Source organism: Cygnus atratus, chromosome 8 (genome assembly GCF_013377495.2).
Source record: "Cygnus atratus isolate AKBS03 ecotype Queensland, Australia chromosome 8, CAtr_DNAZoo_HiC_assembly, whole genome shotgun sequence".
In the NCBI taxonomy this organism is placed as follows: domain Eukaryota; kingdom Metazoa; phylum Chordata; class Aves; order Anseriformes; family Anatidae; genus Cygnus; species Cygnus atratus.
Genome location: NC_066369.1, coordinates 444,359 through 510,000, shown reverse-complemented (window position 1 = coordinate 510,000; position 65,642 = coordinate 444,359). Strand labels below are relative to the sequence as shown.

The following is a 65,642-nucleotide window of genomic DNA, read 5'->3' as shown; positions in this document are numbered from 1 at the left end:
GAACACCCCCAGGGACGGTGACTCCACCACCTTCCTGGGCAACCCGTCCCAATGCCTGACTGCTCTTTCTGAGAAGAAGTGTCTCCTCATTACCAACCTGAACCTCCCCTGGCACAACTTCAGGCCATTCCCTCATGGAAATATCTGTCGTCAGGCTCTTTTCAAGAATAAAAAGCTGAAGAAATAACTTACTATCTGTATAAAAACTTCGGAGCTGAGTGAAAAAAATCAGCGTGTGATTCACCACAGCTAACACATGCTGATGTAGTCTGTTGTTTTCCATTTGTCTACCATACTTCCAGTTCTGAAGAGCTACCCACGCAATAACAAAGAATTGCAGCTCATAAGAAAATTCTTTCATACCCCTATACAGAAGAACAAAGAAATACATACAAAGAAAACTGTGCCATACCCTCGACTGCAGCGGGCCTGACTGAGGTGTGCCGAAGTCCCAGCAGGCTGAGAGAAGCGGTTATAGAGCCCCCCGCAGACAACAGCACTGGGGCCCTGAGACCAAAGAAGTCCATCAAAGATAGAAATTTTATACTGAAAGGAAAATAATACATATATCACTTAAGGCATCCAGCTTAAAATTATTAAAAAGGAGGACAGAACTATGGAAAGGGGGGTTCTTTTAGAAAACTGCCTCTGGACTGTATTTTAACATTCTGAAGCTGCTCCCTCAAGCTATTTTATACAATACCCAGTTTTCTTGAGTTTCAGAAGTACTAATGATTCAATGGATGCAGAATCACAGAAAGCTCCTGAACTCAGCTTATGCTCCCGTCCGCTGCCTTGAAGTCCTATTTCCAGCCAGTGTTTTAGAACTATAGAGCATTGCAATGGGGTAAAATCCCTCAGCAATATGAACTGTTACATTCTTTGAAAGGAATTCAATTCAAACCAGAGAAATTTGATGTATATGACTAAAATATTTTGTCTTTTTCCTAAGAACTGGTAGATTATTAACCTGAAAGCTTACTTTAATGCAACAATCATAGTAATGAAATGCAGTATCTCCTTTTGTGTTTAGTATCAGTTTTTTCCTCTCTTTTCCAGTATTTCTGTAGATATTTCATGTCGGTTTTGATGTTTAAAATAGTGGTTATTTGAAATGTCATGAATACCCAATAGAAATTTGATAAGTAGCGAGCCCTACTCCCCAGTTTAATATGGGGATAGTGCTTTTTTAATCCTTTCCAAGCACATGACCAACAATTCTTGCTATAATGTCAAAATGTGACATAAAAATACCATTTCATGCAAATTTCAACTGTTTATGACTTCAGATAGATGCTGAATGCTCTATAGCTATATAATTCATCATGGTGAAGATGGCCTGTTTTTACGATGTCAGCAAATAACATTGCCAGGATTTCCACAATAAACATAAAACTAGGAAAAATGTACAAAAATATAAGTGAAATCAAAAAAGGAATTCTCAACCTTCAAAATCTCATTTGAATGCCTTCCTTTTTTTTTTTTTTCCACAAGGCTGTTGTGAATGAATTAGAAATTATTGAAATGTTGTTAAAGCAAAGCCATGCTCTGCTGAAATTTCACCAGAATCAGAATATCCCACTTGGAGATACCACCTTTGCCCAAGATTTTTATGAAAAGTCTTGAAACAACTGAAATCTTTTAAAAGGGAATCAGTGTGAGGTATCTGGATTTTACCAGGATGAAAACTCATTTTTTTGACCAGCTCCAGGTGGAAATACACCTCTTATTCCTCCTTGCCACTGTTTTAATTTCTGAGTCACATTGGTGGTGATCCTGGTATTTCACCAGCTTTTACTTATCTGTCCTCTGTCAGCAGTGAAAGCTGCCCTTTTAGTCTGGAGAGTTGACATGACGTCCCCCTACTGCACCACATCCTCTGAAATGGTTTCAACAGAAAGATGTCAGTTTTGACAAATTAAAGCAAAATGTTATTAAGGATAAAATTTTCAAGCATCTTGTTGTCTGTACCAAATTTTCCAAATATAATGACAAAACCAAGGAACAGCTTAGCATTTTTATCATGTATCTTAAAATCATATACTTCTTTTATTATAGATGTATAATGCCTGTGGCCTTCGTAAAAGTCAAGAATGGAATCAGTAGTTACAACGATGAAAAAAAAAAAGGTATGCTGTACTACTAGAGTAGTGAGATGACAGTTACTAAGAAATTAATTGGAGCTCTTGAATGTCCTTGTATTTCAGGAATACATTGTACAACTGGAAAAGGGGTAATGGTTAAAATACTTATTTCAGGCTGGACATGCAGCAGTGGTGGTCTCAAAGGAGGAGTTTTGCTGCTTTCTTGTTCCCTGAGATGGAGCTTTTAGAAAGAAAAAAAAAAGGCAAAAAAAAAAAATACCCAATAGAAATTTGATAAGTAGTGAGACCTACTCACCAGTTTAATAACAAAAATTGCTTTTGCTCTTAGAACTGTACATAGTAATACATGTGTGCAGTTATACTTGTAGGTTTCCAATGTATTTTGGTCTGTATTTCATGCTGGATGCTTGCTTTATACTCTCAGTGTCAGATAGGAAGGATCAGGTGACACACCTTTCAAACCTTGAAATACACATAGCACACACACCCTGAACTGATGACAAAGTAGCAAGGCTCTGTTGAAGAACATTGCAAACTGCCATTGGTCTTTGTGTAGGTGCCATCAAAACTTGGGAAGATGGAACCCAAATGTCCCCTCCAGGAGTCTCTCAGCCACGCTTAGCTGAGGAAGACCCTATGGTCTTCCTGTTATCTCTTTCTTTTGTTGTGTAAACCTCCTCTACTGATCCAATGTCCACTGTTCTATTGCAGCTATTATTGTGGTATTATTATTAATAGATCTCATCTTCATCACAATAATTGCCTTGTGTCTCTTTGCTCTCCTATGGCATCCCCGAAAACAATAGCTAGACACCAGCAGTAGAGCTGTCAGATGCAGTTTGCTGATAGGCAGCACCATAAATAAGTGCTTTAAAATCGTATCAACACTGGGCTTGTGTCTTAACACCTTAGCGCATTTCTTTTGCTTGCGTTTCATTTTTCAAAATTAGTATTATTTCTAATGAATACCATAAGTTTACCTAAGTTAATTCTAAGTTCTGAAGATCTATATTCTATTCCTTATGCACTGGTGATAAAGATTCTTCCCCATATGCATGTAGTAGCTGGGAGGAATAGCTTGGCATTGTGATTTTTTTTTTAGGAGATTTATCCTAACACTTTGTTCTCCCTGGCACTCCTGCTGTTGCCACTTCTACTGCCCAAGGAAATGTTTCTGTCTCAAATCCCTCCACTTCCAAAGTCTATGCACAGACCATGAATACAGTCCAAAGGTCACACTTTGGAGAAAACAACAACAAAAAAGGCAGAGGGAAAAGGAAAAGTTTAAAAAAAGGTGGTGATGGTGAAATTTAATGTTTTTTTTACATGCAGGAGTTTGTGTCGGAGATTTCATGTGGCCTCCTTGGTCTTACAGCTGTGGCTCTGCAGAGACAAAAGCCAAGAGAATAAACGAGCAAAAATAAGGTGACAGGAGATAGATTTCTTTTTGTATATATGTTTGCCATGTTGCAATAACAGTTTAGGTTGACCTGATCTTACTAATTTTTGTAAGTTAGTATGATTTGCAAAAGCATTTTGTTAAGGTAGAAGTTTTTAATCTTCTGTTTCTTTCATAATAAACACTTTTTAAAGTTACATAAAATCCACTCCTGCAATTTGGAGTTATTAGAATGTGACAGCATTTTTGACTTTTAAATATTGATTTGACCCTTTGGTTCTCCTTGCAAATGTGATCCAAATGTCACTTATGTCACTAGGCATACTTTGTTTACTTATAGTTGGTATCTGGTTGGGCTCCTTTGCATGAATTAAATATTTGGACAAGTGAGCACAAGACTGTATTTGCTTGTAGCCTAGGGGAATGCAGTGGTTTGGTTGGAGGAGTCTCCAAACTCTCAGGTGATTTTCCTGAGCTGTACAGTCATGTTTCCACATATGCACTCTCTTTACATATGGTTTAATTATCCTGTACCATTTCAAATGGTTTTAGCATGAAAGAGGTAAGACAGGCCTGGACCACAAAACCCAATAACTGAGTACCTGGAGTTTTCAATCAAAGTGGGAGATGTGGATTTAAATTACTTCATACAAAAGGAAGTGCTCTGGATGAATGCTGTAATAACAATGCTGTTTGGAAAAATGGGAATTGAGAACGCTACTGTGCTTTGTAGCAACTTGCTAGATTCTTTAAGTTTCCAAGTCTTCTCCAGAACTGAAAACTAAGGCTTTCAACTTTTGACAGGGCATTCCAGTAGAAAGCATGTAAAACACATTACAGCAGAAGAGACACAAACCTGTCAGCATAGAGCATTATGACATCCTCAGTTCTTCTGTAGTTACAGCCTTCGATCCACTGATCAATTCATCTTTACTTAAATACATGTCCTCTTCTGAATATCTTGCAAAAATTAAACAGTAAATCTATATGGTCTAAATTAGGAAGTGATGGGGCTGATTAGTGAATAGCTGGACTAGATATGTAAATTGCAAAGTTTTCTTCATGGCTTTATACGAGATGTTTTAAAAACTTAATCAACATCAATGTGTCAGCCTGTATTTCTCTGTGAAATCTTGAAACTGCTCTTTCATCTATGTTGTAAACACATCAACAAGTATGTAGAATGTCTTGACTTTGAAATGCTGTCACCTACTTTCTGTATCATTGTCAGTAGTCAGCTTGTTATAAAAGTGTTTCATTTCTAACTCTTTCTTTTGGTAGCATGTCGACATACTGCATTTTTCAACTGTGTTCTTTCCTGCCTCTTCCATTTTTATCAAAAATGTAGTGTGACAGAAGTTCTCTTTCTTTGCAACATGGTGGTATCTCAGGCTCTCCACTGTCACCAAAGCTGTTGTGCTACTTTGAGGATAAGTTGAGTGTGTGTAAACCATCTTCAGCATTTTGTGTCAAAGTGCAATAGCAATTTGAACTCAAAGTTTTCTGAGATGGTGAGAAGTCCCCAAGCTTCAGTCCTTGCCTTTACTTTTTAGTTGGAACTTTCCCAGAACATGTTCGATCTGATACAATGCCTACTCCTGATGTGCTCTGCAATACACAGTTCACAGTTTGCTTGGAACAAACGCATCTGATGATGGACAATTTCTTAAACGTAAGTGTACTCCAGCTTTTAATTCTGCTGCTTCTCTTATAATTTCCTTTTTCTTTTTTTGAGAATATAACATGTCAGAATTGGTACAGTGGTCTCAAGTGCCTCAACTGAAAGATGAACATCTGTACAGGTTACTGCATTGCAGAATGTAAGACACTCACTGTTGTCAAGTTTTGAATTACACTTCTTTCACAAGGATTTTCAGTCTAAAAATATAACCCTGATGAAGTTTACATAGGTATAAATTTGGTTAAATTGGAAAAAAATGTTCTGTTCAAATACTTTCAAGATTTGTGCAATAGAATTGCATAGATCTGTAGTAGGCCAGTGAACCCAATAACTATGATGAAGTATTCAAAGTAGTAGATAGTTTAATATTAGATACTTACACCATTCCTTTGTGTACTATAATATCAACATCTTACTGCATTTACAACAGTACAGTTTCCTCACACCTTTCAAAGGCCCATGTCATGACAGTTCCTAAATCAAATATGGTCCAATTGCTGTAAAACTCACATGTTTTTCTGGTATCTGGTGCTGAGTCAGGAGGGTTGGGTTGATGTTGCTTCCCTTACCTGCAAGGATACGTAATACTTCTTCTCTTGCACTTCCTATTGTTTATTACTTGCATTAGAATAATGTCCTGGAGCTCTGCTCAGGAGTAGACTACAGATTGATAGCTGTATACTGGACAGTTTTGCATTCAACCATTTAATGATGTTATTGGCAAATACTATTACATTAGCAAGCATCCAGTTATTAAATTTAGAGTCATAAGGCTCAAGACAATGTTATTTATGTTCATAAAAGTTAATAAATGTGGGAGAAAATGCAGACTTGGAGGAATGCATGCTTTCCACTATGGTCCAAGAAGAGTAAACTTTATTTCTGAAGAAAGATTACTGCATGAACTCTTTTCCACTATATCAGTACAGATTACATTCTTGATAGCTAACAAATCATAAAGAAATTTCTTCTAGGTACGGTATGTTTCAAAACCAGGCTGACGTGAACCAGAGATCAAACAAAATCTGTATACACGGGCCTATTTTGAAAAAGCTAAGGATCTGTAGCGTGTTCTGATGACATAGTCTGCAGAAATTTAATTTGCATATTGTTGTTGTTTAACATAAAATGCACAGCATAGCTACAGTACTGATGATTATTAGAAATAACTGAGTAAGCAGACTATCATCTTAGGAAAGATGGTTAAAAACAACCAGAATTATCTCTAGAATAGTGTGTCTTAGACCTGACTATATCCAGCTGTTAACCGTACTGTCTGGACCCAATTCTTACACATTGATCATGCTGCTGCTTTAAACACATTTTGTGTTTCAGGACCTTTATTCCACATTAATCAAAATAAGATTAGTAATGGAATGGAATCAGGGAAGTAAGAAAGTGAATAGGAATAGCTTTTCTAGAAATCTTTGCATTGGTGTTTATTTTCTGAAGACAATGGCATGTGGATGAGCATCTCAAAGAGGACAGTAGCTATTTGCCTTTTTTTTTTTTCCTAAAGAAAATCAAATAGACACAGAATCAAGAACATAAATTTTCATAAGGAAGAATCAGACATATAGATGCTAAGTGGCCACAGTGTCACAGAAAGCATTGACCTCTCCTTACCTCTAGTCTACTCCTCAAGCCATTGTATGCCAAAAATAAAAATAAAAAATCTCAGTAGACATAAACTCTTCTGGTGAATAAGTGCTATGTATAAAATGAAATATATTCTAAAAATTCATCCTATATCAGACCCATATTTTCAAAACTCACTAATTTGGTCGTCCCTTGAATGTCAACAAATATCTCTGTGATGTTAAGATTTCTGTATAAGAAGCTTTTCCAAGATGAGAAAGATCTAATTTCCTGAGAATTACATTTCCTGACTTGTTTTGTGGACCTCTTCTTTCCATAATACATATATTTTTGACAGTTTAATGAGCAGCAGTAAGTTAGCAGGCTTTCAGCTACAATACAAACTCAGAATCAGCTGTTCTGTAAGTATTATTAAGAAATATTTGTAGAAGTGAGGATTTGGAAGATGAGCACTTTGGACGTAATCTGAAAAATTCCTCTTTATCCAGTGATTCAGGGTGACCTATGAAAACTACTCTGAGTGTGGCCTTTTTTTTTTATTTATTATTACTGAAACTGTACATGAAATGAAATTCATAAACAGTTCCTATTACTTCAATACATGGGCAAAAAAAGACTGAATTTTCTCCAAGGAACTAGCTTGATAAAATTATAAATAGAGTTCACACTGCAACAAGAAAACATTATTTAAATTCTCTGTTCCTGAACAAAACTTGCTGCAGAACTGGGAGTATTCATTACATTAATTTTTATTACAACTGTTCATATTCTTTTACAAATGAGAAAATTATTCTAGGAAAAATCTGTAGATTTGATAATACAGTTAAGAAAAATTCTATAAATATATAAAAGTTAAGAATTCTTATTCTTATAAGAATTATATATATCTTATTTATATATCTTATATATCTTATATATATCTTATATATATTCTATAAATATATAAAAGTTAAGAATTCTATAAATGTATTAGTTTTCAGGGTCTTCTGAATCATCCAATGATAGATAGTATTGGAATTTTTTCTCAGTGATAATATTGCAGTTTTGAATCCAAACCAAATAATTATACTGGCAGGAAATCTTGTCAAAGTGAACAAACTGTCACAGAACCTGGAATCCAGATGTTAGCCATTGCATAATAGTATATTTCGTTGATCCATAGTAATTTAGAGCAAAAAGCTAATAAATTAAGAGTTTCATTATACCTTTTGCTTCTATTAAGATCTGACTACAACAAAATCAATCTAGTTTTAGAAATGACAATTCCCTTCCTCCCTTTAAAATAAACACATTGTTGGAACTGACAAGATGAAAATAGTAGTCACTTTCCAAAACAGGGGTTGCACATACAATTTTCAGGTTTATTTTTTCATTTATACAAAAGCTGACTCCACCTACAGTGTATAAGTGGGACATTCTGTGTGTTTTACTTTAAAGGGAAACAGAAATGACTTGCCTCCTAGCAAGTATACTACGAAGGAGCAAATATCACCACAGCATTAATCATTTCATTTCCTTCTGGGTAAATCTCATTTTATCAACCAAGCCTATGAATTAAATATATAAAAATTAAAAAGTATCAGCTATGTGAACTGTAAAATCTATACTCAATATCATCTCTTCTGTCTATGTGCAAAATTGCTAATCTCTCTAAATACTAAGTGACATAAAATAACGTGTTTGTACATGATGAGATTTGTTCAGGGTGGAGCTGTAAATGTAGAATGTGCTTCTTTTGTTAATTTGAAGTAAGATGCAAATACTATACATAATGGGACTGGTCCTTGGTGGCTAGTCTGACATGTTCAGTAGGAGGAGTTCATGTCTGAAAGACAAAATGTATGGATAAGAAACTGAAAAAGGGAAACAAAAGTAAAGAAGTACAGAAAACAACATTTTCATCATGAAAAACAGGGCATTAAATATATTTTATTTAGCCACATAAAAATGAGAGTTCAAGAACTACACTTCCTGGGGAAGCATATGTTAGGGGCACAGCACTAGCAGCAGCCTGCTTGCTGGGACCCAGGGGAGCAGTGCCTTGTATCAGTCTGGGAGATCCCCTCTGGCTGATCTGCAGAGCAGTATTGCCAGCTTCCAGGGAAAGCTGCATTTAGCTCTCTTAAGACCCAATCTTGCAAACACTTAAGCACATGAGTAACTTCAGCTTCCATGAGTCAAGTTATTCACATTTAGGTTTTTGCAAGGGTGCACCGTCAGGGCCAAGTTTGTAAGTGCAAGTCAACGAGACAAAATGGAAGAAATTCACCTCTGCTTTTTCCTCATCTAGGCAATCTAGTTTGTGCTTTTTATTTCCTGGTTGTGGCTAAAAAAAAGGTTGTAACTGCAAATATTTTTTTAAAATTTGTGAATCTTACTATACTTTCTTTAATAAATGAATCATTGCCACAATCTCAAGCATACACTAAAAATAATACAGTTTAAGGCTTGCCTGTGATTTTAAGACCTCCTAATACTTCACAGTGATTTCAGTTACGGGGTAGGGCATATTTTAGAGACCAGTGCTTTGTTGTCAGATCTCTGAAATTGTGTATAAAGCTGAACAAAGGGAACTAAGAGATGACAATGACAATTGTCATCCTACTTATATCTTGATGCTTTTCTGCATTTAATTTGTTCATAGCTGATTTGCTCAATTTGTAAGTTCTGGAGAAAACTGAAGCTTCTAACAGATTTGTATCTAGTAAGTATGAGAATTATTCTGTTATCATAGGGATCACTGACCAATGTCTGGTGTTCTTTATTTTCTAGTTGTGTTGCTCCAGAACACAGAGTTTTATGGCTTAGTATGTGATCTCTATGAGCTGGAAAGACTCAAAACATATGGCAGATCAGATGTTAGGCTTGGGGGAAATCAAAAATTAAATTGTCTCAGAGCTGTTGAGAGACTGCTTTGCTATATATTTTATGTGATTTGTGTGTGTGTGTTGAGGGAGACGTCACCTAGGGAAGGGAATTGAAGAAAAAATAGCTTTAAAAAATGAACTGTTTGTATTATCACTTTAAACTTTAAAGTCTGGTCAGCTAAAAGCAGATGTGAACTAAGATGGAAACTTGCCTCAGGCCAGAATTGAAGAAGGCATTCTCTAATTGTAAGAAGTAAAAATGCTTTCTGGTTTCAGAATTTATTATAGGCGTAAAATGAGTTGTCCTCAAAATTTTCTCCATTTTTATTTAAATTAGTGAATAATATTGGTGGCTTTAGAATTTAATCTCAGACAATGGGTTCATTAGCAATCCTGATTGTATTCTAAGCTGTTTATCTTTTTTTTTTTTTTTTTATTCTGTGCTCGCCAAGATCCTGTCGTGTTGGAAGTAGGAATGAAGTGCTTCTTACCCTTGGCTCTCTGCCCAGTAATTAGATGGGGAAGTGGATTAAAGCATCTAAACATGTGGTGTAAATTTTGGCATATTGTAATATGACACAGTTTTGATATGAATCAAATAATAGGTAATAACTAATAATAAAGGAAAAACTCATATACACAGAATTGTAAAAATGAATATAACCTTTCCTGCATACTTTTAGTTGACCTGGGCTTGCATAGTATTAGAGAATATACTTGTGCTATGTAAACATACAATGTCTAAGAATTTGAAATGGCAAGTTAAAAATTAATCAATACTTTCAAGAAAGAAAAACAAAAAGTTGATTAAGTAAAAATTATTTATGGTAAAATCAATATTTGAGAAAATCTTATGTCTCCTTTTCATCTATTTATGTATGAGGAAATACATATTTACAGTAGCTGCCTCTATAGTATTTGTTGAATGTCATGAAGCTTTGAACCAGATTAAAATTTAGTCTTTTTGAGACAGTTCTGCAATTTATTTTAAATTTACTATTTTAAATTTACTAGTTCAAAAGCTATGTCCTAGTGGCAAGTCCAGAACTGGAAATTGCAGTATTTCTGTGGAAAAATAATAGCAACCTACTTCTGCATTTTACAAATATTTTACATGATACTGTTTCAATTCTTGTAAGTTGTTGAGGCACTTTTGTTGCTCTAGTTCAGCAGCAGCAGCAAGAATGTATAGCAAGAATGTATATGAATGGGTTTTGGAAATCTACTAGAAAATATTTCAAGGACCAATGTTTTTTCATTTATTCTTATTATTTATTTTCAATTTATTCATTTCTGTATCCTGTAGGAATCCTTTTGATAAGGTCATATGGTGCAGAAATCAGCCGCCTATTATAATTTATACCAGGGTAAGAGTGAGTACGGACTTCTCGATGAGAGAGTAATTCCAGATAAATCTGTCTTTGGACAAGCCCTAAATCTGGCACCAGCAGCGTTCCCACATTCCTTTTTTTTTGCCGTTTTAAGGAGAATTTAGCCTCTTCCTGTGCCACTGGTTACAAGGTTGTGACTGTGGGTATTGCATGGTGTACCGGTCGGGCCGCGCCTCAGAACGCGGGCAGTCCTCGCTGGGCGGGCCCAGGGCCCGCCATTTCGTGCCAGCGGGAAACCGCAGCCCCTGCCGCGGCTAAGAGGAGCCGTCCGCTGCCGGCCCGTGCGGAGCTGCAGCAGGACCTAGACTTCCCCGGGGTGGTGCTGGGACACGGCCGGGCGGGTACTGCCGCTGCCCGCCCCACTGGAGGCCCGGGGGGACACGGGGGACGAGGTCTCTGCGAGCGGGAGCGAGCTCCCGCCGCGGCCAGGCTTTGGCCGCTCAGCTGCCGCCATTTTGTGCGCGGTGGCGGGCTGCGCTCTGACAGGTTCTCCCTTCCTGGGGAGAGGGAGCGTGACTGGGGCCTTGGGAGCGCTGTGAGGGGGGATGACCTCTGCCCCTCCTGGGCGCTTGGTCCACGGCTGGGAGAGAGCGATTGCGGTTCGTTTGGGTCGGTGTCCCTGGAGGTGGAGACCTTCGCTTGGCGCCTCCTAGAGAGTAGGCTGAGGTGAAGGGAGTGGTCTGAGGAGAGGGCTGGGTTTTAGGAGGGAAGTCTCAAAATAAGGAAACCCCACGTGCCCATGGTAAGCTGTTTCTTAAAGGAGATACATGAGACGTCTTTCCTTACAGGGGCTGACAAACATCTATTTGTTAATTAATATTTGGTGCTGTTCGTGCAAACACCTACACATCTCATTCTGCTATCATGAATATGCGTTTTCCCTGTGCTATCAAACAGTGTATATGAAAAAATGTTCTTGGAGACCTTTTTTTTTTTTTTTTTTCATGTAGAAGAGCCAGAGACTTTTCACAGTTTCTTGGTTCTGGATTCTGAGGGGAGTGTCCTATTTGACAGCCTATGGACAAATACAAAACTGCGTAAAGGAGTTTAACACTTTAACCTTTAACACTCGCCAGGATTTTTCAGTCTCTTGGGATGACCATGGCATGTTGTATCATTTTCATTTAAGCCATAAAACAATTGGAATTAAGGAAGTCAGTCAAAGAATAAAGTATTTGTACAGAGTGGGGGCTTGAAGGGCCCGGGAGTTGAAATATCATGAATAACAAAGACTGCTCGAGGGTGGAAAGCATAAAGACAAAATATGTAAATGGTGTTGTGTAACCGTAGTTCGCAGATCCTCTACTTGAGGTATGAAAACCATCATGCTGGTGTGCAGTGTTTACTGCTCCTTAGAGCTGGTGGAGCGGTTGTTAATTCTTCAGTGGCCCTTCACACAGATAATTACTGCCTGAGTAGCTGCAACTTGATGGGACTGATGGATGCTTTCTGCTGCACTACTGATACCCCAACCAGACGACTCCTGCTTTAGATTACAGGCATTTAAAGTGTGCAATAGAATGGTGGCAGAATTAACCAGCTTTGTTAGATTAGTGTGTTTTCTAATACTGGTGCTGCTGGAGTCAACTTTGCTGGTAGAGTTGGGAAAAATGGCAAAGTCTGGTGTTGGGGAATGGCAGAGATTTGCGAAGTGTTACAGACTTGCTCTGACAGGGACCGTAAAGGGGCCATTGACGTTTTTTTTTGTTTGAAGTTCTAGAATCCATCTTCCTCACTGTAGTCACATTTCTGATTATATGCTGTGTATTCTGCTCATATTGTGAAATGTTTTCTGTTTTAAATTTGAAACATTTCTATGGAATGTTTGAAGTTTTACAGCTCTGTGGAAGAAAAATATTTTTAAAATTTTGATTCACAAGTGACAGTATACAGTAATTAAGCAAACCTGAATTCTATTTGCAACGGACTCTAAAAGATTTTTTTTTCATGTTACCGATGAAATGCTGGAGCAAAAAAAATGTGTTGTCTTTATCTCTGTAGGTAAGGAATATGGGTTTGCTATAGGTTTATTTATCACTGGATTCTTCATTTATTGGGATTTCTGAAATGTTGAACTTGATTTAGTATTTTACTATTTATGTCAGTGAACCTAAGATCTTGACTCTAAGATCCTTTCTGTGGCATTCTTTTGTAAGAACTTTGATTTTTGAATCCATCCTTAAGCAAAATTAAGAGCTATGGAACTCCTCAATGCAACTACATAAAGCAAACACACCTAATGCCTAGAGTTGGTGCTAAATTAAAAATACTTTTATTATAGAATCATAGAATCATAGAATATCCCATGTTGGAAGGGACCCATAAGGATCATCAAGTCCAACTCCTGGCACCCCTGCCAGGTCTACCCAAAAGTTTAGACCATGTGACTAAGTACACAGTCCAATCTCTTCTTAAATTCAGACAGGCTTGGTGCAGTGACTCCTTCACTGGGGAGCCTGTTCCAGTGTGTGACCACCCTCTCGGTGAAGAACCTCTTCCTGATGTCCAGCCTAAACTTCCCCTGCCTCAGCTTAACACCGTTCCCGTGGGTCCTATCACTGGTGATTACGGAGAATAGGTCACCTGCCTCTCCACTCCCCCTCACGAGGAAGTTGTAGACTACGATGAGGTCCCCCCTCAGCCTCCTCTTCTCCAGGCATAACAGGCCAAGTGACCTCAGCCGCTCCTCATATGTCTTCCCCTCTAGGCCCTTCACCATCTTCGTGGCCCTCCTCTGGACACTCTCAAACAGTTTAATGTCCTTTTTGTACTGTGGTGCCCAGAACTGCACACAGTACTCGAGGTGAGGCCGCACCAGCGCAGAGTAGAGCAGGACAATCACTTCCCTCGACCGACTAGCAATGCCGTGCTTGCTGCATCCCAGGATACGGTTGGCCCTCCTGGCTGCCAGGGCACACTGCTGGCTCATATTCAACTTGCTGTCAACCACAACCCCCAGATCCCTCTCTGTGGGGCTGCTCTCCAGCGTCTTGTTGCCCAGTCTGTACGTATAGCCAGGGTTGCCCCGTCCCAGGTGCAGGACCTGGCACTTGCTTTTGTTAAACTTCACGTGGTTGGCGATCGCCCAGCTCTCCAATCTGTCCAGATCTCTCTGCAAGGACTTTCCACCCTCATCCGAGTCCACAACTCCTCCAAGTTTGGTGTTGTCGGCAAATTTGCTCAGAACACCTTCTAGTCCTACATCCAAATCATTTATAAAAACATTGAAGAGGACTGGCCCTAAAATGGAGCCTTGAGGGACCCCACTAGTGACCATCCGCCAGCCAGATGTGGCCCCATTTACCACAACCCTTTGAGCCCTGCCCATCAGCCAATTGCTCACCCATCGTATGATGTTTTTGTTTAGCTGTATGCTGGACATTTTGTCCAGTAGGATCCTATGGGAAACCGTGTCAAAAGCTTTGCTGAAGTCCAAAAAGATCACATCAGCTGGTTTCCCTTGATCGACTAGAAGGGTGATCTTATCATAAAAAGAAATCAAATTTGTTAGGCAGGACCTACCCCTCGTGAACCATGTTGGCTGGGACCAATGACTGCCTTGTCCCCTAGGTGCGCTTCAATAACTTCAAGGATCATCCTCTCCATAATTTTACCAGGCACTGACGTGAGACTGACAGGCCTGTAATTGCTAGGGTCTTCTTTCTTACCCTTCTTGAAAATTGGCACAACATTTGCCAGCTTCCAGTCCAATGGGACCTCTTCAGATTCCGAAGATCGTTGAAAAATAATTGAGAGAGGTCCTGCGATGACGTCAGCCAGCTCTTTAAGCCCCCTGGGATGAATCCCGTCCGGACCCATGGACTTGTATGGATCCAGGTGGAGCAGCAAATCCCGCACACGTTCAGGGTCGGTTGGGAGTTTGTCCTTCCCACCGTCATGGTCCTCCAGCTCAGGGCACCCTGGGTCCCAAAGCCCATCATCAGTGTTGAAGACAGAGGCGAAGAAGGCGTTAAACGTCTCTGCTTTGCCTATGTCATTGTCTGTGAGGAGACCCTCCCCATCTGGTAGCGGACCTATGTTTACTTTGGTTCTCCTTTTTCTGTTCACATATCTAAAAAAACCTTTTTTTATTGTCTCCCACAGACATGGCCAGCTTCAACTCTAGTTGGGCTTTGGCCACACGAATTTTCTCCCTGCAAACACAAACAGCATCCCTGTATTCCTTCCTCATCGCCTGACCCTCCTTCCAGCAGCCGTACACTTTCTTTTTTCACCTAAGCTCCAGTAGAAGATCCGTGGTCAGCCAGGCTGACCTTCTGCCCCACCTGCCTGACTTCTGATATTTTGGAATTGCCTGATCTTGTGCTTTTAGGAGGCAGTGCTTAAAGATTGACCAGCACTGATGGACGCCAGTGCCTTCAAAAGCAGTTTCCCAGGGGACCTTGCTGACTAGTTCTCTGAGCAGCCTGAAGTCTGCTTTCCCCATATCCAGGGCTGAAGTTTTGGTGGCAGTTTTCCTTCTGTCACCATAAATTCTAAACTCAACCGCTTCATGGTCACTATGACCGAGACGGCCACCAATTGCCACGTCTCCCACAAGACCCTCTCTGTTCTCCAGCAACAGATCTAGGAGGGCACCTTTCCTAGTTGGCTCTCTTAGCACCTGCACCAAGAAGTTATCATCTAGGTGCTTTATGAACCTCCTGGACTTGCTCGTGTCAGCCGTGTGGTGATCCCAGTTGACGTCTGGCAAGTTGAAATCCCCCATTAGGACGAGGGGAGTTGATCTCGAGGCATCTCAGTTCTGCAAAGAATAATTCATCGGTGTTGTCGTCCTGGCCAGGTGGTCTGTAATAGACTCCCACGACGACATCCCCTTTATTTGTTCATCCCTTAATCCTCACCCAGAGGCTCTCAACTTTGCCATTGGCAACTTGAAGTTCCACACAGTCCAGCCCCTGCTTCACATACATCACCACCTCGCCTACCCTGCCTGTCCCTCCTGAAGAGCCTGTAACCATCTATTGCAACACACCAGCCACAGGACTCATCCCACCAGGTTTCGCTTATGCCGATGATGTCGTAGCTGCGGGACTGGGCCAAGACTTCTAGTTCATCCATTTTATTCCTCATACTGCGTGCATTTGTGTAGAAGCACTTCAGATGCGCCTCCCTACACGCAGCACCTTGTGGAGCTGACTGAAGGGCCTCACTAGCACACAGTCCCTCTGATTCTAGCACACCATCCCTTAGCTCATCACCGGTGTGCCTGGTTTTATCACCTTCCCCCTTCGACTCTAGTTTAAAGCCGTATCTATCAGCCCTGCCAACTCCTGAGCAAAAATCCTCACCCCTCTCAGAGAGAGGCGCATCCCATCTGGTGCCAGCAGGCCCGGTGTTGCGTAGAGCTTCCCGTGATCGAAAAACTCAAAATTCTGCTGGTTGCACCAGTCCCAAAGCCACGTGTTAATGTGATGAGTCTGTTTGTTGGCATCGATCCCCACTATCGGAAGGACAGAGGCAAACACAGCCTGTGCCCCTGATCCTTTAAGTAGTCGCCCCAAAACCCTGAAGTCCCTTTTGATCACTCTCGGACTTCTCGTTGCTACCTCGTCACTAGCAGCCTGAAAGACCAGTAGCGGGTAGTAGTTGGCGGGCCATACCAGGCGCTTGACTTTCTTAGCGAAGTCTCTTACCCGAGTCCCAGGGAGGCGACAGACTTCCCTGCGGGTTGGGTCCGGTCGGTATATTGGGCCCTCTGTCCCTTTCAAAAGGGAGTCCCCCATGACAATAACCCTTCTTTCTTTTTTGACAGTTGATGTAGCAATGTGGGGGGTAGGTTGCCTTGCCTTAGGCATCCTCTCCAACTGGGATGGGCTTTCGTCTACTTCGTTGTTCTGACTGTCGTGTTCTAGACCCTCATACCTGTTATATAAGGGTAGATGGGAAGGTGAGGTGGGCAGGGACAGGGCTCACCTACCACCCCGAACAGGAACCTGCCTCCATTCCCACCCTTGGCCTAGGTCTCCTCCTACTGCCTGGTGGGATGAGGGAACTTTTGTCTTCTGCGTAGCAGGAGACATTTGTGCTGTGGCAGGCTCGTGAGTCTTGTCTCAGAGAGGGCGGAGTACACCTCCACCAGTCAATTTCCCTCTCCGACTCCCTGATGCTCCTGAGCCTGCTCACCTCCTCCTGAAGCTGTGCTACCTGGCTGAGCAGCTCTTCAATCTGGGCACACCTGTGTATGTTTAAAACCAGTAATCTCTGGTCCTGATGTTTCAGAATCCTCCATTAACATTAAGGAGTTGGGCCCATAGTCCAATTATCCAGGTAAGCAATTTGCATAAAGGATTAAAAAACCAGTCTGATTTGCTTGTAAATTCAAATTATTATTATTTTTTTAGATAATAGAACCATTTATTTATTTTGTAAAAATGACAGAATCTAATCCTAAGACAAATGGTATATTTTTCCATCAAAATGGAAACAATTTGAGAAAACATAGTCTGCAGATGTTTAAACAAATTTCAACATTATTCTTAGAAATGAAATAATTTAACACCATCTCTATCTGGATCTTCACTATTACGCATTTTTTTCCCTCCTGACATATCATGGTAATATATAGTTTTTTTACAGTGCTGTCCTAAAGGATTTTTTGGTCATAGTTAATAGGATCCATATTTTATCATTAGAGAGATTCTCTTTATGAAGCATCATTAAGGGTACAGTCAAGAGCCCTAAAAGCAAAAATAAATCTAGAAAAGAAATATTGGCACTTGTATCGCTAATGAGCTTTATGTTCGTTATACAGGTCCAATTCTAGGCATTTCATTTTCACAGTTTTTTTGTGCTGTCTTTTACAGATTAAAAGACTTGATATTTGATCTAAAAATGTTCAAATCTTCTGACATGGTCTTTTCATTGGATAATTTATTTTATGAAAGACCAGATGCAAAAAAAAGGTAAATCTTTACTGTTAAATATATATAATTCTTTCCCAAGTATTTCCCGACTGTGAATCATTTTACAACTTGTTGTTGTTGTTGTTGTTTCCTTTTCCCTTTTCTGTCTCTTAATAGAAATTTGGGGCTAGAAGTTTCCCAACCCATACTTTGAAATATATATACATTTTTAAGTATATTGAGGTTTGAATAATGCAGGTATATCTTCTGGCTATAAGAAATATGGATTAGCAGAAGTTTTGCATCTTAAATTTACTGTGATTAAAAGATTAAAAATCACACAATTAGTGTGATTTTGAAAAATCTTGATTTTTCAAAATCGTGATTGTGAAAAAGCTTTTTTTTTTTTTTTTTAAAGCAGGAGAAACAGTAGGTTGTTTATGACTAGTAATTTTAAGCTAGATGTGGAGGGTCTTAAAGAATGATTGTACCTTGCATTTTTATGTTAGAGAGAGAGATCTAGAAAAAGAAGAGTCAAACATTTGGTATATCGCACCTGCTCCAGTTATTGCTGAAATTCCAGCAGCAGAGGAGCTACAGAGGGAGCTGGAAAAAAATGAGTTGCAGAGGGAGCTGGAAAAAAGCACAGCCAGCAATCATATGGGTAAAATATATGACGTTCTTTCTGCATGACTTGACAAATAATTAGCTTGATAGATAATTCCTCCTCTTTATTTTAATGCTGTGAAATATGAAGTATTCTAGGTATGCGAATATAGACAAATAATATATTTTAGTTCAGAGTGATGGTCTTGTTCATAGAAAAGGTCTGGAATATTAGCCGTCCTCTTCGGGCATTTTAAGGCTACAAGATCACTGTGCAGAAGTGGGCAGCATATGCAGTATGGTCAAAATTTTGGCTACTCCACTGTGTGTTATGATGATTCATGGAAAGATGAGAAGCGACTGCAAGAACATAGTGCAGCATGTGCACCTGATGACCTGTTTCCCATCAAGACACAGAGAGTCTATATGGACCTAACTTCCTTCTCCCCCCCTCTAAATTGCTGTTCAGGAGGCAAAATTTGGAGGTGGTCATTCATTGCTGCTAAGTGCAGTATGCCATCCATCTAAATATTCATAATCACCTTAAGGAATTTTTTTTAAAGCATGTCATTGCTTTATCACTGTCAACTAGATTTCTGCATTTCTTAACTGCTGTGCTGATTTATGGTATTCTCTATTTAGGTATTATATTATTAAAATAGAGTTGTGGTTTTTTTCTTACTATATGCAAGAGCAAATCCCATCAAGAACTGCTTATTCAAGTAAGCTTTTTGATGTTTGTGGAAAGCACCAAACAGGCCACTGTAATTTTAAGTTTCTAGACATATAACACTGAAATTAACAGAAAATGGTGATGAACTGTATTTTTCTTAATGAATTTTATACATACTCCGAACTGTAAGAATATGGTTAAAAGATTAGCAAATTTAAGTGAAGGCTGTTTAATACAGCTGCTTCCAATTGCTCATTTCTGCTGTTTCCTCTTGCTTGTATGGCTAGTCAGATCAGGACACTGATCCTACTCAGAACTAACCCTAGAAATCACGATCAGTAACTAAGATGACTATGAAACTGACTTTCACTGACTTTATTAGGAGTTGTGACTGTTGTCTAGAAGTAAATTTAATCTACTGTGTAGTTCTGAGGAATAGCTTTGCTCCATTACCTTGTATAATTAACAGAGAAAGTGGTCCTATTTTTATAACTTTTTAATTTACAAGATATGTATTGCATTTGTCAGCACTGGTCATAAAATATAAAGTTCTTGCAATAAGATAGGAGAATAAGTTCAGGTAATATATGTGAACTTGGCTACAACAAATCTATGTGGAAGATGTTTAATGAAATGAGTATGTATAGGAATGTGAGTGAATATTAATAAAAATAATATTTTTTTGTCTATCATAGGAGGGATAAAGCACCAGAAGGTTATACAACAACACAGGAGTAACACTGATGATGTAAATGATAAATCTCCAGCATCTGTTCATTTTGGCATAGTCTCTGGAAAAGAAATGCTCCAGCTAAGTGTAGGAGAAAGAGAGAAGATAAATTTTCAGCATGCAAGTCTAAAAATGGTTTCATTGTTTCTGTCTCCTGACCAAGATAAGTATAAAAGAGGAACAGGGATTTGTCAGCAACCTGATGCAAATTTTTCACAGAGTAAAATCTTAATTAATTTTCCAGAAAATGGTGATGATGAGAGTGTCCATTCAACGTTAAGAAAAAGGTATGCTTCTAGTCAATTCTGATAAATCATCAACTGTCAGAATTGTATTATTGTTTTAGGTGTATTTGTCAAATGCAGAGGTTTTGATCCTTCAGTACTTTAACAGGGCTCTAGACACTTAAGTCTTTTCAGAGTAAGGAAAAAAGATGTTTGCTTTTGACAATATTGTGGTACTGTAATAAATGTCTCCTGAGCTCAGCCTCTTTTACGAGAAAGGTAAGGATGAGATATGTTTTTTATATATACATTTTTAATAAATTGATAAATAATACAGGTTCTTCAAAATACCATTTGGAGTTCTTTATGTACTTGGTAAAAAGCAAGAAGACTGAGATCACCTGCTTTCCAGAGCAGAGGTCAGCCAACCAGGAATACCTTGGGCAGTTCTCAATGTGATTTCAGTACTGCCTGAAAGATGAGGTTTTACAGATTAACTTTTCTTCTATGCACAGCTCTTCTCGGTCTTCAGAACTTGTACGTCACTATTGTTTTTAATTATGCAGTGATTGACAGTTAATCTACTATTGGGATTCAGAGCCCATCTGGACAGGGAATTTCTTTTTTCTTTTTTTTTTTTCTTTTCTGGAATTAAAGTAAAGTTAAAATGTGTACTGAAAGGAGTCTTCTTTGGGTAGAAGAGTATCAGATCAACTAAAATTATTTCCAAACTTTTCTTATGATTGTATCTTACTGGTTGTGTTTCTTATATAAATACGTATATTTTTCAAATACTAGAGAAACTGTGTAGCATACAACAAAGTAATAAATTTCCTGCATCTTTTGCAGCTTATTTAAACTGTCTGATTGTATGTATAAAAATACAGAATTTAAAGATAGTTCAGTGGATATGAAACAAGTTGATACTTACCTTAATACAAGTGAAAACATGACAGAAGTGAGAAAAGAAGATGTGTGGAGAATAAATCATCATACTCCCATAACTACAGGCTCAGATTTTACCCTACAAAGGGTAAATGATGGGAACATTGCATCTAAAATTGGATTTCAAATAAAATCACTTCCTAGTGCTTCAAGGATTCTGGATATGACAGGTAATTATTATTGCTCTGTTAAAAAAAAAAGTCCACTGATCGAGGTAAAGAGTGAAGAACCTTTTCCTGCCAGCTCAAATTAAGGTAATTGATTAAATATAGATAAATGATATTACAGTTCTAAGGAACTTAAGTGTGTTGTTGCTTAATATGTGCTGTGTAAGCAATTTATGAAGAAGAGTTACGTTTTCCAAAGTGCCAAGTCTTGGACCTTTTTGAAAGTGTCACTCCAAGTCTGTTCCTAAACAATTTGAAAAGGAGCAGCCTGGTCTCTTGATACAGTGAATAGTCTCATCTTCATTAAAAATGGATTGTTTATTAGTCATGTTGCTCACACTTGTATCTTTCTAGATTAAATAGGAAAAATGGAGGAAAGTGGTGAGAATTTTGATGAAGTGATAGAATACGTTTTTTAGAAATTCAGGTGGAAAAGTGCCTGGGGCCTGGCAAACAAAACGAATGTGAGCCAGCAGGGTGCCCCAGCAGTAATAAGGCCGACAGTGTCCTGGTCTGTTCAGCTATGGTAAAGCTGCACCTCAGGAACTGTGTTCAGTTTGCATAACTTTTGCTACACTTCTCAGATGTCTAGGTACTGCATTAAGAGGCATTTAGGGCCTCTGGTACAAGCAAGACATCCTGAAACTGGAGTGAGTTCAACAAAGGGCCACCAACATGGTCCTTTCAAATAACAAGCTTATGTCCTCCCTGTCCTATCAGCTCCTTTATCACCTCTGCTTTGCTGCAGCCTTGTAGCTCCTCACAGAATGCACAGCTTAGAGTTAGGAAGATATTTTTCATGGATATCGGTTGAGAACAATGAAATCTATTTTTGTAAACTTAACTATTTTAATTTCTTTTAGGAACTACAGGAAGAAATTTGGAAATGTTGAGGGCTGTTACAGAAATACGTATCCTTTTATTTGCTGTATCTGATTTTTTTAATTTATTACAATGATTCTACATTCACGAAATTATAGTGGTTAGTTTGTAGCCATAGGAACTCATGCATTATACTGTAATAGTTTTGAATTGTAACATAATGCTGGGAGTCGAATGGGAATTTATGCCTGGGACCTCCAAAGCTAGAATGAAAATAGAACAACTTATAAATAGATCATTCATCACCAAGCAAATTTATTCTTATTTCAAACATGTACATTTTATCCTCAAAATTACTTATTTTTTAAATTTTAAAATTTTTAGTTTGGTAAGAATTGACATAATTTCCAAAACAAGTAAGTACTCAGTTGTTCTGATGTTGCCAATTGCAGATAGTTAAAGTTCCTCTTTTTGATAATGGGTCATTTATTTAGAGGGATAATTTTAGAGAAGCCTTTTTAAAAAATCCTTGCTCACCTTTACTTTTTTCTGGTTTTATTTCATTATTTTCTTGTATTACTCCTTTCTTTTCTTTTTTTTTTGAGTCTTTTAAAATGAATATAACATCTTTTTAAGGTCTCAGCTGTTCATTGTTTTTGTTACTGTTGGTGTTATGTCCGACTGTGTTTGCATCCACAGCCTGATCAGATGGTTGTGATTAGTCTGCTTGTGTGGCTTCAGTGCAAGTCCAGACAAGGATCAGCTCATTTGTTTGGATTGTAAGGAAACAATGCCCTCTTTCCTCTTACTTGTATTTTAGATAAAAATGCTTTTGTCTGGAAAATACACAATATTAGCAGTTGAAAATACCTATCAGCACTACTATCAGCATTAAGAGATTGTAGGTGAATTTCTTTACTACTGTTATAACTGGGTAAACAATATTACGCTGATTAATATGTTATATTACAAATATAATGTGGCAGTTGGTACTTCAGATACGTTAACAGCAAAAAGAAATTTTATAATGTTCACTCAGTTGTTTTCACTTCCTTAATGCTCTCAAGCGACCCAATTTAGAAGTATTTTTAAGGAGTTTCCATATTTTAACTATGCACAGTCTAAAGCTTTGGATGATGTAAGTATGAAATGTTTGCTGCAGCTGCAAGTAGTACTTTGTAGATAAATATATTGTCTAAATGTAAATGAAACTTTAGAACTTAAAAGGGGTTAGAAAAGTACAATATATTTCAAGTCTCTTCCTGGAATAGGTGAGCAGGATTGCGCGTAGCAGAGAGAAGAGAAGAGAAGAACTTCTTAAAATGTCTTCCTCAAATGCATTTATGTGAAGTTGTGAATTACACGTATACTTACACATACAGATTGCCAGTATTTAAAATTATTTTCAAAGGAAAATTAAGCAGATCTTTAGAGAAGGATGTTCTTTTGGAAAAGTGGTATTTGTCCATCCTTTCTTTTCATCAACTATACTTTTTCTTTAAAACCCCAAACGTATTTTGAAAGCAACCAATTTGAGGAAGATTGTGTTATAGGTTTTGCAGAGAGAGGGGAAATCAGTCTCATCAGTGAGGATTATACACCATATTGGCCTGTAAAATAATCTTGCATTACTTTTTTTTTTTTGTAGTAACTATAACAACAGTAAATTTTGCTTACAGCGGTGATTTTCTGTTATTCTAGGAACAGAGTTGTCAATCATTTTGGGGAAAAAATGGAGTGGCTTATGTTTTAGTACTTCTAAATATAAACTTGTTTGCAAAGTACAAGGAAGGACAAGGTTTGCCTATCACTTGCATAAGAGATGAAGTTGGAAAGAAAAGTCATCATATTAAAAAGATAATGGTCATACCTTTTTTATTGGTCGAGCTTGAAAGATTCAGCTTGTTAGAATTTCTCTGTTGTTTGATACACAGTGAATGTTACAAATGATTATTTAACAAAAATCAGCAAAGATTTCATATTCATATATCATTGATTTTTGTGTGTATGTGTGTGAGCATTGAAGAAATGGAACTGTAGATAAAGAACAATGGTAATTCCTGCAAACAATTGTTTAGCAGTACTGTTAGTGTCACTCATTTACGTTTCCATGACAGTTGCATAGCAAAAGACATTCTTTCTCTTGTTGTAATTTAAAGTCCACATCTAATACAAAATACATTAAAGAACTACCAGCTATCAATGTATTTTGTGTCTTTTTCACCTAGACAATGTTTTTGGAATGTATAGATAGGTACAATGGATAGCTGTGTTGTATTTACTTCTATGCCATTCTTTCCTAGCTTCTTTACACAGATAGAAATTTTGTGATTTGTGCTCCAACTGGCTCTGGAAAAACTGTAATGTTTGAACTAGCTATTACCAGATTACTTATGGAAGCCCCAATGCCTTGGTTAAATATTAAAATTGTTTACAGTAAGTATTATGCAGCTTTAATCATTTTGATGACAGCAGTAGAAAATGTCATTCTGTAAGCATGGAGATCTGGATTGAGTGTTTTAATAATACTGAGTAGAAAATGTCATTCTGTAAGCATGGAGATCTGGATTGAGTGTTTTAATAATACTGAAACTACTTACGTAACAGCACTGTATAATTGTAGTGGTCACCACTGCCTAGACAAATAAAAGTATTGTAAAGAGTTTGTCCTCTGGGAAAGCAAGATATACCTGAAAAAAAAGAGAAGGAAACAAAGGAAACTAAACCAAATTCTTGTCAGAGTCTGAGTTGAAGCAGCATCTTTTGTGTACCTGTCAGTTGCTCTGATAAAAGAATTATTTTTTCCAACATTTGCTTATCTGGCAAGGTTTCATGCTGTTGCTTTCTGTCTACTAGTTCAAAGGCAACAGAGCCATGGTCTTCATGAGTTTTAATTGATCTATATAGAAATTAATGAAAATACTTGAAGGTAGTCACATCTGTAGACCATTATACTTTTTCTTCCTGGAGAACTACATTCATATCATGTAAAGCAGATGAGATGGGTGGTTTTGTCCCAATGTTAGTTAATTCATAGAGTTATATATTTGTTAGTCTTGCTATTAATGTTTAATCTTTATTTTACAAATGTTTCAGCTTTGTTTGTAGTCTTTTTTTAATTTCAGTGAGTTCAAATCCTTACAATAATGCTAGTATTAACACAGAGTTTACTGTGTATTGTAAAGAGATTTTTTTTATAAACAGACACATACAGTAGTTTCTCTGAGCATAGCAAGGTGAAGCACTTCAGTGTGCTCTAAGACTTAATTGCATTGGTAGAAGTGATGCTAATCGGCTGGTTAGAATTTTCAGTAAGGAAGTATTTATCTGCTGGTGGAATTAGATCTGCTGACCTTTCCTGGTACAACAACGATGGAGAACAAGATGCACCTGTTTTTGTGAATATTGGAATGGAGGTGTTAATCAGAGTATGTACTGCTGGAGGATTATCCAGTAGCCAATTTGTCTGTGGCCCAATGTATGTGAATTAGCTTGTGGTAGTTCTGTAAATTAGAGTTGATAACCTTAACACGTGCTAAGGATTGGTGGCTGAATTTTAGGGAGCAATTACTAGTTTCTTGCATTCTGCCTCATCGCTAGCAGAAGATTACTCTTGCAATTTTATGAGCTACTTGCTGCTAGCTTTATCAGTTTTCTGGAGCTAGTGATTTCTGCTTCTGTATAGGCCATTGGTAATCTTATGAGGTTTTACGCCTCTTTCTGTAGCAGAAACTGGTTCTTCAAATCTCTTCATCTTGTGGATCAGTTGTCAGCTGACAGCAGAAATGGATCATATTCCAGTGGCTCTAAGTAGCCATAACTACAAGATCTATTTTATTACTGCTGTTTTCAGATCACTGGTAGATCACTTTTTTTTCTTTTTTTTTTTTTACGTAAATTAATGCATTTTTCCTATAGATTACCTATCCAGCATAGACTTTCATGTGTTGCTAGTATCAGTCCTTGTAGAGAATGACTTCTGTCTTCTAGAAATTAACCTCCATCTGCACAAGTATAGTATGTACCTACAGGCTGGGGGGGGGGGGGGAAAAAAAGTAGATTGTTTTAGGAGTCTGATCATCAGGACCAGCATCAGAGCTGCTACCTCCCATGTTAGCTGGTATGACACTGACTACACTTAACTGTACATGTGGTTTAGATAGTTTTTTGTTTCTTCTAGTATTCTGTCGCCTGCTTGTGAATGGTTTCTCATTTATAACCCCTCTTTGTCTTTGAATACAGAGCGCTCATATCATTCTAAATAGGAAAAAGGTTGGTATTTGTATGATCTTTCATTTAAAAAGATATATTTCCTGTGGTTTCTTATGTCTGTGAGAAAACCTTTTGATAGCTGAGTGCTTATTGTTTCCATATGGGACTGAAGAAAAAATCAGGATTAAGAGAGGGCACGAATAACCTTAATTAAAGGGTTCTGTTTCCAATTGCTGATACGGAAGAACTGTGGCCCAAAGCTCAAAATTGATCTATACACAAGGGATAGGATAATCATCCAATTATGAATGTTATGGTTTGGGGAGCAAAGCTGAAAATTGAAGAATTAAATGCAAGAAGACACCTGCATTTAGCATTTTTAGCAATACAGTTGAAGATTTGGTGTTCATGACATAACTGATCATTTTGTGTTGTTTTTAGTGGCTCCAATAAAAGCTCTATGCAGTCAGCGTTTTGATGACTGGAAAGAAAAATTTGGACCTATAGGACTCAACTGTAAGGAACTGACAGGAGATACAGTGATGGATGATTTATTTGAAATACATCGCGCTCACATTATTATCACTACACCTGTAGGTTTCAGTCCAAATTCTTAAAAACAAAACAAAACAAAAAAAATCCACTAGAATAAGCAGACATTAGTGATCTGATTGTATGCTTCACATCTGATCTTTTTTTTTTTTTTGTAATGAGTAGTGACTTGCAGAACAATTTTATGATCTTTGTACTTGCCTACAAACTGTTGTGCATGCTTCTGGTTCATATAAACAGCATATAATAATGTGTCAGATGAAACATACATGGCATTTGCTTGATTTAATTTAACTGATTTAATTTAAAGATTTATTAAAGTTTAGTTATGCCTGCATGTTCTCTACCTCTGACATATGCTGGCCTTTTAAAGATTTTTCTCCTCCTGTCTTTTTTTATCCTCTAGGAAAAATGGGATAGCATGACTAGAAGGTGGAGAGACAACTCTATAGTTCAGCTTGTTCGACTGTTTCTCATTGATGAGGCAAGAAAATTAATGATATTTATATGCTGTTTTTGTTCCTGAAGATAAAAGGAAACCTGTTAGAAAATAAAACATTTATTTAACACATGTATAGAGTATAACTCAAGAAATATTTTGCAAATGTTTTAAAATTCCTAATAGGTGCATGTTATAAAGGATGAAAGCCGTGGTGCAACATTAGAAGTTGTAGTCAGTCGGATGAGGACTATTCAGTCTTCTCTTTGGCGTCTTTCAGAGAATCATGACGTTGTTTCTCCCTTGAGATTTGTAGCTGTGTCAGCAACAATCCCAAATGCTGAAGATGTAAGAGTTAATATTTTAATAGTATTTTAATTAATATAGTTGTATTTTATAAAAAATAAGTAGAGTTCTAAATAAATATCAATACCGAAGTTGTCATTTTGAAGCTGTCAGGTAATGGCAGCTGTGTGGTTGATGTTAACTTAATAAATGACCTTCAGCCATAGAAAACTATCAGCTAAGTATGGCTATGCTTCTGTTTCAGATTTCTGTGATTTTTGTCTTTAATATAAATCTAAACGGACTTGAGATTTCAATCCAAATTAAAATGGTTCAGTAGAAAGTAGAACTTCCACTGGTTTTCATGATAAAAGTATGTGAAATGTGTTAATAGTTTATAGGTGGCAAAAGATAAGTTAATTACTGTATAATGTAGTTAGCAGAGCATGATTAAAAGCAGAAAATTACTGTTTAAATTTAAATTCTGTTTCTTCTTTTTTAAAGATTGCAGAATGGCTTTCAGATGGTAAGATGCCTGCTCTATGTCTGAAAATAGATGAGGATCAGCGACCAGTGAAGCTACGCAAAATTGTTCTTGGTTTTCCTTGCAGTGATAATCAGACAGAATTCAAATTTGACTTAACTCTTAACTACAAGATAGCGAGTGTTATACAAACATACTCTGAACAAAAACCAGCACTTGTGGTACAACATCTTTTTTTAATCACATTTATAATTTTCTTACTGAAAAGTGTTGATTCAGAAAAAACTATTTTCTTACTTACAGTTTTGTGCCACAAGAAAAGGAGTACAGCAGGCCGCTTCTGTTCTTTCAAAAGATGCCAAATTTCTATTAAGTATAGAACAGAAACAAAGGTATTTTTATATTGAAATTTTTATTAAATGTTTATGTGTTCTAGTAAACCTGTGAAATCTGTCAAGCTGTTGACCTAATACAGTTTCTAACAGAGGAATGTCTCTATATGTCTCTGTTGCTTTCCCTGTTTCTCACGTGCATTTCTGCGAGCAGTATTTATATCTGATTTCACCTTCTGCATCTGGTTCAGAGCTAGATTGTATGTTATAACTTGGAAAGGTGACTGGGCTGGAAAGGGTGCAATGGCTCCTCTAGAGAGTCAGTTTGTTTGCTTTGGGAAAAAGGTGGTGGTTATAAGTATCCAAAGAATGTATAGGTAAAAAGTTATTTTAAGATGATATCCTTCTGATAGGCTAACATGTAGTTATAAACTAAGAACATCTTTAAAAAGCACAAATGCACTAGGACTATGAGAAAGTATGTAAAATAAATGTACATGTCAAGGAATACATCTTAAAACCTTAAAAGGCATAATTGTGTATTGTTTCATGTGACCCTCTATCTTAGCATTTTAAATGCACTCTTCTTTGCATATTCTGCCAACATTAGTGAATCTGCTTTGCGATTCTGAAGCACTTTTTTTCTTTGTTGTGTAGATTACAGAGGTCTGCAAATTCATTGAAAGATTCTAAGCTCAGAGGTAAATATAACCTACCACTTCTCTACCTTGTGAATGAAAATTTGCCTGAGTAAACTTAGTCAAATAATGGACATAATTATTTCATTATCAGATCTTTTAATGTATGGTGTGGCTTATCATCATGCGGGTATGGAGGTGTGTGACAGAAAAATAATTGAAGGAGCTTTTACTGTAGGAGATTTACCAGTACTTTGTAAGTAAATTTAACTTTGAAAGTCAAAATGTTGTTAATATATTCTGAGAAGACTGTAGTTTGGAATTGGGAACACTTTTTGATTCTACTGTTTCTGTTGTTACTTTGTGAAATCCAGAGAAAGATGTTATTATGTTTCACATGCATTTCTACTCTGTGAGTGTACAGACACATTATTACTGAAAACCAGAGAACTGTCCTTCTTTTCAGCATACACAAAGGTCATCCTTGCTCTTACGTTTCTATAGGGCTGGCCTAGATCCATTTCATTCTAGTACTGCTGAGCAGTCCTGTTGAGAAGGAGTCCTCTGCTACTGTGTCCTTCTGCAGCTTTCACATGATGTTTTCTTGGTTTGTCTTTTGCAACTGTGGTTCCCTGAAGATACGCTTGTACTTTTTTCTTCTTAGACAGGCAAGATTCCATTTTCAAGCCCCCCATGCAAGGTGTTTTGATTGACAGGGTGGTTGCTAAGAAAGATTCCACCTGCTGTTATATAGAATGAGAAGGTATCTGTTTGAGACTTGATAGTCTCATCTTGTCCAGGCCTTCACTTTTCACATCCAGAAATTCAGACTCTATGAAGAATTGCTTGTGTGGTTCATGTACAACAATGAAAGATTCATGGATTTTTCGTTTCTGTACAACAGTCCTGACTCACTATGAAATTTTAAGGTAGATCCCTTTACTATGATCTGGCAAAATTGCCAGTTGTAGTACCCATCCTATTAAAAAGTCTCTCTGTATTCTTGTGATCTGCTGTACTGGAGTTGTGTGTATGGCTTTGCCAACTGCTGTGCCATTTCTGAAGTCTCAGGAGACAGTGGTTCTACAATTGCTCTTAGCAAAAGGAACAGGAGACCCTGTGCCACTGCTCAACGCAAAGTGTTTGTACATATTGACTACCACTAAAAGAATGCAAAGGTGCTTATTGATACTTGAGTCCTTTGAAATGTGTGTTTTGTATGAACATTTCAGAATCATCTGAGATACTATAATTATATACATTCATACAACTGAGGGGAAACTGAAAGTGGGCATTTTCTGCCTCATGTCTGTGAACGTGAAGGGGGATAGGTTTTTAACACACTTTTACAAGTATTGCAAAGGGAAGACATTTTAGGTCTTGAGTGTAGGTATACTCACAGTGGGTATATATATGTGGACTGTAGATTGAATTGCACTGGTAAGAAACTTACCTTGCAACTTTTTATGTGGTTCATTTTGCTCCAACAGACTTCCAGCTTGCCTATCTAGACAGTATGAAAACCACTATTATTCTTGCTAAAGGAAATGGCTGTGCCATTAGTTTATATTGGATCCTTCTTTCCTGATGTACCAGTGACTCATTAATTATAGCTCTCCTTTCATTTCTGAAAAGAACTGGTGTGTTTAACAATATTTTGTTTTTCTAGTGGAATAGTTGTATCCGTTGGCCTGTATAGCTGACTTTCCATGCTGAATTTCTGCCACCCCATTTATCTGTTAGAGAAAGTAAATTTAAAAGTATTAGAGGGAGATAATTTGCATGTAAACAAACTTGGCTGGTGTTTTTCCATGTGAGAGTATGTATTGGTAAAGTGTTATGATAGTATTGGTGATGATTGTGGTTTGGTGCCATGAGTATAAATAATGCTAATGACTGATGACTTGAAAAAAATTCTTAAAGATACTGGTCACTATGAAGGAAGATAAATACATTTCTGTATTCAAATTTCTATCCATGAAGAATTATGGATTTTGTTTCTTCAGTGTGTATGTGCTTTATTGAAGACAGATTGCATTCTGGATGATCTGTTAAGGAATATTTAAATAAAAATAATTAAACAGGTATTTAATAATTAAACATTTAATATTTAAATATTCACTTTTGAACAGATGTATTCTGGTAAAGAATACTTGATGATAACTGAATGCAGATGATCAGATACGTACTTTTATTTTAATGCAAATACATGTCTGTTCTAGGTCTAATTATTTCTGGTGCAAAATGAGTTTAGTTCCACTGAGTTTACTGGGAAGCAAGAGCTCTTAGCAATGAAAATTAGGCACTTATTTGCTGCTCGTTTATTATCTGTGAGACGTTTCAGTGGTGTTCCTCTTGAAGTCAATATACTTTAATCTGATCTAGTTACTACTAGCACCTTAGCTATGGGAGTCAATCTACCTGCACACCTGGTGGTTATAAAATCCACAATGCACTATGTTGGAGGGATGTTTGAAGAGTACAGTGAAACTGATATTCTGCAAATGATTGGGAGAGCAGGAAGACCTCAAGTAAGTTAATGCTGTATTATGGTGATGCTATCTATAGGCAAATAATTAGAAACTATTTGCAAAGAAACAACAATACCAAAAAATTTATTGCAGCATTTGTTTTTTTAGTTATTTCTTATTAGCAGTTAAATTATATCTGGGTAGTATCTATTTGAGAAAAATCTGTTTGCTTTTGTACTGTTCATTAAAAAGCATTGCTTCACCTTTCTCTAGAAAAAGATCTGAAGATTGCATTTGGTTTGCGTAAGGAATATGGATTAGAGAAAAAGTAGGAAGTTGGCACAAAACTTAGAAATTGCATGATAAAAAATCTAGAGTATTTAATTAATATTATTTAATAAATCTAATGAAGTTAAAATAGGAAGGGGGGGGACTGGAAGCACTGTCTTCATAAAGTTCTAATTCCTTTTGCTTCCACAAAAAGAGAGTTTTTTTTTTTTAATTTTGTTTTACCTTTTTTACTTTTGTATTTTTTCTGCAGTTTGACACTACAGCAACAGCAGTCATTATGACTCGTTGGAGTACAAGGGAGAAGTATATACAGATGTTAAATGGTGCAGATATAATAGAGAGCAGGTAACTAATTTCTCATAAGACTATATAAATGATAGTAATGTTTCATTATTTCTACAGAAGGTGTTTTTTCAGGATTTTTGTCTCTGTTTAGAAGAAATTTAAGAATCCAAAGGAAAGCAAATCAAGCCAAGCTACTCAGAAATAACAGCTTTTGTTTTAACAGATAAAAACAACTTTAGGTCATCTTAAACTTAACAAAAGAAAAGTTAGATGTAGATTCCTGCTGGAAAATTTAAGGAACCGAAATAGTACATATTGCAAAGACAAACAGCAAGAGTCGAACCCAGATCATGTCTCTGAATCTTTCGACAGTAGAGTCTAGAAAGTACTAAACTACAGAATTCAGTTGAGGTGAACATAATTTCAAGAATCATATATACAGGAAAGTTAAGGTGTTAAAGGATAAAACACAAACTTTTTATCGTGTTATTATTTTAAGGTTTCATTTTTAAAATATATTCAAAATATCAAAACTGTGCTATAACTTTTAAATGTATGTAACTTTGTTTTCTAAATAATTTTGAAAAGTCACAGAATTATTTTTGTTCACCTGTCGTTAAGCCATAACTTACATTTTTGATTATTTACATATTCTTTACTATTTTCTAGTGATTTCACTGATTAAAGTGAACAGTTGACAGAAAAAAAAATCCAAAATAGTTTTAGCATAATTTGTGCTACTAAATGCTGAATATACTTACAGCTTTTTTTGGTTGATTTGTTTTTGACAGCTTGCACAGGCATCTTGTCGAGCACTTAAATGCAGAAATAGTGCTGCATACTGTCACAGATGTCACTGTAGCTTTGGAATGGATGCGATCAACCTTCTTGTACATTAGAGCTTTAAAAAATCCAACTCATTACGGTTTGTTTGTAATTGATCTAAATTATGACACTGGCATGTGTTAGATCAATATTATTTGTTTCTTTTTTTTTTTTCTTATGGACTACTGTTTTATAAGGGGTTGAAGATGATGTGTTATGTGGCCTGTAACATTTTTAGGAAAAATAATTCCACATGCATTAATATAAGTAATTGGAATTTCAGTGTGGTATAACCTTAAAAACTATGAAGAAGCCATTTACAGCTTTACATGATCTGTTTTTTTCATCTCAATGCAGTGGGCTGTGTATGAATACAGTGTCTAGCCACAATGTGCTTTTCAGCACTGAATAGGTAACATGTGCTAAGAAAAAGACTTCGTATAGTATTTCATAGTTTTGCTAAAACAAAATTTCAGTAATCCTAATGCTGGTGTCTTCAATTCGTTTTCTCCAGAACAGCATCTCAGTTGCCAGCCCTGGCTTTGTCCTTGTTCCTGGCCACCTGCACTACAATGATTATGAAGTCATTGGTTACTTGCTGGAGACAATTTTTTTTAAGGATTTATAGATGGGAATGGACCATAGTACATTTAGTACTTAAATGGGTATTACAGTTTAGGTAGCTATCTATATTTTATGGTAGGAAGATTCCACATGTGAATTTGGTCCCCTGCTAAGGAACTATTTCAAAGTTCGTTACAGATAGTTCTGCAACTTTTAGGACTCTGATGTGTTATGTGGGAACATCTGGAACTTTTATCTCTTCCTGTCTGTTCCAACAACCACTTACTGATGCATAGATAATTACACTGTGTGAGGCTCTTGATTTATTCCAAGTATAATAACATTTAGAATTTTTTCATTTTGGGTATCTGGCTCCTAAATATTAGGAAATTGGTTTTGATTGGTTACAGTATTGAGAAGGAAGCACGTAATCGTATTAGATTTTTTTTAATTGTCTTTTTGTGAAGGTTTTTCATCTGGATTGGATAAAACAGGAATTGAAGCAAAATTACAGGGTAAGTGGCTTTTAAGCTTTCTCAGTAAAATGTTACATTTTAGGCCAGGTTCATCCGCGTTTATGCATGTTATACAACTCCATTAATTTCAGTAGATTCAGTCACAGAACAAATGTAATTTACTATGTTGTACTATTGATTTTGTTTAATTATTTATACTTTTGGAACACTATCAGCATATTTTGACTGGTAGAGAAATATTTCTTGTATAGAGGAGAAAAATTAAATGCCTCTACCTGCCTCATCTTCCCATATACGTACTCAGAAATAAAACTACACATAGAGCTCTCTAATTTTGACTTTGTCTTTTGTCCTAATTTTTCTTTGCTTGATTTATCTCTTTTTGTTTGTTTGTTTGTTTTCTGTTTATATGCTTTCAAAAAAGCCTTTTTCTTTCCCTATTACAGAAACTGTGGCTTCTTTTCCCTGTACACATGAAATATTTTGTAATGATATATACAGTTATCTTTCACCTTGCACATGCAATATATGAAAACTTTTCTGGTTGCTCTGGGAACTATCACTTTGAGTGCTTTCCCAACTTTATTTTAAAATTCTGAATACTGTGTCAATGTTATTTTTGCCTTCTAATTTCCTCGGTTTTGAAAGAGAGAATAGCAGATAAAACACTGATCATCCTCAAGCAGATATCCAACACCAGCAACTAAATGGGTTTAGTGAAGTAAATACAAATTTATCTGATACAGTATGAAAAATTCTAATGAAGGATTCATGAATACCTTTGGATATTTGAAATTTCAACCATTTAAGTATTAAAACTTTAGAGGAAATCTTTTGTATAAATACTATGAGTTCTAAGGCCTGTCATTCAGAATTGAAAATGGCAGTCTCCATGACATGCATCTAGTCTCTTAATTTTCTACTTTTGCTTTACTGAAAAAGAGTTGGGTTATCCTGTATCAAACATCTTGGAGTGAGCTTGCACTAGGCAGAAATTTGTCATCAACTTAAGAAGGACTTTTGCTTGAGCTCAGTGGAATTACTTTGACATATGCTTATTGCGATTAGATGTTGTTGTTCTTGGCTTGTAAATAGGTAAGTTTTTTTCTGCAGTTACTAAAATGTATTTTCAAATTGTGTACAGAACTGTGTTTGAAGAACTTGAACAATTTGTCTTCTTTCAATTTGGTCAGGATGGATAAAGAAAATAATTTCAAACCAACAGGTAACACTTCTCTAAAAATAAATTTTCAGAAGTGATCTTGAGATACTAGTGAATTACAAAGGGTCACAACTATTCTTATTTATGTGAGTACGCAAATGTAACAGAGAGTAGACTCTGAAAGACTGCATGCCTAGTATATATGATTTGTTTCTTTAGCAAATCATGGAAGTTGATTCTCTTAATTCTTGAACAGATCTTTGCTTCTGATGTTGCTGGAAATTTTGTTGCAGATTAGAAGAAAATTATAGAACTTTGAACTGCATCACATCCTGCTATCCTGTGATAATGAAGGACAGGTTTTATCAATACTAGCTCTTCTGTACAATACTATGCTAGATGTGGTTGGCTTCTCAGCAACCACAGTTCACAGTCTGATATGTTAGTGTGAATTCATTCTTCATTGGAGAAAACTTAACTGGTGCATATTTTTCTGCCATTCTGTGATGGGGTCAATAATATCCATCAGATAGCTGGGGCAGTAGCGTATTCAGTCAGTGGTGTTAAATCTCATAGAGCCCTGTAATAAGAAAATTAATTCAGTTTTGTGACTTAAATATATACACTTAAAATACTTGGAATATTTATTTTTGAAGGTATGTTTTTGTTTTACAGAGACTGGAAGATTAATGGCATGGTATTATATTGCATTTGAAACAGTGAAACAGTTTTTCACAGTTAAGGGAACAGAGACTTTAAATGAATTGGTAATTTAACATTTCAAAGAAACTTTACATGTTCGATTAATTTTAAACAATCAAAAATAGATTCAGAAGTCTTTATTTCTGTTAAAGAGTTCAGGCTTTGTTTATATGAAGTATAAAGTTTTAAAGAATGCATCTTAATCAATTCCATATGGAGTATTTTTGAGGCTTTTCACTGGGGAGATCTTTTGATTTCCACTTCTTCGTCTTCTCACTTTCTTAGGAATATATAAAATTGCTGAAGCTGTTCTGCTTATGTATAAAATACCATATTTTGTTAGTTAGTTTATATTTTATTCAAAAAAAAAAACAGCTGCTTGAGGAACAGATTTTGTTTTTAAAGGAATGTTATTGACTTTATTTTAAGTCATTTTCCTTTGTCAGATGACAGTTTATTATTGCAACTGTTATATCACAAAAGACATTTCGTTTTCAAATGGATACTGTGGTAGAATAGATTGGCTGTGAAGAAAATGGAATGCCTGTTCTCTTATAGCTATCTTTCTTACTGAAGGATGAAAAAAGTAATGTGAAATACATAGCAAATAGCAAAAACTGTTAATATTAGCCTTGCATATCATAAGGTGTTAGCAGTGTGATTGGTTTTGGATAAGTTCAAGTGGAGTAATCATCTAAAAACTGAAAAAAAAAATCATCCCCTTCTGTTGTATAATAACCTTTACAGGAAGATGAAAGAAAGTTGGTCAGTATTATGAAGAACTAGTTGACCATCTTTGCATGGTCATAGTGTTGAAACAACCAAATTTTAAATGATGTTAATAAAAAAAAAGAAAGAAGTATTACAAAAAAATGGCAGAGAATGAAAAAAAAAACTGTTAAGAAAAAGTTAAATTGTTACAGGTTACAATGATCTCCAACTGCGCAGAATTTCTGGATGTCAAGTTAAGAATAAATGAAAAGAAAATACTGAACACTTTGAATAAAGACAAGAACAAAATAACCATCAGGTATGAAAAATTAAATACGTTGAAAAAGGAAAGTATATTTTTAGTAACAAATAAAATGAATAGCAGAAAATAAGTATATTTTTATGTGTAGGTTTCCATTGGAGGGGAAGATTAAAACAAGAGAAATGAAAATAAACTGGTAAGTATTACATTGTGTTGTTAATTTTTATTGAAAACTGTCATTTTGTGGCTGTTGAAATCTCTGCTACAATCTGTGTCACTTTATATATGTTATTGTTTCTGTTCAGGTTTTTATTTTGTTTTCCCGTAGAAACTTGTTATACTTTGCTTACAGTACAGCTTTTATAACAAGACGTGAATATTTCTCTTTCAGTCTTATTCAGGCTCAGCTAGGATGCATTCCTGTTCAAGACTTTACTTTGACACAAGATACTGGCAAAATATTTAGAAATGGCATAAGAATTACTAGATGTATGGTAAAATTTAATCCTTTTTTGTATATACAGTGTTAAAAAATATATTTGATCTGATTAATACAAGTCAATCATATTTTTACAGGGTTGTCTGACTTTCTGGCATCAAGTAAAACCAACTTTTCTGCATTATTAAACTCCGTGATTTTAGCTAAGTGTTTCAGGTGTAAACTTTGGGAAAATTCACTTCATGTGTCTAAACAATTGGAAAAAATTGGTAGGTACCATTCAGAAATGATAAAGATGTAATCAGAAATGTAATCAAAAGTCATAATCAGCCTCTGGAGTGCCTGTTTACATAATTAAATGTGTCTCCCAGTTACCCATTTGCCACGGTTGAGTGCCACGGTTGTTAGAAGTCGGACATGATCTTGGGTAAAAGTAATCCATTTGTTAATTTCCTTCAGGCTTTCAAAGTGGTTCATATGGAGTTGTTCTTTTTTTCATAATACTCATTTCAGTATTTTGGACATACTCCACATTTGTGTGATTGCATACCTCTGACTAGAATTTACCTTCCTTTTCAAGCAGCTGTTACCATAAGTCCTGCTACTCATATGCATGAAAGCCATTTAATTTGCATTGAAGTGGATAGTAACCATGAAATGGAAATAATTTTACTGTGCATGAGAGAGACTCTTATACATGAAGATCACAAGTTTCTAATAGTGTTCTTCCTATTAGTGTGTCCTGTTACTAGACGAACTTCTGTCTGGAAGTGCAGATCTGTCATAATTACTTGAAAAGGAATTCAGAATTCTGGAGCCATCTGTATAACAAAAATGTAGTTATTCTTGTTTGAGGTAGAGTATGTCTTTTTGCTGTATTGTCTGATCTTACACTTTCATGCTTTCAGAATTCACTGCAGTTCTCTGCAGTTGTTCTTTTAAAGACACATCTACTCTGTATGAAACAGTATAGTACAGAGGTCTGCAAATTAGTGAGCGCCTGAGCCAGGAAATCCATATGGTACAGTACATTACAGATTTACCAGCTTGGATGCAGAAGCAGTGTTGCTTCGTTCATGTGGATTCAAACTAGGAGACAGGGCTTGTTAGCTTCTGCACAGCATAATACATCGTGATGGAAACCCATTTCCAATATTTCTGGATCTGTGCTGATGTACATAGAATCATCTGAGGAGTCTGCCTCATATTTAGCATTTCTAGGTGGTTGGAATGAGTGGAATAGACATGGCACTTACAGTGTTGACAAATCCTCTCCTGTATATCACATTCAATAGAATGAATTTAGTTCTATTTTTTTAATAATAGAAGCACGATATATATTTATATATCTGTCCCCATTTCCCTTTTTTTCTTTGTATTTTTTCTTGTGCTGTCATTGCTCTTGCAGCATATGTTATAAAGGATTTATAATTTTCAAATTTTCATTTATTCCACTCACAGACTTCTTTAACAGTCTACTTACAGTTCACTATTTTTCCCTGAATCAAATAGTTATTGGATTGATACAGGTATTATTATGTTTCATTCTTGATCTCTGTCACGCTAGGGCAGTCCATTCTATGTCTTTGTGAGTTAAGTGGAATATTTGAGCTCACAGAAATTTACTGATATCATATAACGTATTTAGAAATATCTAATTTTTAAACTCTTTTCACAGTATGTTATTTTTTGAATCTTAAAAAAGGCTTAATAATCAGTACTTCCTTTATACCAGTGACTGTTCTTTTTAACTGAGCTTGAATGTGATTCTTACTGAATTTCTACAAATATCTATTTGTTACTCTTGTCCAATAATGATGCTACCTCTGGCTCAGATACCTGGATTCTGTTTGCTTGTTTTCACAAACAGAATAATGATCAGTTGCCATCCAGGATTTTATCACATCTACTACATGTTCAGTTTGATTTTAATTCACCAGAAATAAAGATGAGGAGAAGTTTTACATCATTTTTATCTTACGTTTTCTTCATTAATGGAAACCATTCTGCCATTTCAGGAGCTATAGCAAAAGAGCTAGTCTTCAGCTTCATTTAAAGAGCAAGGTGCAAGTGCTAAGTGAAGTAGCTGCAGAAGTAATAAGTAATAGTCTTTAGTCTTCAGACTACTCACAGACTTCTGTAAATAAGAGGAGAGCTGAGAAAAGGTGCTTTCCCCAAGTCAGACCCAAAAGGTGTTCAAATATACTTAAAAGAAGGAAGTTTTTTTCCGAATTGTTAAATTCTTGAGTTGAAATGAGTACTTTCTTGAAAGATTGCTTTAACATGTCCTCCAAGAGGCAATCTTGAGTTGTCTCCTAAGAGGTTTCCAACCTGATTTTCATATTTCTTTTACTGTTCATGTGGAATTGTGTGGTGAGTAGACCTACTCATTCTATGTATTTTTTATCTAAAATTATTTCAGTCATTGTAGTAGACTGTAGTTCTAGCTAACAAAATGCCTTTTCACATGTAGAGTGTTGACTCTAAGTCTCACTACAAGTGTAAAAGAACTGACAATCATGAGGAGGAATAAGATTGTGTATAGGATTCTCTGCCAAGCTGCTTGTCATGTGGCAGATAAATGGCAAAATATTTGGCTAAATACAAATTCCTAGAAGTTTATAATACATATTTTTTCCTTGAATGAATTTCATTATTAGTTTACTCAAAAACTTTGAAATTCTATGACTTTAACATATAATCCTTGGATAGGATACTTTGTCTCAAATTTTGTTCTCCAGGTGAGTGACATGCTCTTTCTTCATCATATGTACGTAGAGCACTTGTTTGTTGACTCCTGTAGAAAGTGATCTAAAATCTGTTTTATACTAGAAAATGTTTGTTAAAAAGTCAGTATTATAATGTTAAATGTTTTCTTCTCTTTACTAATGGATACATGAAATTTTTACTAAAATATTTAATCTACTGAAAAGAAATGTTATGATTTCCTGGGCAAAAAACTAGGAGCAAGCATACTTTAAAATGATTTCTGCTTTGTTTTTACTTACTATAATGCAGTTTAGAATAATTAGAGATTAGCAATTGTCACTTAACAGCATAAAACTAAATTTTTTCACAGGTGTATCATTGTCAAATGCTATGGTAAATGCTGGTCTGACATCGTTTAAAAAAATAGAAGAGACAAATGCAAGGGAACTTGAATTGGTAATTTATTATTTTGTATGCAGATAAACATGATGAGGAAAGTAATATGTCTGCTATATGAGTGCCAGCAAAATTGAGTGTTTTAAGTGGTTTATTCATTTATACTGGTGATTTTAAAAAGTTTGGCTACTTATTTTTTCTTAAAAATGTGTATAATGTTTTGTTTTAGCAAATTTAAAGTGGATGACTTTACTGATTTGGCTGGATTTGGAAAGTAGCTGCTTAAATACAAAGAATTTATTTATTAACATGATTTGAAACAAAAGACAACGTGCATTCCCCTTTTAGTAGTGTTTGTAAATAAATATTCCCTTTTGTATTTTTTCTGTTGCTCTATATTTATCTTAATGGTGAAAATCGTGAATTACCATTATTACTAGTTTTAGTTAAAAAATGGTCATAGAATAAAATTCTTCTTGAATCATCTAAAGAACACTCCTTATTGTGGTCAAGTTAGATTTGGTTCTTGGCTTCTTTTCTGAGGAATCTGCTTTTTCAGTGGTTTGGAATATGTAATACGTTTCTAAATGAAATTGATCTTACTCAGGTTTGGGGTTAGATTTTTTTTCTTGCTCTCTTTTCCAGTTTTCAGGTAATTTCTGTTTTGTTCTGTTTTCACTAAACCTGGGGCAACATAGAAGCATCAACTCATAAAACCTGACTAGTTTTTTAAGGTCATGGGCTAATTCATTGGCTGTTATCTGAACAGAAGAGATAGCAACAGAAAAAGTATTGTAATTTTCATTTCTTTTGGCTATGTTGTTATTGTGGGCATCACTGACAGTAGAGAAATAGTAGTGATAAGGGCTTTTGTCTGTGGCATAATTATTCTGGTGACTTTGATTCCTTGAATTTACATTTGTGTCAACTTCTCTGATCAGCTGAATGTATCAGAAATGAAATTAAATCTTTGCAGATTTTAAACAGACATCCTCCTTTTGGAAACCAGATAAAAGAATCTGTTTTGCATCTTCCAAAATATGAACTTGACATTGAACAGGTAATGCTTTTCTATTTATTTTATGATTTTATGCTAAGATTGTTAAAATAAAGCAAATAGTAACATTAGGAAATATTGAGCCTTCACTGATAGAAGATTACATGATGTTGTGGCCTCATTCCACCTTAGCACATTTAATAAAACTCTTAAACAAAACTGAAAACGCTGAAGGACAGCTTTGGAACAAACATACTCTATCACACCTCACTTCTTTCTCTCTCCCCACCCCTCTCTTAATAGCAATTAATATTAGAGTTGCAAACCAGTATGTTGACGTTCCAGCTTAGTATGTGAATCTGAGAGTTCTATTTTAAATGTTTGAAAAATAAAAATAAAAACATAACCCTAGAGACATGAAAAACAACTGTATAAAACTTACAGAACACGCATTAACTAATGTTTGTTTTCTGTGTCACACTGAGGAATATATATAGAGAAAAAGTGATTGCATTAACCTAGCTGGTGCCATTTCAATGGTAGGGCGTAACCTAACATTCTAATTCTGTGTGCTTTGAGGTTCTGATATGCATTCTGTCTGTGTCTTTGAGCAAGCCACATAGTCACTTTGCTTCAGTTTTCTGAAATGAGAAATTTGAAAAATAGCTTTAAAGTGTCTTGTGAATTTGGTACAAATGAAGACACCTCTGAAGTTAAAAACTTTATACATGTATGCAACACTATTTTTATAATGATCAGTTCTACTTTAGTTTTTCATTTGACTTATTATCCGATGAGTGTCTCTAAAGTTGTTTGCAGAAGAAAGGTTTAACAATGGTAAATATAGAGGAATGCTGGAATGGCAAAACCTTTAATCTCAAAACTATATCAAAATATGCAATTTTCTTCTTGTATCCTTCTCTTGACATAAAAGAGAGGAGGTTTATTTAGGGGGGTTTGATGTACACTGTCTTTTTTTTTTCAATATTTAATCAAATTTAGGATATTCAGCTATGGACAAGATTAGTGCTGTGTAAGAGCATCTAAGCACAACAAATAAAAAACGTACTGTAAATTGCTCAAATTGAGCTTTTCTGCTTGTGTTAACGCTTAAAACTTTATAGAAGGACATGTTTTACTTTGCATATTTTAACAGTTAAGTCCTTTTCTATATCATTTGTTTCTAGCTTCCAAAATACAGTGATACACTGGCTGAAATCTTAGTAACCATCAAATTAACAAACTTTGAGCAGCTGCAGACAAAGAGAACAGCGCCAGATTTTCACTATGTTACATTAATCATAGGAGATGCTGACAATCAAGTAATTTTTATTCAGAAAATAATGTATGTATGATCAGATTTTTTTGCTCAGATCTTTTTAAGTGTGTTGCCATTTAATGCTTTGTCTTGCAGTTTTTGCAGTACTTCCTAATGATGCCAAATGGTACAAAATTAGTCTTTGTCCTATAGCATTTTCTAGTCACTCAGTTGTCATCTAAAACTCTGCATAAGACTTAGTACAAAAAAAAAACCATCATGCTTGTATGCTTGTCAGTACATAGGTATGTGTACGAGTACAACACTGATGCCATGTTATAGAAGTCATAATCTAATTTCCACATAAATACAAAACACATAGAATATCTAGTAAAAAGATACATCCTCAAGCTGTTACTTGTGATTATTAGCTATATTTCTTTAATTATATCACTGTCAAAATTGTTTTTCATTCAGAGATGAAATTAAATTCTCCGCTTGGATAAATTATGCTTGGAGCAAATGGGAGGAGAGAAAAAGTATTTTCTATGTGATCTTCACATGAGTTCTGGCCAAAGTCTTGCACTTTTGGCAGAACTGAAACTGATCATGGCTCTCTTACAGCTATAGATCAAATATTATTGGAAGATCATTCTTAAGCCCCTTATCAAGCAAAATCCAAGAACCAAGGACAAATAAAGACTCTCACATGGTTACTGATACCGTAGTATACAGTCTTGTTTTCATCGACCGTGTCTAATAATACTTTACTGGCACATTACAGGGATTCAGTGTTGCTAAAAACTGGAAATTGGATGAAGAAAATTGAAGTGAGAAGAGCTCTTAAATCAGAGGACATTAGTATAAATTTAATTAGTTCTGATTATGGTAGGTTAATTGGTATACTTGTAATTAAAAGCAACTGCATAAGAATTTTGAATAAATTATTAAAACACTTTATATCAAACCAAAATATAATAAAATGAACTTAAATGGACACAAAATTCTATGAATTGTTTTTTACTGTGTTGAGTGTTACCTAACTGTCCTAATTACAAATCTGTTTATTTACTAGAATATTAATGTACTGGGAAACATCAAAACTGTTATTAGGAGATAGAATTTTGCTCTGATGGTACAGATTAGGATTCTCTTCTGTCCTTCATGTGCAAGTTAAATTAACTTTTAGTAGGCATAAACTGTCAGCTTTATAGATTACTCATGCTGGGAAGAACTCTATTTGCAAATGGTTAGATTTTGCATTCTTTGCGTTTTATGTCTAAGAGTGTTAGATACAGATCCATCTACACCTCAGCAGCAAGAAATTTCTGCAGTGGAAAATGTTGTTTCTTAAGGTGTGAAGATTTAAACATTGTTTTCCTCAATGTCAGTCAGTTTCCATGAAATTGAAGCTACAGCAGTAGATGATGGCTTTAATTTCTGAGGGTTTTTTTAATCTCAGTCATTAAGAGTCCATTCATATAATAGCTTACTTTTAATGGTACATTATCCTAACAGATTCCCATAGGCTTTTAATAAAGATTTATAGTTAAACCATTTAGAAAAGTGGATGTAATCAGTAGTTTCAGAAACAGTTCGTAGCAATTTAATTTATTTTTTTTTCAAAGTTGGCCTTGACATACAGCAAGCATTTACAGCCTTTTACTTAATACCAAGAACAGTTGGAGGTAAAGTTGTTACAAATAAAAAACAGAAAGCTGAGTCTCCACTTGATATGTATTACGGCTCACCGCAAAGTCCGCCAGCAGCAGAAGTAGATACAGGTAAATGGTGAGATCACACCATCTGGCTAATACCAAAGTCAACAGAAAAATGAATTTTACTTTTAGTGGAGAGTTAGATCTGTATTCATCCATACTGTTTCTTTCTCAAGTATAACAAGAATATAGTCCTACCGTTTCTGCTTGTCAAGTACTACAGTGCAATTCTTTGATGAATTTGAAATTAAGAAAAATCATGTTTGGTGTCTAATACTACAGCCTGAATCTGGGAATGGTGATAGTGTCTGTTTTTCCACAGTCTTTGTTAATTTCTTTCCAACTACATTGCTTGGGCATCCCAAAGTGTTGTTGAAGGCAACAAAATTCCAGTGACCCAGATTACTTTTAGCCCATCTTACACTGCATGAGGTACTCTCTCAACGATACATACAAAATAAAAAATGAGCATTTCTGTATTGTATTTGTCTAGGAAGCAGATCTAAAGAAGAGCATACCTACAAGAAATACAGGAACAGAGAGTGCAACCATCGCTGTAAAAATAAAGATGTATGTGGACATGACTGCTGTGAGTTTTGTTAAATCTATTATTTCTTTTACTTTTAGACGAGTATAATTTACAATAGTTCCATTTATACCAATATCTACATTAACAGAAGTGGTGCAAGCAAGAGAGTCAGACTTAAGTTTTTGCTATGATGCAGTCATAAAAATATTAATAAAATGTTTTGTTAATAAAACTTTTGTAGGGATTACAATGACTAATAATATTTTTCAGATCATCTAGGATATGATTTAAGAGCAATGCCAAACTTGACTTTTTTTATAAATATTAGTGTGTGAAATCTTTGAACTAGTGTATTAAATCTTTTGGTATCTTTTATTAAAAGATACTAAACTTAGTGGCAAAGTTTCCATTGATTTGGAAAGAATTAGGATTTATCCTTTCTAAACTAATCTGAAGATTCTTTTGATTCCCTTTCTTAGGTAAAATTGGAGTACCTCCTAAGTCTGAGATGAATGGAGATTCTAAGTTTACTTTGTACTTAGCTGATTTAAGGAGCAGGAACTCGATTTCATCTGTACCCCCAGTAAAGCGGTTAAAGGTTTGTTTGAATACAGTCAGCATTTCAATAGATTTATTTTATTTCGTTATGTATTTGTTAGAGCAATTCATAGGTAAATACATACATGCAAGTTTGTCTGTATGGACTGTGAAAAGCAAAGAAATAGGAAGGTCCAGGAATCTTTGACAGGTTCCACTGCTGTTTGGAACGCTTCCAATGGTACACTTCTCTTTGTTTTTACTTTTATGGTGTTTCATAGATCACAGTAGGTTAAGGATAGAGGTATCATTGGAAGGTACTGTATTGTGACTTGGTTTTGGCAAAATAAGACCTGAACAAAAACAAAAACTGATATACATCAAAGTAATGCTACTAGGAGACGTGTTTGCATTGACACAGAGATCCACTTGTTTATGAGAAAACAAACTACATTGGTTTTAACCTCTGAAAGATTTCAAGGCTTACACTTTATGTATTTGAATGTAATACCAAACGGATGTTCTCTACAGCGAGAATGATATTTGAGATATTGGAGTGTTTTATTTCCTATTCACAGCTTTTTTGTTTGTTTGTTTCTTTGCAATAGAGAATAATATAGCCTACAGCTAATATAGAAGAGTCAGTGATACCCAGACTGACTTTGCCAGGCTACTTGGATAACTACAGTAGAAGCATGTAATTCAAATCTTTTTAATGGATCCCAAGAGTTAACTAGACGTCAGAAGGATTTAATGTGTGATTTTTTAAAATACGCTATCTTGATACAATATTAATAATATAATTCAGATCATTTTAAAAAGTGCTTTTCAATGTTTGTCTTTTTGGTTAATAACCTGCTTTCTTTAGATGCAGATGTTAAATCAAGCTCAGAATGTGGATCTCAAACAATTTGGTTTTGCACCCAAATCCTTGATGCCAGCATTGTCAAGGTATTAATTAAAAAAAAAAAGTCTCATTTAGGTAGTATGTTAAATTTTCACAACTAACAACTGTTTTCTGAATAAAATTATTTTTGTTGCAGCTTTCTTCAACTGTATTACTGACATGCTACTATTTTTTTAAATAGGTCTGGCAATAAACAGTTGTCTTCATCACCTTCAGTGGACCAGGTAGATAATGTTAATAGCCTAGGAATATCTCAGAAACAACTGCAATCCTGGAATTATGGAAAGAGTAGTAAGTTATTGCTAATATGTGAAATCATTTTCACTGTTTTGAGTTGTACGTACCTTATAAACTCAAACTTTCTGAAATCACCACAGTAAACAATACAGCATTATAGAATGCTGAATGTATAGGGAAATACAGTGGCCTTCGTTGGCTTTCTTTCTGGTATCAGTAAGAATTGCAAATGCAGATCTCAGCCTGTACATGTATTTTTATATTAACCAGTAATGAGTAAATTAAAATATATGAGGGTACAAATCTGTATATACTTCCTTTAATGTATTTCCACTGAAGCCACTTGTAATACAAAAGGAATTTTCCTCCTATTTAGCTTTTCTTCTTAACTTCGTACCTACTGGAAGAAGTTAGTGAGATAAGAGCTTTTTGTTTGATGGTTAACAAAATATGACCGTTCAATAACTGAGTTCATAACTAGAAAATATCTCTGTCTGAAAAAACATTTCTTTGTTCTATTTTTCTTGCACTGAAATGACATTAATGTTTTACATTTGTGGTTAAATGATCAGTCTTTATTATCAGTATGTAACCATGATATTCTCCTCACTGCATGCCCTTTGCTGTTGTATTTGGTTACTGTAAATTGATGTGAATCAGATTTTGATTAAACAAGATTTTGGTTAAACAAGTAGCAACACCAATGTTTAGAACATCCTCAGACATATAAGAAACACTCTGCTGAGATAAACTGATATATTTTTTAGCTTGTATTTCCTTAAGTGGTGGCATCTATACTGCATCATTTCATTTTTACTTAATACTCTGAAGATGGGATTGCAACCCTATTCCTTTCAATTAATACTTCAGATTTTCCTGCAGTACTCATTTATCTGCTATATTTGTTACCTAGTCTTAAGATGGAAGACTGTTGCATAACCATATTATCAGTTGCTCTGTGGGAGTCAGTTAGTATACAATATGTATAACAATACATTCACAGGAAGATAGGTGAATATTCCAGTATAGCTATACTCTATGCTGAAGAACATCTTGAGGCAAATCATACAGCATCAAGGGGACATGATAGATGTTACTGACTAAAAAACAGTAGATGAAAACCATTGGATAGTACCATAAGAGGTAATCTTGGCCATATTGACTGGGCCAGCTACGCTTTAAAAATGCAACCAAAATAGTTCTAATGAAATAAGGTGTTAAATTCTATGATTTATATAGAGTTATCTGCATCTGTGTTATGGTGCCTTTCCATGTTATATGAATAAATGCAGGGAGTTGAGAATATACTGTGAAATGTAGTGATCTAAGCCTATGGTTCAGGTATTTTAAAGTGTGTGCATGTCTGTAATAATGCACCATGCTGACTGTACGTACCCATATTTACAATATAAGTGCCTTCAAAGTGCTTCTTCCAGCCTCTGTGGAAGTGGATCTTTGATTCGAGCCTGTCTTGCTTTCCCTCTGTTGAAACGGAAATCTAGATCAGGGTTCTTCAGACGTATTAGGGCTATAGCACTTGTCTGGTGCTGGAGGGGGAGTATGGCAGAAGAGAGATGAAAAAAATGAGCGAATAATTGAATTGGTAGTGAAGAAAGAGAACATAACAAATGAAAGGGAGAGGAAGTGAGGAAAATTGTCTTTGCACCAGAAAATAAAGTATTTTAAAACATTAAGTATCACACTTCAGTTAAGAATTTTAACAATAGTGCTTGAAAATGTGTTTGTCATGGCTAGTTCTTAGGCATTGGATTGGATGAGAGGAAGACAGCAGTTAGGCTTCTGAAGATCTGAAGGGAAGAAAGGACCGAATTAAAAGTATTAAATCTGGATTCTAATACTTCTGACAAAGGGAAAGAATGAAATTGCGGTATTTGAAAAGTTTTCTTTTTTTAAGGCTTATTCACTAGAATCTACAGTGAGGATAACTTTTCTCAAAATAACACAGAAAAAAGTGCATATGTGACAATCCTTCTTTCAGTAGATTGAACAACTGGTCTTAAAACACAGAGAAGTTTTTGTTGTACTTGTCCATGGATTACAGCTTTCTCTTTGAATCATTCAGTATTTGTAAGTGAGAAAAGCCAAGAGACAATGGCATCAAAAAATATCTTAAAGAATCTTCAATGCATAACTTGACTAATAGAGATAAAATCAGATGCTGTTTTTCAGGTGCTTCAGATGTGAACTCTGAACTGAGAGATGACATTTGGAATGATCTTGATGATGAAATATTAGTATATGCTAGTGACTTTTCCAGTGGAGAATTGGGTAAGATTGTTTTAACAAAATAAATTCTCTACTATATGCAAATTATTTTACAGGGTTGTGGTGGTTTAACCCTGACAGGTAGCTCAGTTCTTCCACGCTGCTTTCTCACTCCCGCTCCTCAATAGAAAAGAGGGAGAAAATATGATGAAAAAAAGCTCATGAGTTGGGATAAGAACAAGGGAGATCACTCACCGGTTATGTCACTTGCAAAACAGATTCAGCATAAGGACAAATAATATAATTTTTTACCTATTGATAACACACTAGAGCAGTGAGAACTAAAATCAAACTAAAAACACCTTTGTCCCATCTACCCTATTCTACCTCCTCCCTGCTAGCAGTGTACGGGAACAGGGTCTGTGGTTAGTCCCTAGCGCTTTACCTCCACTGCTCCATCACAGTCACTCTGCCCCTGCTGCATGTGGGGTCCCTCCCATGGGATGTCATCCTTCCCGAACTGATCCTGTGTGGGCTTCCCACAGGCAGCAGCTCTTCAAGAACTGCTCCAACATGGGTCCATACCACGGGGTCCGTCCATCAGGGGCAGCTCCCCCCAGACCCCCTGCTCCTGTGTGGGCTCCTCTCCATGGGCTGCAGCTCCGGCCCGGGGCCTGCTCCTGTGGGGGCTCTCCATGGGCCGCAGCCTCCTCCAGGCTACATCCACCTCCTGTGCCATGGGCTCCTCCATGGGCTGCGGCGTGGATATCAGCTTTTCAAACTATTATTGATGATACTGTGTAAAATATTTGCAGTGTTTTTAGGCTGTTTCTGGCTCTTAAGAAAAAATCATTTTTACATAGACCATGGAAATACCTGCCTTCACATTCCAGATAAGCATGAAACACCTTGCAAGTATACAACAAGCAAAGCTACAAGTGACATTTCAAAAGTGTAAGCATTATATCATTAATTGCAATTTTATTGTTTTAAAATATTGTCTATATTTTACATGTATTTGCATTCACATTTATATGTTTGTATGTATAACTAAATGTATAGAAGGTTGTTCACTGATAAAATAGAGTGAAATTTCAACTTTAAAAAAATAGAATTGTTAAATAGTTTGAAATTATTCTTATTTAAGTGTAGAGGGAAAATCCTGAACTGAAAAGTCAACCACTTTGCACTTCTGTAAATAATACTTACATTATTCAACTTCATATTTTCAGTTCTTGCACATTACAAGGTGAGACCAGTATTCAGAACCCATTTTTTGCTGTGCTTAATAGCTCATCAAAAGTGGAATTACCTGTACAGAGTGGATATATAAATATGGTGAGTAAAAGTATTTTTATAACATGATCACCTATAATTACATTAGTCTTTCATGAGTAAATATATTTATCATATCTGACATATGCATCATTTCAGACAGAGAGAGTTTCTGAACCTCTCTGAGTTGTCCAAATGTGGAAGAAACATGCATTCTGTGTTCAGTGTGATGGTCATGATACAAAGAGCTAGGACTTGAGTTCACTAGGACTACAGAAGCTTTCATTTGTGAATTCACTTTGTATAGAACGACTTTTGAAAATATCTACTCAATAGCCACAGTTCTGCAAAGTCATCCAAGCATGTATTTATCGTGTGCTTAAAGCTTTGTCAATTATGATAATACCGATGTAAATATCTGTACTACATACTACAATAATGGCAGTTTGTCTTTCAGTTAGTTATTTTAACCGTTATTTTAACGTTTGTCTTGCAGGTCAGTTTTCAAGAAGAAAAGCATTCAAATCCTTCACAAGAGCTGAAAAATATACAGTGTTCTTCAATCTCAAAAACAATCTCAGACTCTTTTAAATTCACTAGGAAAGAAGATTTTTTTTTCACAAAAGAACAGGAAGAAGAAATAGAGCCCAGGTAATGAAAAGCTGTGTGAGTTTTTTCTGTTGCCTCAGTGTTCAGCTGTTTAGTTCTTCATGGCAATTCATTAATTTATTACAAATGTGTTTTTAAAAGATGAATTTGCACAGTAGTAGTAGCAGTTAACTTTTCTTAGGAAGGAAAAAACAACTATTTTGTTTGTCTTGATGTCTCTTGGATATAGTTTGCATAGTGCTCCTGATCTCATAGATTTTGATATACTGTACCTAGCTTATTTATTTCTTTCTTGCTTAATCTTCATTAGATATCTTCTGGATGATGAAATCAGTGATGTCAAGCCTTTACTTGGACTATTTGATGACATACTGTAAAACATAAAATCTATTGTAAGTGCTGAAAAAAACGTTAGTCATTTTTCCAGAATGAAACCTTTGAATGCTGTTACAAGAATTTATTTTCTGTTGTGTTAACTATTTACCAATAGTGGGATTGCTGCACAGAGTAGACAGTTGGTTTTTAAAAAAAAAAAAATATATATATATATAATTAATGGAATTCTGGGTATATTATCTCATTTTGAAATTGCTTAAATCTTTGTTGACCTCGTTGTTTTCAGGATTGCAAAGAAGAATATAGAAATGGGTCAAAAGAGTTCTCAGGCTGAGGGTGTTTCTATAGACGAAGTAAAAATCACATAAGAGACAGTAAGCTGTCTATTACGTGTCCTACTTCTAAGTACTGTTTAAATGAATGAAAGATTCTTTCCTCAAAAATTTCTTAAAGCTTTTTGGTTTTGTCTATCAGTTTTTCTAATGCTGAATTTTACATAATACTGATTCTGTAAAATAATTAGATTTAAAATCAAATAAGTTCTAGTAGAATGGTCAGTTATTCTAGACTATATTCCTTTTGACAGTGCTGTCAACTGGTTAATAAAAAAGTGCAACTTCCTTCACGCAAATGTGTTCCCAGGATCTCAATAAAACAATTGTTTAATGTCTATAAACAATATTCTAAAGTTGTGTTTAGCTGTTCACTTTAATACTTGAGGTCAAAAAACGGACATGTATGCATCCCTGTACAAACTTAGACAACCAAGTATTGGATTTAGCAATCTTCTTACAGCTGTAGTGTTTGAACAGTAGACCTTACAAGTTCAATGGATAGAAAAATATATGTTACCTAAAATCCATAAGAAGAGAATATTAAATTTCACTTGTTAATTATTAAAAATGTGTAGAACTGAAATGTTAAAGTCACACATGGAAACTTAGCTGTTTGTTCTTGCAACATTGTTTGAGGTGCAACCAAATACAACTGTTTTGCTGTACTGCACGGTTGTATGTTTCTTGGCTAATACGTTGCTTTACTCCAGTGTTTCCTTACACCTTTGACTTGCTTTTGGATATAACTCTTTCCTTATAAAAGAATGGTCGAGCGCAAGTAGCCTCACTCAACTGGTCCATAACTTTTTGACTATGCAAATTCCAGCAGGCCCAAGTTTATAACTCACTTTGGTGTATCTCAAATATTTCATTGCATCTGTAAGTTAGTAGTATGTTAGACCTTTTCTTGCCTGAACAGGCTCATTGCTGGCTCACTCCCATTGTCAATTCTGGTATTAGTCCCTTTCGTGGTTTGAAGAACTGGGAGGTAGTAACAGGAACTTTTCATTTTTGAGTTTCCTTTCTTATTCCTTGATTGTTTTTGCAAGTTTCCTTTCTGCTAAAACAGAGGACAGCAGACTTAGTGTTCCTCATCTTCCAAATCAAGCATCTTTTGATGGACAAGCTGCTGAGGAGTGGTTTGGCTACCTAGATACAGGTGCCAAGTTTCATTTTTGATACCTTAGAGAATCTTCCTTCAGCTGTATCTGAAGAGCACAGATCTCCCACATTAAGATGTTCCAGGTACTCTGTGGTGTCTAAAATGGCACTTCATGCCTGTGTTTAAGAACCCAACACTCCTTGCTGCCTGAAATGAAGTTGGTTGGTTTGTTTTCCCCACAAATTTATAGTTCCTATTATGTAGCATTCTTTAATTGCCCTTGTATCCTGCTGGTCTGTGGGGTGTTACCTTGCAACAACTAATTGGGCTGTTCTTCAGTTTCTTCAGATTTGATAAGGGCTTTTACATAGCAATACAAAGCTGAGCTTCAATTATGGAGAATAAGAGGGGCAGGAGAAGGAAATGATTTATATAATCTTGTGATTATATGTAATTTGTGTAATCTTGTAGTGATACAATTTGTGACTTTTCCAACCCTTGCTTCTATACCAGTTGTTCAGATCTTACCAGCAATCTGAATGTGCTTCTGATAGCAGGTGCTGCACTTTTTACTGCTAGTCTGCATGAAGCTGCTTCTAAATGCTCAGAACTGTGAGACAGTGACTGTAGTGGTCATGTTTATGTCTTCGTAAAAATGAATAGGGTATTTGTTTCTCTGTACTAAAGTATTTTTTCAGATTGGGGATGGTCTTTGGCCTCATTTCTACACTGAGAGTGTATTTCCATTTTTCTCTGAAATATTCAGGTAAGTTTTGTAATGACAGAATGTAACTAACTTGCCACTTTTGCTTCAATTTTTAGTATAATCTAAATATATCCACTTATTTTTAGCTTAGTTTATAGGTTTATATTTAGATTGTTACTTCAAAGAAAATTATCCTTGCAAATATTTTATCTTCCAGTTAAAATCTTTTCCAGTGCAAGAGTTCAGTAGTTATTGTTGGATTTCTTGAAGGTTGAAGCTGATTAATTTTCTGATGCTGTATTCAAGTTTTTTCCTTCAGTTGATTTTAAAAGGCCTTAATTTCCATTTTCATCCATAGGCAGAACACATGATAGTAAACGCATTTCAGTACTTTCAAGACTATTTGGAGTACTTTGCAGATGGTTTATAAGATCACTTCCTGACTCTGTTTTTCACAAGAAACCTGTAATTTTCCAACTCTGATATAGGATGTAAAAACATGCTATTGTTCCTGAAAACATTTCACAGTTTTCAGAACATACATCTTTGAAAACTGCAATATCTTTACAGTAATGTTGAAAAACATTTTTTTGGAAATAAGTACTTTATTTGATGTTGGTTTACTTCATTATTCATATTAGCTCTATGACTCGTTCAAGTCTAAATCATTTTCAGTAAACCAATTTAGTAGTTCTTAAAGACGCTAAAGTGTTCTCTATCTTAAGAGAAGGAAGTATTTTTCATATGGTAATGTTTGTTTTCTCATTGTTCCATTTTCCAAATCATAATAGTTTAAAGATCAAAAGTGATAACCATACTAGGTTTTTGTTGTTGTTTGTTTGTTTGTTTTTAATTGAACTCCCAAGGTAAGGTACTTAAAATTACTATGCTACTGCTATGTTTAGCCCAGCAGTCCTAGTCGTGCACCTCCTAGTCACATCTGAGTTCTGTCTCATTTAAGAATGCAGAGTTTACCTCCTGCCAACCACCATTTCTGATTTCCATAGAAATGGAAATTACATGGCTCCCAGGCAGGAACTGCGTTTTTTCTGCACGGGTGCTTGATATGAATGACCAGGGGACCAAAATCTGAAGTCATGCCCCAAAAGGTAGATATAGACGTAGCTATTAAGAGCTGTCTAATTTTAGTCATTTAACAGAATCATCTTAAGAGATAAACCTAGTTTACTTGGACTCCCTGTGTAGTCACTAGAAAGAGGCAGACACTGTCAGAAGATGATTCAGATTGTAAGTGGGCTGAATTGCTCTCTGGTGGAACTCATCAAATTATGTTATGATGAAAGTGACCACATACAGTTAGCGTGGAGAAGCTGTTGTGCTGTAAATTCACAGCCAGGCTCTCTGAATATGGCTTTCCTTGTGCAAATGAGATGCCTGGGTTCTTTTACCCACGTAAGGATCCTACTTTTCTATGTTGAATAGCCTTGTTTCTGTACAGCAAAAGACAGCTGTATTCCACTAATGCTGCTGCATTCAACTTCCTTTCAGGTGCTACCCAGATGATAGAATGTACTAATTAAATTCAACCGATTAACATAACGTGGTTTCACTAAGCCACTACCAATAGATGAAATACAGACTTAAATACATAAAAACATTGTTAAAGTCTGAAGGGATCCTGTTGGTTGTTGGTTTTAGTTTTTTGTTTTTAATTCTGCATAGAGTTGCAATGTTAAATAAGCAGCTTGAGTTTGAATCAGTGGGATTGTATAAGTAATTCTTTCAGCATGTCACAGACTTTAATCTGGGGATGATTCTATAAAATATACTTTGTAAAAATACTGTTTCCCATAATGGAGTAGTGAAAGAAAATTCAATGTGACAAGAAGTCAGATTTTACCATCTTACTTGTCTGATTCTCTGTAATAAAATACATGCTCATACCTGCTTTTAATTTAACTTCAACTTCCTTATATGCTTCTTTGTCCTATCACATATACTGGTTTCAAAATATAAACTAAGGTCAGCTGTATCTGTGCTTGAAGAAAATGCAATATGCACTCAAAAACCATGATCATCAAAAATTGTTAGAAGAAAACTACATACAGAGTTTAAACATGTTGCCAGACACGTTTATGTATAAGGTAAGTTTATAGCATATGGAATACTGTAAATATATAGTGACAATTGTATGCAGCTTGTCTCGTGCTCATTTTGGTTACATAGACTTCCTTCATGTATTTGAGCACTTTAGTGGCCTAAACATTGCAGTAATTATTAAGATAATCATGACAGTTTGGAATGTATTTTTGCTTAGATGTACCTTCACAGAACAGTTGCGTGAGTTACACAAGTTGGTGCTCTTAAAGGCAGTCAACACAATAATAAAGTTTAAACACAAATTGCTGTATAGAACCAATATGCATCTGAAAAATAGTTAAAAATCAGTCATTTTGTAGAGCATAAATGATTGCTCTAGGGCATCATCATGACAGAATCAGTAGTCTGTTTTCTAAAAGAAACGGTATCATGCTTTACCTCTTTACTTCGCCCCTTCTGCTTTATATATAGGAACAAGAGAGCAGTATCATGTCAGTTGTTCTACTGACAGAATCTTTAAATGGTATCCATGAAATGAGATCCATGAGTGCCTTTTTTTTCCAGCTCGTTTGCTAAACAAGGAATTAGAAAAGGAGGTGGTACTCACTAAGTGAAATTCACTTCCTGTAGAGAACTAAAATACAATGAAGGCTTACATGAGAATAAATTGAGGTACATACCTTGTGATAGTTTGTAGTGATGAAATTCAACTCAAGCTGAAAGAGTGAGAAAAAGGGCAATGGGTTTATTGGCCATCGCTGTACAGCTGAGAATAAGGGCCACCCCTGTTTAACCATGTTGCCATTCTTTGTTCTTTAAACCAATATGAGAGAAAATTGTATCCCATTAAGCCATCTCCTGTCTGCCAGTGATGTAACTCCTGGTCTCTGTGCTCTTAGCAGGTATTTGAGATGGAGACTTAGGCTGTATCCTCATAAGTAATATGGGCCCTTGGGGACAGGAAGTATTTGTCACTGCTCTAGATGATCTTGATCACTGTTCACTGTTCTGCTTTGCTGTGGTTGTGAAGTGGCTGGAAACGCTGTGCTGCTGTTAACCTGCAGTCCTGCTCTGCATGTGCTGTGCTCTTAATGAGAGGTCCTGATACAGGCTGTTTATACCAGTTAGGGAGAGCTGCTTCCCAATTCACTTTACTATGCTAACTGACAAACTTATAGCTACACTTTCTTTCTGGTCCTGTGGGATGTGCTTTGGTAGTAACTGAGTCTGTCTTCCTGCAGGTTTTAAATGGATTGTTTCCATGTGCCAGCACTTTTGGGGGGACCCATCTGGGCACTGGTGTGTGAAAGTGTTACATATTTTGCAGAAATGCAGTAGATTAAATTGGCATTACACTAGGTGGACATGCTTGGTATAAAACAGATACATGTTCTTTCAAATACAGTTAAAGGGCCTAGAAATGCTAAGTGGTTTTTTTGTTTGTTTGTTTTGTATATTAAACATATAGTACATGGAGCTAGCATGTAATGATTACATAGACTATCCTTTTGGTTCATGCTACGTGGCCATTTTTTTATTTTAGATAGCTGAGCACAGGGAAAAATGCAAAACATTTTGTTTTGGAGGCTGGTAGAGTATTTTGTTTGTATAAATGAAACAACGCTTCTTTCATAACTGTGAAACTTCCTATTAAAAGATGCACATAATTTTCAAAATAAAGAAGATGCTTGTAACTGTAAATGACTATGATATTTTTGCTGCTCCCCCACCTACTTAGAGGCAAAAACTATTTATGAGGCTTTATTAAGTGCAAATAATTCCCATGACTTCAGCAGAGAAGAAATAGCTGCAAAATATAGTCTGATTTGCATATAAATGACATGATTTCAGCTCAGAAAATGATATTGAAAAATGCATATTTCTACAGTGAAAACCTGATAGTCACACATATTAAGGTCAGCTTGTGTAACTTTTTTAGCGTGCTGCATGTTGACATCTGATCACACTTCCAGCTATACTCGGTCTCTATCATCTGTACCCACTATGAAATCGTGAATTTCTGCTTTTGGGCTAATTAAAGTATCATTTTCTAAAAATAGATTCCAAAACATGTATCGTAGCTGTTTAAGCGCTTACAAATGCTCAGAATATTTTATTAATACAAGTGGGCAAGGGCAATTTCTATACTACTTCTTCAGTACTGTGAATGTGTGGTGTGAGGGAACTGCTATTGTTTAGATAAGACAGAAAGAGACCTGCTAACTTGCTCTAGTCACTTCAGTAAGTGGTAGGATATAATTAAGGCAGACATGGGAATATTAGTTTTACTGTTCCAAAGAGTTTCCTCCAGGTTTTCCATTTTACTAAAGATAAGTTCATGCTTCTAAAGTTACTGCCCAACATAGGCCACCACTGACCAATTGAAGTGCTTGGCCAAAACAAAAATTAAGTGTTCCAAAGCTTAAAGTTTATGAGGAGTATCCTCAGGAAGTTGAGTGGTGTGAGAGAAAGTGAACATGGAGCTCCAGTCAACAGCTAGCCACTTCCCTTCCTGCACGGCTAGGATTGGGACTTTGCAATGGAGTATTTGTTTATTGACAGGCTCCTGCTATTTCTTAGATACATCCTAACATAAAAGAAGGATGTTAGGGAGCCAGGTAATAAAGGGTTTAGAAGAGAAGGAAATGTCTCCCTAAGGTTGCCAAACTTTGTTTTTCAAATTCTTGCTAGGCAGAGGCCTTACTGAGCTGTATGCCATTGCCAGAAGCTATATGTTGTCTGCTCAGAGGGACTGACTAGCCATAGCGAATTGTCACTAGCCTGAATGCTGCCTGAAGAGGCTTGATGCAGCTTAGTAAAGGAAAAGTGTGGGTAGTGCTGTCTAGAAAGTGGTATATATTGAGGTAAGAACTTCCATCTTAGCAATTTCTTTTGGTTTATAAGTGTTATTAATTCATCTGAGTGGAAGTGAGTCAATAGAGTTTATTACTAGGACTTCCAAAGGTGAGTGGTTTTTGTTTGTTCTGTTTTTGTTTCATGATTGTGATATAATATTTTGGCTTTTGTAGTCCAGACTTCTTAGGTTACTGTGTGCAGGAAATAAAATGATTTTATCCCATGGCACCATTCTTGTGTCTTACACGTTATGCCTGGAGGAGGTTTTTCTGCCTAGTTGGAAATTTCTGCTCCAAGAATAGTCACCCAGCAGCTGGATCATTGACAACATTTTCAGTATCTCCTCAGTTAAAAAGATTTTGGGCTCTGAGATTAGTTGGGTGGTTTCTTAAAATCATACTGATAGGTGTAAAAACAGCATTCACTAAAGCATCAACACATTATCAAAATAATTTTAATTCAAAAGGATGGCAGTAGAAGTGATTAAAGAAAGTGATTAATGGCATTTCAGAGACTGGAGGCTTGCTTAGTGAGGAAAATAACCTGTTTTAGGAAGATAGGAGGTACAAGTGGATCTCTCTCCCTCTCTCTTGGGTGTGATTGCTTCGGACAACCACATTAGCAGAAGCTTAGATACATTCTTAGTTTCTGGAACAGATTTACAGAAATGACAGTGTATACTGAGGATGATGGTAATAAAATGGACAGTATATTCTGGAAGAAAATAAAGTTGGCTGCTTGAAATGGTGGAAAATATCTTCAGATAAGCATGTGATTCAATTGAAATTAGTCTCTGTCCATAGAGTTTATAGCAGCCAATCAGAAATGCTCTATCAGTTCAAGCAGTTAATAATATTTCAGCACTGTAGCTTAAGGGATACAGTATTCAAAATTATTGCAGTGTGGGACCAATAAATTTCAGCACAAATAAGGCAGTATTCTATATAATTTATTTTAGATTCACATCTAGGGTATGTTCTGACACTCCACATGAAAGTCAAATTGTCCATGTAAAATGGTTTTCAGGTGATAAGTTGACCCCTCGGGTTGTAGTAAAATAATAGAATTCTATCTGATTTTACAATCTATAAAAGCTAGTTATCAGCTGTTTGAAGGATTTGATAAGAAAGAGTAGGGGGAAAAAAAAGCTTTTGTACAGTGACATTTTTTCTCATTAATGGGGACAGTGTTAGAATCTCAAACTCCTTCTGGATTTGGTAGTAAATACTCTGTTGACAAATGTTTTGGGAAGTCATTGTTCTGTGTGAGGAGAAGTGTGTGTGTCTAACCCTCTCTTATATGCATATGGAAAACAAGGCACGTTCCTAATGTGCACATGCAACCCTTCAAACGAAGGGCATTTACTGTGCCACCATCTGGTCACCCTTTTAAAATTCATCCTATCCACAGAATGTACTTCTGCAGAAGTTTTGCTGGAGAACGACTGTCTTATGGTGCCTGGAAAAACACTAAAAGAATAACAACAAAACCATTTTTCTTGCTAGCATTCTTCAGTAGTTAAACATAGAACAGAACAAGTAGCGAACTGAAAAGAAACAAGGTATTAAGTTCTTGTCTCAACACTCATATAGGACCTGCTGTAAACTTTGTTATGATTTTTGGATTTTATTTAAATTTAATTGTTTTTACTTGAGAATACTTAAAGATAGTTCCTAGTGTACTGTATGGCTTCACTGTCAGTTTAAGTAGATGCAAAGTTGGGTAGAGGTTTCAATGCATTTTGTTTTATTAGCTGGGTGTATCTGCATGTACATGCCTATAAAATGGATCACTACTGAGCAATAGAGGGGAAAGTAAGATGGTGGTAAAGGGGACTAGTCATTAGGTGGGCTACTTTTGGTGTCACTATAAAATGCTAAAAGTGTGTTTGTTTAGTATGGTTGAGTGCATCTCTTTGAATTTTGAGCAAAAAAAATACCTCATACTTTAAAAAAAAAAAAAAAAAAGGGGAAGCAAGCTCAAGAAAACAGGACTTTTTTACAGTCTATATAAACAAAAAGTATTGGTTCAAGGAAAAACCCAAGTCATCCTTTAGTTGCGCCTCATATAAAAAATCTTGGATTCTGCCTGCTTGTGATGTGATGAACGTTCAGTGTGCATGCTCAGTTCGCTGCAGAAGTACTACCTGTTCCACTACTGTGTTGCTGGGACTTTGGTAGGGCATGGAGGCAGGCTGTAAGGAAAATGCCTGTTCACCTCCTGTATTCTGAATTGCAGGAGAGAGAGGCAGATGTCTGCTCCTCTGAGAGGAACTGAGTAATGCTCAGGGGAGGGAACATCTGGCACTCCCAAATGGGGTGGAGAAGGAAAGTGCAGTGAGCCAAGATCCTGCAGGCAGTGTTGTGGAGGAGCTGGGGAATTGCTTGAGGTTAGAGCCAAGCTTTAGAAGTGACAGGAGAACGAAGAGTTCCCTCGAGAAGGCTGAGTGGTGTCTGTGGTGCTCTGTGAACCACTTGGAAATTTTCATATTGGAAGTAAAATGCAAAGATTCACCCTACATTGACCCAAAGGGGAGGTTCATTTTCAAGCTTTTCTAATTAGTCTAGCTCTCCAGCCCATCAGACTTCTAATGGTTTAAAGACTAATTCTCTCCTGTGATTCTAATAATACCTTCTCTTAGAAATCTGGATTCTGTGGGCGTGCTTGTCAGAAGGAAAAGCTTTCACCTGAAGAAACTTGCTAATTCAGGATCCCAATTCAGCTCAGAAAGAGCTAACTATTCTTTAACGTTGTCTTTTACGTTTTTGTTTGATTGGTTTCAGCTTTAGAAAAGAGAAAATTGGGTGCTGGTCCTGCCAAATGGGTAAGTTGTAACAGGTGTGGGACAGGCCTGGTCACTCAGTGGAGTGCAGTCAGGCTCACCTGGGTATGTATGAGCTCTACAAGAGTGTGTAAATTCCAGGTGTTGGTCATGTTCTTAAAGTGCTGAAGTGCCTTTCTTACAGAAAAGGAAATTTGTAAACCAGAAGAGATTAGGAGTAACTCTTGACTTCTGCTATTGACTAGATTTACTCTGCATTAATGCTTCCCAAAGTAGCTATATATTCTTCTTTGGGTTATCTGTCACTCTTAGGTTGATTTTAAAATGTCCTCTGCTTTTAAGGTTTCAGGTGTTAGCACTGAAACATTCAAGTGTGCGTTTAGGTATCGTGGGTGCAAGTTAATTGTAGGACACACCTTTTGCTGACTTGAAGGCGTGTGAGAAACTGTTTCCTTTTCTGGGGTGGGATGATGCAGAGAAGGAAGTAAAGCACTTCATCTTACTCCTCCATCTCCTTCATATGTTCTGGGAGCGCTAGGCTGATACAGTGTCAGCTGCTGAAGCTACATAAGTGTTCACTGGAAAACTTATGACTGTGGCTGTAGGTAAGGCGGCTGTCAGACATGCAAACATTCTGATACAGGCTGTGGATCAAGGCAAGCACTCAGAGCAGCCACACGTTGAGTGTCAGCCTCTGCAGAGCAGCTCAAGAGAACAACAATCCGCTCCCCTGAAGGCACAGGCAGATCAGGTAAGATTGCTAAGGAAGACTCCCACAGGATATTTTTATGTAGAAGCCTGTCCCATAACTGTTATTGTGGAGAGGGACATCTGGTCTAAGACTTTTAATTCAATTCATCCAATAACTTGAAAAGAAAACAAAAACTATCAGGCAACGTATTACCACCTCCAGAGGCACAGCTTTAGGAACCATCTGAGTACTGAGGCTTCTGGAGCAATGCAGACATGCTAAGTTATGGGCATTCTTCACCCTCATTGCCTGTATTTTGACCTTTCTCTGCTGTGGACAAACATAATGCAGCTGCAGTTAGGAAGCCATGGCTTCTATTGCTAGACAAGACTGTGCTGACTGGCCAGCTATTTTTAGAAGTTAGTGTGACTGGAACGTGCTCATGAAGAAACTGGAACCTAACCAGTAATCAAAGTACTCACTGAGGGTGTAATTCTGTGTTAAATGTGTTCTGGCAGAAAAACTTGCTGGCACTGCTTGCTGGTGAGCGCTGCTCCTGCCCTGTGCCACCCCAGCTGTTGTGCCAACACGGTTGTTCTGTGAAATTAGTTAAAACTAGTGACTGATTATACCCTGTCTCCAGCCCTTTGGGAAGCTTCTCTCTTATCAATGCTGTTCTTACTAGGAAAAAGTGGATGTGTGCAAAAAGCAAAGCAGACTAAAACTCACGCATATGACAAGTGACAACACAACGCTAGTAAGATAGAGATCCTAAATCTTGCTTGGAGTCACCATTGGCAGCTATTAATGTCTTTTCAATTGTGTTTTTTATTTGTGTCTTAGTAATAACTTACCAAGATGTAGTCCTGTGTGGTAGCCTCATGAACGGGTGAAAGTGCTTGGGATGCTCCAAGATCTCATCACAGCTTTGCAGCTTTACACATGGCCTTGAAACGGTGCTGGGTTTGCATCTCTAGTGAAAGAGCTGCAAAAAGAGTAGCATGGACTTTACATTGCCAGTTGCTAGGAGCATGCAGTGGGAAATGAGCTCTTTACCACTATCTGGAATTGGTAATAATTCCAAGTACTGGCTAACAGCTGTAAACATCTGTGAAAGCCTCTGACACAAAGCTTCAGACCACATTTATTTTAAAAGAGCATTGACGGATACAGCCCTGGGATGTGCTGCATGCCATGTTAATGTGGCTTCCGCAGGGGCCTCACGTTGGGCATCTCCCCTTGCTACACTAACGCCCCAGCCCGAGGTGCACTGCGGATCACCCGTCTGCCTTGGGAAAGCTGTACGCGGGAAGGGCTAGCATTTGTTTTGTTTTATTTAAGTGAGGCGTACAAACGGGCGTTAAGAGGCGCGGCCGGGTTTAAAACCGCCAGGAAAGCAGCTCCTGGGGCCGAGGCGGCCTTGCCGGGCTGGCAGAAGGGCGGCGCTGTCCCGGGGTGCGCCTCGGTGTCCACCGCGGGGCCGGGCCTAGCTCAGGCCGCTGGGCTCTGGCGCCATTTCCTTGCGTCCCCTTCCCGCGGCCGTCGCCATGGAGACGGGCGGGGCGGGCGCCATCTTGCCTCTGGCCCGCGGGGCGGGCTCAGCCGCCGCCGTGGTGACGGCGGGGCCGTGCCCTGCGCCCGGTGCCGGTGGCGCTGGGCGGGCTCGTGGGGGCCGGGGAGCGCAGGCGGCCCCGGGGCGCGGAGGGCGCCGGTCTGCCCGGTCACACGGCCCCAGCTCTGCGGCCTCTAGCCGGGTGTGAGGCACTGCAGAGCCGAGGTGCTGGCTGTGTAGGACTGCGGTGGGAGGAGCTGCCGTTGAAACGGGGAACAGCCTCAACAGCAAGACGGCCACCTGCTGCGGGCATGAGGCATGCTTTAACAAAGCCGGTTACGTCAGTCGCGCGAGGCTGACGAGCGCAGGGGGCAGGCTGGCACGCCGTGCCGCGGGGGCTGTCCGGCAGGGACTCGTGGCCCGCCTCGGGCTGCGGCTCCCCAGTGACGGCCGTGCTTTGCCGTTCTTGCCGCCCCTCCGGGCGGGCTGAGCCAGCCAGCAGGGCCGGCCGCCATGTTGCTGCCCCTTTCGCAGCCGCTGCGGTACGCTCACCGCTGTGTGCAGCTGCCCTGTGTGGGCTTCCTCAGCACAGCCCGTCTGTGTGCCGGCCCTGCTCAGCCCAAAGGCCTTCATCGCGTGGAAAAGCAGAGAAGCAAAAGTGGCTTTTATTTAATGCAGAAATAAACAAAGGAACTCTTTTTTATTATTATTTTTTGCCTCAGAATTTATTATCTCCTGAGGAGGAAATTCCATGCCCATAGCAGCTGTCGGGCTGACCTCCCTTCCTTACACGTGCAGCCCCAGTTGCATGGTGGCAGGGGGAAGGGAGACTTTGGAAGACGTGGGTCTGTCCTGTGCTGACCCTGCTGGGTCTGGCACTGCAGCTGCGGGCCAAGGGGCTGCTGGTGGCTCTTGGCCCGGGGAGGCTCTGGTGTGCCTGCAGTTGCAGAGGGCTGCAGAGGCCCCTACAGGAGAGCTGTGTCAGACTGGCATTTATCTTCACATTCCCTTCCACAGTTCATAAAACGCTAACTTTCGAAAGGGAGGTCCCCCTTGTGTATTTATGTCAGTGATTTTGGGTTTTAAAGAATTCATGCATGAAAAATTACTGTAGGAACTGTATACTCCCATGTGTGAATAATGACTACATGGGAACACAGATTACAGCAGTTCTGCACTGAGATTGCTGCAGTTTACATGCTCTCTTTGGGAACGTTATGAAATGTTTTTAAATACTGGTGTATATTAATGCATTGATTTCAGTCAGCCTCTTTTTTTTGTCCCTTTTGGATTTGTTCAACTTAACAGCTAGTATGTCTCATGTTTACTCTAAGATATGCCTAGCAAATTAGGAAAATTAAAAAATGCATGCAAAAACGTGGCGCCATGCACTTCTATCAGGTTTGTTATTTATTAATAGACTCCAAATTTCATGTGATAGCCTACTTTTTTAACTTTGGCTCAATGGGTAGTTTATACCAATTACATGTAGTTTAACAGCTTTGAAATCTGTTTTTGCTCTTCTTATGCATGAAGACATGGATTCTGTTTCAGGTTTTAATTAAACTCTACACAGACTTTAAAGATTCTATTGTCCTTTCATTTAAATAGGATTTTTGTTAGATCTTTAACGAGACCTCAGTGGGGTAATAAATCTAAGCAATTGTCCTTATTAGGAGTAGATTATCCTCAAGAGATGGAAAGTAACAGAAGTAAGTAAAACCATTTGTAGAGATTGAACTAAGTCTTTTTCTTCCTAAACATTAAAAAGACTTGCAAATGACTTGCTTGGGTGCTCAAATTAAATTAAATTATATTTTGTTTATTTTTCACATTTTCAGGGTAGGCTATTTGCATTTACTTAAACTTTGAGTTTCGTTGAGCAAAATTTACTCCAGGGTAAGTATCCTTACTTTCAATAAACAAGCTGTAAATGAAACTCCAGAACATCCTGCAATTTCTTTTGTTAGTAACCCTTGCCACATTTGTACTTTATAGGACCCAGTGACCTAGCCAGTGTATACTTGCTTCATCATATGTTCCACAGTAGATGAGTCTTGGATGGAGAATTAGTCTTGCATTTGTCCAACACTCCAGCCAAGCAGAATTGCAGAGTACGTAGCAGCGTGCAGCTTGTCCAAAGATCTCCTCAGATGCTGGACTAAAACCCCAGGTTCTTAGTCAGAGAAAAGTTTCCACAAAAGCAAGTTGGCCTTTTGGAGTTTATGTGCTGCCAGGAGGTAAAAGGGTATTTGACACAAATGGGTCTTTTTGTTTCAGCTCTTTGCTTCAGTTGAAGGTGTTCTCCATTCTGTGGTGACCAGGTCATGTTTTGTTCCTGATTTTAATCGTAGGTTGGCTTCTGAGGTAATGTGGCCTCCTTCACACAGTCAAATCCTGAATTTCTGCCATACATTTAATTTTCAGATTTGCTACACACACTATAGTACAAATATTTTAAAGCATCCAGTTATTTAGAAGCTCCATTCTTTTTTTTGGTGCCAGGCTCATTCCTAGGACTTTACCCAAAAATCAACAGGCAAAGGCAGAGCTCTTGTGCAGGGACATGCAGTAAGACATGTGACGTGAGAGAGGCTGAGTTGTTTTCACTGGCTTCA

The 65,642-nt window shown here is 36.8% G+C and overlaps 1 protein-coding gene across 1 annotated transcript; it reads left to right on the top strand.

Moving 5' to 3' along the window:
* The first annotated feature begins 17,897 nt into the window (after positions 1-17,897).
* Positions 17,898-51,051, top strand: HFM1 (helicase for meiosis 1). Its single transcript, XM_050712369.1, is given in 39 exon segments — positions 17,898-17,968; positions 18,424-18,572; positions 19,883-20,204; positions 20,991-21,256; positions 22,117-22,164; positions 23,143-23,213; positions 24,379-24,511; positions 26,729-26,880; positions 27,246-27,341; positions 27,343-27,381; positions 27,465-27,626; positions 28,068-28,268; positions 28,351-28,439; positions 29,037-29,080; positions 29,172-29,273; positions 31,403-31,548; positions 32,030-32,124; positions 32,856-32,989; positions 33,921-33,968; positions 35,074-35,154; positions 35,767-35,858; positions 36,717-36,823; positions 36,915-36,962; positions 37,158-37,255; positions 37,343-37,474; positions 40,285-40,370; positions 41,287-41,370; positions 42,495-42,652; positions 43,350-43,453; positions 44,194-44,349; positions 44,777-44,872; positions 45,292-45,410; positions 46,218-46,300; positions 46,438-46,547; positions 48,684-48,782; positions 49,613-49,673; positions 49,952-50,057; positions 50,491-50,645; positions 50,914-51,051. Coding segments are annotated over 39 exon segments (4,410 nt in total). The 3' UTR covers positions 50,981-51,051.
* Positions 51,052-65,642: the final 14,591 nt, after the last annotated feature.